Source organism: Tachypleus tridentatus, chromosome 11, assembly GCF_004210375.1.
Source record: "Tachypleus tridentatus isolate NWPU-2018 chromosome 11, ASM421037v1, whole genome shotgun sequence".
Classification (NCBI taxonomy): domain Eukaryota; kingdom Metazoa; phylum Arthropoda; class Merostomata; order Xiphosura; family Limulidae; genus Tachypleus; species Tachypleus tridentatus.
Window position 1 is genome coordinate 34,877,598 of NC_134835.1, and position 72,089 is coordinate 34,949,686.

The window sequence follows — 72,089 nt, forward strand, 5'->3', positions numbered from 1 at the left end:
TCTCCAGTGGTACTCCAACATAATACTGTTATAGTTACGTATACTGATTATTTCGTGGATCGTTCCACTCACAACAGAATTAACATGTTTTATAACAATTCTCCACAAAACTCCAGATCAATAAAAATTATCTTAGTCGATACACTGTCTTCTTAACACCCAAGTATTCAACCATTGGAAAGTAATTGTGATTATAGAGAGTTCAGAATCTAGACACTTGTAGACACTTGGGAAACGCGAACTTTAGTCCTTGTTTCTGCCCACTGTTATCCTCTCATTTCCAAAGTAACATAAGGAAATCTATTGCACCCCATACATATTTGTTTCCTAACTGTATAGAGCTAGTGTTTCCCATGATGGTCTTTCTGTACTGTTTCTGAGCCAGCGATATAACTGGTTTCAAACTGCATCCTTTGCTAAGCAGCTTCTCAATAGGTGTTGTACCACGCCAGTGTTTCATCATCGCTCTGGGTGTTGTACCACATCAGTGTTTCATCATCGCTCTGGGTGTTGTACCACATCAGTGTTTCATCATCGCTCTGGGTGTTGTACCACGCCAGTGTTTCATCATCGCTCCGGGTGTTGTACCACATCAGTGTTTCATCATCGCTCTGGGTGTTGTACCAGGCCAGTGTTTCATCATCGCTCTGGGTGTTGTACCACGCCAGTGTTTCATCATCGCTCTGGGTGTTGTGCCACGCCAGTGTTTCATCATCGCTCTGGGTGTTGTACCACACCAGTGTTTTATCATCGCTCTAGGTGTTGTACCACACCAGTGTTTAATTATCGCTCTGGATGTTGTACCACAACAGTGTTTCATCATCGCTCATTTTGAAGTACACTTTGTTGCTCCAAATTCATCCTAAACCTTTCATGAGCGTCATCAAAGATCTTCTCATTAATGTTTATGTCGTCTACAGAGTTGAGTACAGCAGTCTATGGTAGTTCAGACATTCAACTAATTGTTAGTAGTTGCAAAAGCATTGCATAACCCAAATAGTAATGTAACATCTTCTGTAGTAAAGGCTGTCTGTTCTGTGTCCATTTTCACTTGCCAGTATCCATTATTAAGATCCAACGTTGAAAACCATTTCGATCTTCACACAGCAAACAAAGTAAGATAGATATTTGGTAGTGGGTGAGCATCTTTCTTTGTAACTTCATTCCCCCTTCAGTGGATCCACCCTTCCTTTTCACAAATGTAACGTATGATGGATAATGACTGGTACTCAGTTCTATCAGTCCGTATTTCTTCGTGGCGTCTATCTCTTTGACAACCTCAACACATTTGTAAGTGAAAGTCATCTGTATTACAGCTACATCTCGAGTGTCAGTCTTTGAGACATTTTGATTGTTTTGTTTAAGTCAAGAAATTCACTGGAGAAGGTGTATTGATAATCTGAGAGCAATTTATGTGAATACTGTCACCAGTCACTTGTAAGACCTCCAAAGCTCTGGTCGTATAAGTCTGTCACCAGTCACTTGTAAGGGCTTCAACATTCTGGTCGTATAAGTCTGTCACCAGTCACTTGTAAGACCTCCAAAGCTCTGGTCGTATAAGTCTGTCACCAGTCACTTGTAAGACCTCCAAAGCTCTGGTCGTATAAGTCTGTTACCAGTCACTTGTAAGACCTCCAAAGCTCTGGTCGTATAAGTCTGTCACCAGTCACTTGTAAGACCTCCAAAGCTTTGGTCGTATAAGTCTGTCACCAGTCACTTGTAAGACCTCCAAAGCTCTGGTCGTATGAATCTGTCACCAGTCACTTGTAAGACCTCCAAAGCTCTGTTCGTATAAGTCTGTCACCAGTCACTTGTAAGACCTCCAAAGCTCTGGTCGTATAAGTCTGTCACCAGTCACTTGTAAGACCTCCAAAGCTTTGGTCGTATAAGTCTGTCACCAGTCACTTGTAAGACCTCCAAAGCTCTGGTCGTATAAGTCTGTCACCAGTCACTTGTAAGACCTCCAAAGCTCTGGTCGTATAAATCTGTCACCAGTCACTTGTAAGACCTCCAAAGCTCTGTTCGTATAAGTCTATCACCAGTCACTTGTAACACCTCCAAAGCTCTGGTCGTATAAGTCTGTCACCAGTCACTTGTAAGACCTCCAAAGCTCTGGTCGTATAAGTCTGTCACCAGCCACTTGTAAGGCCTCCAAAGCTCTGGTCGTATAAGTCTATCACCAGTCACTTGTAACACCTCCAAAGCTCTGGTCGTATAAGTCTGTCACCAGTCACTTGTAAGACCTCCAAAGCTCTGGTCGTATAAGTCTGTCACCACCCACTTGTAAGACCTCCAAAGCTTTGGTCGTATAAGTCTGTCACCAGTCACTTGTAAGACCTCCAAAGTTCTGGTCATATAAATCTTGAAAGTGAGGGTATCCATTGTTTATACTGTACCATTCCTGAGAGGTGGCTACTTCTGATGTGGAAACACTACCTATACGTCTCACATCTTGAAATGTTCCATCCAGATTTAACTCAAATAATATGATTTGCTGTAGTTATGACTACAACGACGACATCTATATCACCCTTTACTGCCTGCAATCAATTGAAGGAAGTTAAAATAAGAATAACATAAACAAAAAATAAAAATAAAATAAAATATAAGGAAAATAAGTACTACCATTGGGATAAGTAAGATAAAACTAACATCTTCTTAAAGTATATAAAGCTAAAAGTCTGTTTGTTTGTTTGTTTGTTTGTTTGTTTGTTTGTTTAGAATTAAGCACAAAGATAAACAAAGGGCTATTCGTGCTCTGCCAACCAAGGTTATCGAAACCCGGTTTCTAGCGGTGTGAGTCCGCAGATATACCGCTGTGCCACTGAGATTCTAGTTGGTAACGAGTGAGTTAACAAGAGGTTAAACTGGAGCACAACAGAATTCTCCTTTTGGGGTTTCAACCATTCATGTTCCTGGATATTTCATTAAAAAGTTAATGTGGATCTAAAAGAGAAGCTCCAGATCTTTCAAAATCAGGATTTAACAACTGAATTTAACATCTACAAGCAGAAAATTTAAACAAAAATTTCAAAATACGTAAAATATAACCAGAAAGTTCTGGAAGACAAAAAACACGTAAATTTTAAGGCCTTTAAATATTTCATAATACAAGGAAAACTTGCGTTCGTGAGTCTTTTTACATACGAATACTTTAGACATATTACACTTTCTCTGTCCTTTGAATTGTTTGGTTAAGAGTTTTACAATGTAAGTCCGGAAAAACTGGCATGATTCTTAGACTTGCGAGAGATAGAAACAAGTACATTAAGTATTTCTTAAATTTTGTAATTTATATTTAATAACTATTACTTTTAATTTAAAAAGTATTTTTCTCTATTTAACAGATCAGTAAAAGAAATATTAATTTCACTATCTAGGCATCTTTATTATGATATTAATAATACAGCTGTAATTAATATATTTATTGTTTGAAGTGAATTAAAAATTAACTTGGTGATAATACGTTTCGTTAAGACTAATTACCAAAGTTATAAATATATCACATGTGCTGCTATCTATTGACAAAAGTAATAACAATATGCTATTCGCCTCGCTTTTCAAGTATATATAGCTCTCTCCCCAGAGGTACAGTATGCAGACTTATAACGTTATCAATCGGATTTTGATACCCATTGTAGGCACAGATCGCATAGCCCATTATATGGCTTAACAACAAAAAAACAACTAAGAGTACAACTCTATGAACTTTTGAGTTGTTCTCTCTAAAACAGTTATGAGCTGAGATTTCATGAGTTTGTTATTTCACTTAAAAATGAAGTCGTGATTATTACATATAAATTGTATCCATAGATACAAACGTGCAGAAAAACTTGTGTCCAAGCGGGTTTACTGTTCTGCTATGGGCGAGATAATAGTATAGGAACACCTGATACAGGTATAGCGAATTTAGAGACATTACATTTTATAAATTACTAGCTGAAGTATCCTTTCCTAAGTTCTGAAAATTAATGTTTATTGAAAGTTATTTCAGGACATGAAAAACTGCTTCTTTTATATAAATATTGCAATTTTATATAATCGCAAAAAACACACGCAAAAACCCTAAAAACCACACAAACTCTGAAACCGCAAGTTTGCATGTTTTTCGGCACGGATCCAACAAACTTTTATGCCACCTTGGTGGAGATCCATCAACAAGAGGTAAAGTAGTGGTAAAAAACAAACACGCCCATAATACCCGCAAAACTAAATATTTTGTATGAATCTCCCGATGGACCTAATGAACTTCCGTATGAATTCTAGTGAATATCCATTACCTTCCTGCGAATTGGTTACATAGACGTACAACAGACAGTTGTGGTCGACTTTTTAAGAATTATCAATTAGTGTTTATGTCGTTCATTTTTGTAATCACTTTTGTATAATACCAATAACGAAAAGTATTATAAATACAACTAGAAATCTGTAAGAAATATTAAAAAAACACACGAAAGAATGCTCATTAAAAGCAATGAGAAAAATGAAATATTCATTCAAAGGGTTTCTGTTCTTATTACTGCATAAAGTTACATAGTGAGTAATTTGTGTTCTGTCCACTGTCGAGAATCAGATCTCGAATTCGTAACCTCTCACTGACTTATTAAAAAACTCACTACTGTTCATATGCTGTATATAATTAATAATAACACTATGTAACACAAATTTTGTTTCCTGAATAGTATGTGTTATTTTTAATTACTTATGTTGTAAAAGTACAGAAAATGACCATTATTCCCTTCAAACTTTGCTTTTGTGACCTGGATAATGAAATTTAGAAATTAATTTATTTTCTATATAAAAACGGGCAAATTTTCACATTTTCATTAACATAAGGTCTGAATAAAACAACATATGAATCAAGATTTACATGTATTTATACTAAAGTTATACAAAAATGAACAAAAATGTTTAGAAGTGAGTAGCTTTTCGAGATTTGCGATTCTGATGTAAATCACTTTCACGTATCAGCCCCCAAACACAGTCTCCCATCATGTTTTTGTTATACGCTCCCAGGTCACAAAACAAAGTTTGAAGAGAAAAATAGGTCTTTTCCATTTACTTTAGGCATAAGCAATTGGGAAATAACACTTTCTGTCCAGGAACAAGAAAAAGTAAAAATATTGTTACATAGTGTTTTGAAAGGTGACAAAGAAACAAATATTTACGAAGAAACCTTAAAGACTATTTAAGACTACTTTGAAGTAATTGAAATATACAGTTTACATATGTCTAAAGTGACGGGTTCCTATTGACATGTGAAAGTATTGGAAGATGAATTCAGGGTTACTTAAGCCAGTAAAATGCCACTTCATAGTGTATCTAAGGAAGTATTCCTTCAGATTTCAAACGTTATCGTTCAAAGCAGTTTTCGGTCTGAGATCCAGAGAGACTAGGCAGAAATTAAACATTGAAGACAAGTAATATTAATTTAAGCCTAAATGACCGACTCAGAGACTGCAAGAACTCAAAAATAGGTGTTCCTAAGTTATAATGTTCGAGTACAAAGAAAACAATACTCACTAGTCATGTAGCTTCTCCTTACCGTGTCAGGCCCGGTATGCCCAAGGGATTAAGGCACTCCACACGTAATCCGAGGGTTGCGGGTTCGAATCCCTGTAGCACCAAATATGCTCATCTTTCATTCGTGAGGAAGTTCTAGTGTGACGGCCAATCCCACTATTCATTGGTAAAAGAGTAGTCCAAGAATTGGCGGTAGGAGGTGTTTACTAGCTGCCTTTCCTTTAGTCTTACACTGCTAAATTAGGGACGGCTAGCACACGTAGCCCTCGTGTAGCTTTGCGCGAAATTCAAACCAAACCAAACCTAACTGTGTATCGGAATTAATTATAATTTTTATACAGAAAGTATTCAACAGCATATTGCAACATGGACTTTCTGATAAGCAGCCCGGAACGCCATTCGCTAGGTCCTGTAGTGAAGAGGTAAGAAAGGCCTGATATTCAGAAAGTTGAACTTAATGTCTACTATTTCTGGTGCTTGTAAGTAATATTAAATATATAATACACTAAGATTATGATCGTCATGTTTGGTAAACAGAATCTTCCAACAAAAGAATAACAACAGCTACAAAGGCCTGAAGATAAAATTATTTTTGATTTCGTTCTATAGACATTTAAACACACTCGTTGGGCAAATACTATAAATATGTAAAATGAAACAATGATTATTTTGTGTTGAATTATGGCGTATTAGTTTTATTTAACAATAATTCAAAATGTCCACTAAGCGTTGTGATTTAAAACGTTATTAAAAATGAAACTGAATGAAGTTTATGTGAAAAGAATAAAAACTATTTAATGACATGTCTTTACTGTTGAATGATATTCATAGAAGTTTCGTTGGGTATTATATGATATTTTACTATCAGATGGCAGCACAATCTGAATTTGCACTAGATTCACAAATATACAGTCAGATAAATAACAACTTTAAAGCTAGTTCACTGAGTGTTGCCGGCAGATGGCAGATCATTTACCAGAGATTTGTTTGTTTGTTTTTGAATTTCGCGCAAAGCCATTCGAGAGCTATCAGCGCTAGCCGTTCCTAATTTAGCAGTGTAAGACTAGAGGGAAGGCAGCTAGTCATCACCACCCACCGCCAACTCTTGGGCTACTATTTTACCAACGAATAGTGGGATTAACCGTCACATTATAACGTCCTACGGCTGAAAGGGCGAGCATGTTTGGTGTGACAGGATTCGAATCCGCGACCCTCGGATTACGAGTCGAGTGCCTTAACCACTGGCCTTGCCGGCCCCTTTATGAAATAAGAAACTCTATTATATTATTATATATACATGTACAGTAAACTTGTATATTTTTATTTTCTAGCTGAAATTCAAAAATTTGGTTTTCAAACAGACCATTATCGAGATATTAATGCGCAAAAAGTCTGCCTTTTTTCTAGTTTAATATGCTAATGTAAATTAACGAAATAAAATACACTTTTATTAAAACATAATTCTAAAACAAATACAAGGAAATTACTTTCATCATTTTTCGTGTGTTTTTTTCAATCCTACCAGTAGATGGCACGATAAACAGTTTCCTAATTTTTGCACTAATATTTTATTCCAAAGGTTAATAAACGTGGAATTTAATTAATATGTTGAATTCATGCGTATGTGATATCAGCTGTTTCATAAAAAAGATTATATATTTATTTATAAAAATAATTTATAGAATAAGAAAATAAAAAGTTTACGTTGACCCCATACACCATTTAATAGTAGTACAGCGTGAAAATAAAATTCATTGGAGTAAAAAATAGTAAACTGTAAGATAAAAATAGTTCGGAGTTACTTTAAAAAACAACATATCTGAAGTGTCGTTTGAAGAATTTAATGTTTTTTTTTAATATCCTAAATAGTTGGTGATATTTATTTATCAAGTTTCATTTCATGCTCAATAAGAATACATCTATACAAAATTGTTTAGTGACATCTAGTGAAAGTTAATAAAACTATAGACTGATTAATTCTTACTAAGAAACCATTATTTTATTTACAGCGAGTATTACTACGAATAAACTTTACCATTGTAATCTATAAAGTGGTGTTATGAACCTTAGAATTTGAGATTTATTATATTGGTAACAAAATATTCTACTGTTTATTTTTTATCCAATAGATATTAAGTAATTAGCTCTTTTTTTAGAGGAAACAAATTTAACTTATTGTTACAAATAACACAGAAAGATATTCATCCATTTTTTTATAACCTTCTGAAACATGTATAGTCTGCATAATATAAAATATTTTCAACATAAAGTTTGTGGGAAGATCTTTCTTAAATTTGTACATTTTCATTTATATAAGGTCTGAATAAAACAACATATGAATCAAGATTTACATGTATTTATATTAAAGTTATACAAAAATGTTTAGAAGTGAGTAATTGTGCAAGATTTGCGACTGTAATGTAAATCACTTTCACGTGTCAGCCCCCAAATATAGTCTCCCATCATGTTTTCGTTATACGTTACCAGGTAACAAAAGCAAAGTTTGAAGAGAAAAATAAATCTTTTGCATTTCTTTAAACATAAGCAATTGTGAAATAACACTTTCTGTCCAGGAACAAGAAAAGTAAACATTGTGTTACATGGTGTAATCATTGCTAATTCTTACACGTAATTTGGATTTTATTATTCGGCAAAAAAAACCTCTTCAAATTTGTCGAAAAGGAAGCTATTAGTTCTTAATATTATTCCTATTACTTTATTACTTTCTATAAGATGTTTCTATGTTCTAAACATAATGACCTACACTGTATTTTTATCGATATCAACTTTCCGAATATTAGAATGAGACACAGATACTTTACTTTCTACTATAGATGGCACCACATTCTTCGTAATTCAAATTGTTGTTATTGCCAGCAGAGACCTGCAAAACAGTTGCTGTCAAATAAGTTTGATTGATTATAATTACGCACAAAGCTTCACAATGGGCTATCCGTTCTCTGCCCACCACTAGTATCGAAGCTATTCCGAGTTTGTTTTTTTTCAAGTGCAAACTTTTAGTTCATCGCGCCATCTCTTGACCGATGTGAGATCTTATTACATCCGCAGCTACTGGGGATTCCTTCTTGTTCTGGATAATTTTTTTACTTCGCATGCTTATAAAGCGAACTGATAGCACAATTATAGTATGACAAAAATGTCGGTGTTTTCGATTATAATTCTTTCGTATTCTTCTAAAAATGCTATATTTAAAGAAGTACTTTTGCAATAAAGATACTAACCCGAGCGCAAATATCTTGCGGGTTTCTGCTAGTCTATTATAATAATAATTATTTCTTGTCTGCCGTTATAATACGCGTGCGCATCTTACTAACTAAATACGCATGCGTCATTTCCGTAACAAACATTAACAAAATTATCATTGTATCAAAACACTTGGTTTGTTGGTTTGTTTTCCATTTCGCGCAAAGCTACACGAGGGCTATCTGATTTTGTAGTGTACGACTAGAGGGAAGGCAGCTAGTCATCACCACCCACTGCCAACTCTTGGGCTACTCTTTTACCGACGAATAGTGGATTGACCGTCATATTATAACGCACCTACGGCTGAAAGGGCGAGCATGTTTGGTGAAAAAAAAAAATTGTTCACATACAATATAGTTATAAGTTGGAGAATCGAACATTAGCTATGCGCCTAAACTAAAGCCTATAACAACAGGTATTATTTGTATGTAAAACTAACTTTTTCAATGAATTTGTGTATGCGCAATAGTTTTGATCTTTTCTCCATTTCTTGTAGTTTTATAAAACTATAATCATTGCATTAACTGTGTTTAATCTCTGCTCAGTTAGTTTTCCTTAAGCCTAAATAATATTTTAGATTTCAAATAGGGCCTTATCAATGCAGGCTTTTTTGTTTTTTTTTACAAAGAAAGCCATTAAAGATATTTTTCCAAAAATATATCAGTTGAACGTCTTCTCAAGTGTAATTTTTATATTACATTTCTTTAGTATTTTCAATTAATTCCTGTTAATTAATAATAGAATATTGTTAATGAGAAATTTCAAATAAATATTTTTCTTTATTTTCTTTTTTACATTTAGTTTTGGTTTGAATCTAAGCAAATAATAATTTACATTATTAGTATTTTTGTTAGAATGTTATGAGATCAAATTTAGAAATATTTATTAGCAAATTCACTTTACAAAATTTTTCTTAACCTTAAAACCGTAAAGAGGGGGAAATTATTCTGGAGATAATTTCTGTTAATTTGTGATAATTAAATATTTGAACGAATAAATCAATTAACCATTAAAATGATTAACTCTCTGAATAACAACATGTGGGATGATGCCTCTCAGTGACAGAATGATATGTCTGTGGACGTACGTTGCTAGCAATCGGGTTCCGATACCTGTGGTGGACAGAGAACAGATACACTTTTCTTAGTTTTCTGCTTAACTAAAAAGCAATCAAGTAGTGGGAGAGTTTTGACTTTATTAGCGCCATCTATAGATAGCTTTAAATACTACACTTCTATTTTAAATGACACTGCACGATGGTGAACATCACTGTGCTTCCTTCTTCGATAATATAAATATAAAAATGAAATATTTTTTTAGTTCACTATCATAAAAAAATTAATTGTCTAAATAGAAAAATTGGAAACTGTACCTAATCAGTCTTTCAAAGCGATAAAGATGCTCAAAAAAGACAACCCCAAAAAATCTATATACGTTTCTGTGTTGTCTTTGGTACTGTGTTTATTACTAGCTTACAAGGTTATTTCTTGTAAAATTTATTACACACAAACTTAAAATTATTTCATTTTAAAAAATTTTAAAATTATATTGATAGGAATTATAAAATTATAAAACCTAAGAAGGACGTTTGGATGTATTATTTTACTGAGTTTTTAAAGAAAAAAGCGAATAGTTTTATGGGCAAGCTCAGTGAATACCACATACACATTTGTATATATATATGTGTGTGTGTGTGAGTGTATTTATGCACTGTATTGGCTCAATTATAATGCAATGCTTTTTTATTATTAATTAGCCTGTAAAGTTCATAGTCGTCTTATAATCGCAGCCGATCACAGGGTCCTTTCCCTTACTCCAGTTTGTTAGACTGATGGTTACAGAAATGTGCAAGATGTTCCTTCAAGTTCATCGCTAATTCTTGCAACTAATTCACCTACAAGCTATTACATTATAGTACTGATTTTGTGAACCTAAAGCAGAGCGTTATGACGCTTATTTTTTCCTAATGTTTGTTCGAAAATGTAGTCGCCTTTTATTCAAAACAATGCCATTAACTTTGAATGGAATAATTGGATTGAATGTCACTTTCATAATATGTACTTAGCTGAGCATGGTTAGCTTCATCAGTGACATTACGTTTCGAATCTTGAACCCTTCGATCTTCAGTCTAACACGCTAACCACTAGGGAGCGCCTGGTGCATTTAATATTTAAAACGTAAACAAATATAAACTGAATTAGTGTACTGATGAAATAACAGAATGATGAATTATTAGTATGTAACATAATTGCCTTTTATGTTATAAATTTGTAATAATGCTTCATCTTCGTTGGAATCGTTTATTCAGTTATAGAAGTTTTGTTCTTAGCTCCAAAATACCTAAAAATGTCGAATTTTTTAAAATTGCGCAACAAATGGTGTCTTTAGTTCAAAATACAGAAAGGGCTACTGTATTTTAAAAATTACACAGAATGTTACTTTTAGTTTAAAATGTGCACAATTAATGTTGTATTTTTTAAAATGGTATCCTTAGTTTTAAAACGTGGGAAAATATATTTAAAAATGACAGGATAACTGTTACTCTTGACTTGAAATACGAAAATAAATGTTACCTTCAGTTCACAATGCGGAAAGCATTGCCAAGTGGGTTAAGATGTTCGAGTTCCAATCTGAGGGTCGCAAGTTTGAATCCTTGTCGCACCAAACATTTTTGCCCTTTCTGCCGAGGGAACGTTATAATGTGACTGTTAATCCCTCTATTTGTTGGTGTAGCCCAGGGGTTGACGGTGGGTGGCGATAACTAGTTGGCTTTCCTCTAGTCTTATACTGCTAAACTAAGGACGGTTAGCGCAGATAGCCTTCGTGTAGCTTCGCGTGAAGTTAAAGAAAAAAAACCGGAAAGATTTAATGTGTTTTAAAAATGACAGAAAAAACGTTGTACTAAGCTTCAAAATGCGGAAAGAAGCTTTGTACGTTACAAATGACAGAATAGACATCAATATCACAGTTTAAAACAAACAAACAAACAACATTATGTTGAAAGCGAGAAAAATCACTTTATGTTATATCAGTTAAAAACAGCAGAATAAGTGAAGGCTCTCATGTGTTTTTACTATTCATTTGTCATTCGCGAATAACGAAAGAGAAGACAAAAGTTTATAATTACACTTAAATTGGTGAAATTAAGACGAACAGTGAATCTTTCCAGTTATCTGGTGGTGGTGATTTTAGATAAGTGATGAAGAAATTACTTGATTGCATTTTTGTACCTGGTTTGATCTACTGTTATTAAAGGATCTTACAATGGTATACTATGCCCCAAAAATTATAGATGTGACTCTAATGTATTTTGTTTTTCTTCTTTCTTTTTTTTTTTTTCTTTAATATTCTTAAGTAGTATTGGACATGATGTTAAGTAAAATTTAATAATACTTCCGACATTTGATACTAGATGGCACTACTATATGCAAGGAGAAAAAATGTGTTGTGAACGGAGAAATCTGATTGCCGATGACTTTATGACCAAAGAATCAAATATATTTCAATTACGTAGGAGTACAAAAGTTGAAATATAAATTCTATAAGTTGTTATAGAAAAAATGGTGGGTTTTAGCTAGCCAAATAAATTGATAACAAACAGTATTTGATTTAGTTTTTCGTAATATAATCGTATTTACTTATCACTGACGTTTAGGTTTTCAATTCTTACGGTGAGATGGCGCTTTGAAACTTCCAATCAAATTAACCAAACGAACGATGTTGAGCACGTTAAATTATTTTGTACTCTCGCCATGTCCTGTCGTATTCTATCGGACAACTTCGTTATTGACAATAGCTCTGCAGCGTCATTTATATTTCAAAAGGCTCCACCCTATGGTTGACGTTTTAAAAGCACGCCCCCTACAACACTAAACTCTGAAATTCAATTCCTGCAGCGAGACATCGCATAAAGCTTATTTTGTAACTTTGCACGACAAACACAGAAACATCAATCGGTTTTCATGCTTTCCATAATCCATCTAGTGAAGAAACTGCATCCGGCGACTTGACTGTCAAATATTTATATAGAATAATTGCAATAGCACAGATATTCATTTCATTTGTCAACTGCTGGAGGTACGAGCCAGTTGAACTAACATATTGTGGAAGCATCAAGAGTACACGTAACTTCTATTGTTTCTCCAGGCTGAAATATTTTATTAATTATGTATCATATTGTTGTCTGGAACGTGTGAATGGCTTTCGCTATTGATCTTTGTGGATTCTCACCTGTTACAAGACGCTGCACTTAGATCCCCATAACACGCTTAGGTTATGACTTGTCGCAGATTTCTTCTGGATGGTCCTTGTCTCCCATGTCGATCCACATTCCTTACTTTTGAATGCCATTAAATATTAGGGGTATTTTCGTTTTGAAAATGATAAATCCCCAACCCGAATATATCTTTATGATGTGATTACATAAATATTTTGCGTCAGAAATATGTTAAACACCCTTTTCTAAAGCGATCAGTTTTGGTGACGTATCGTTACCTATGCAACACCAAAATGTTAAAATGTAATTCTGATACACTCCATCTACGTAACTTATTATTTACTTGTTCAAAATTGTTCTACGTAACGCACCCAATCATTTATATATACATATATAATATACACTTATACAGATAATTATGAATACAGATACTATAATAACAAAGCGTATAACTTGAAATACACGTAAAACAGCCACGCAAAATAAGACATTTATTGGATTGTCGCACATAGTTTCAGACTATTAGAGAATCAATATGTTAATATATTTAAATTAATAATACTGTATTTTAAAAACCGTTACCATAATTCTGATATTGTGACGTAACTAAACTTTGATAAAAGTTACACTTCAGCCACTTAATCCATTTCATACCGTTCCACTTGGTGCCAAGAAGTTTATTAACACATGTTGTCTGAGTCCTGATTTTTCTATCACACGCCAGTACGTCAGAAGATTTCTCGTTTTCACTGTCGCCAATGAGCATATAATAAATATGGTTGACAGATTATTATACATTCTTCTATTAATAACTGTTTCAACGTACATATGTATTTTATACAATGTAGAAACTACTTATGAAACTTGAAATTCCGTTCGTTTCAACATGGCGGTCATTTCTTTATGCAGCAGGTTTCGTCTGGTTCCAGTTCTGTACAACATCAATAAAAATGTCTCTGTATTTAATGTAAAATAAATAAACAATAATAATATTTAATAATACCTAATTAATCGTAAATAATTAATTACGTATACAATTAATAATTAATATGATATTAATGCTGATATGCTGTTTAGAATTAAGCACAAAGCTACACAATGGGCTATCTGTGCTCTGCCCACCACGGGTATCGAAACCCGGTTTTTAGCATTGTAAGTCCGCAGACATACCGCTGAGCCACTGAGCGGGGGGCTAATAGTGATATGAGTCAATGAGGTGTGGTGTGACATGTACAACTGTGTGCACAAAGTAATTGCAATACATTTCTGACTTGTCTCTTTTGAAAATGACTTAGAGTTCCAGATTAAATAGGTTAGAAAATATTGAAAACTGAAAACCATTTATCTGTAATCCCACTAGTCAGAAGCACTTAACATGTTATTTATCTCCTTTTATTTAAATACTTTAAGTTATATATATATATATGAAAATAACTTGTTCGCTTGTTGTTGAGCTCACTGTGTTTCTCACAGTGCAGGGATCGAACCACGAATATTAGAACTATAAGCTCTCATACCTTCCTCAGAGCATCAGGTAAGGATCAGAAGATCATATTAAAATAAAGGTAAAGTAGTGTTTATATATTATATTTATGATAAAGCTACAATTGCTATTTGCTATTGTCCCCAATTTTGAACTACCAACCAGAGGTGAAGGCAACCAGTCAACAGCACCCACCATCCAAGATAAAGTATTGCATGTCACTCTTATTACACATTCACAGCTTACGGGGGTGTGTGTGTTTTCATATATCAAAGCCACATCAAGCTATCTGCTGAGCCCACCGAGGGGAATCGAACCTCTGATTTTAGCGTTGTAAATCCACAGACTTATCGCTGTACCAGCGGGGTCCATCACCGTTCGAAGAATACATTGTAATATTGTACGCGTTTGAATTCGGTCAGAACCGAAATCTAGAGCTCCACCTCGAGGTCAACTCACGCCTCGGGTAGATAAACACTGAACTCTCTCGGACCTCGTCCTCCTGTCGTGAGAATCACAGCTAAATTCGTAAGATGTAATTATGGTCAGTGACTTCTGATCTAAAATATTGTTCATGTCTCATTAAAATAATAAAGAAATTGAAATTGATCAATTAAATATTTATAGCTATTTCACGTTTATGTCAGCCTAGTAACATTTGAAAAATGAACACGAATAGGAAAAGTCAACATTTTGAAAGGTAAAGCTGTGAAACCTTCGAACTTTGTCCTCGAATGGTTTAACATTGGGTAAATAACATCATTTGAAAACTAACAACTCAGTTCTTTGTTACATCTTTCTTTATTATTATTATTCTAAAAAATATCTGATTTCCAGCTGCCATGGCAACATGTGTTTATTGTGGGGTGGGTGGTGTCTGAAGTCTGTTTTTTTATGACATTTTTATGACCCAGTTATGTAACATAACCTTAAATTTTACTCATCTCATTGTAGCTTTTCGTAATCCCTCGGTACATTTGACGACTTACAGACCTACTAATCAGATCAGGGTTCGATCCTAGGGTGCATAAGGCAGAGATAGTCCACTACAACTCTGCGCTTGACAAATAACATATTATTCTGAGATGTGCAATGAAAATATATTAATTTATTATTTCACTGTTAGTTGGTTTTTTTCATAAGATGTTATTCATAACTATTGAAGAAATAAATAAACAGTTATTAAAGTTTTCTTACCGGATTCTCTTAAGTAACTACACGGTCAGTGTTTGAATTAAAGACAATGTAATATACTGGTTTTCTTTATAAATATAAGTTGAATTGGTGGTAATAAATAGAAGGATTTGTTTCAAATTTCTACTTTAATACAATAGCAGCTTGAATGAATAACATTTTTTATGCCTGATTTTTCGGAGGTCGATACTGCTGGCCTCTAATGGATATGTAGCTTTCAATACAACCTCTAACTCGAATAATTACAGTGTTCCAGGATCAGAGTCGGGTAGTGAGCGACCTGCTGTGATTTTTATTAAAAACTTAGGTACGAACCACTCCCGACCGCGGATGTTCTGCACTACACCGCCGCCACACGGTCGTACTTATTGTTGGCTCGAGCCCAGGAGAAACGAAGCGATTGCACGTTGTCAGCATGTGCCGTGTGCTAAACAGCAACGCCGTTCGACATGTGATTAATCCGATTTCTGAGCTGCAACAGAACGATCAGAGTTGATGAAGCAATGAGTTTAGAAGGCCTGGTGGTAAAGATCTGATTGAACGCACGTGTCTTGCCGTTTAAATCGACTAATATAAAGTCTATTAGCCTTGTAATCTGTGATCTACAATAAAAGCGAAAGGCGTACTATACACGGTTTGTCTCGTAAAGTTTTCTATTCATTGTTCTTCTGACTGCTGGGAAAAAGGGTGTTGCTGGGTGGTTGTTTGTACATATATGCGAACGGTTTGAGTCACCGGTCACCCTCTCTTATACGTAAGAACAAAGTTAACAAATACATCCGATATGACAATAGTCCTTGAAGCGTGCCCTGTTAGTTTTGGGGAGCACAGAACACATGTTAATATATTTGCCACGTTATTGGACGTATCCTCTCCTCTACAATAAAAATAAATATATATAAATGTCAGTTTAACTCTCGAAAAATAAAATTCGACAAAGGAACATGGAACAACGTTTAAGAAATGGGAACTCGTTGAAAAGATAGTTAACTAAAGTGTTATCACTCCTGGGATGGAAAGTGTCAGTTAACGTGTTGAATCACGTTTAACGTAACGGAGTTAAACCACTTTATCATTCATTACGTGATAGAATCTGCTCCTGAGCGGTAAGTCTACGGATTTAAGACGCTAAAATCAGGGGTTCGATTCTCCTCGGTGGGCTCAGCAGATAGCCTAATGTGGCTTTGCTATAAGAAACACATACATCTGCGCCTGAAGATTAAATGGATGTAAATTGCTTGCAGTGTGTTTGTTTCTTTTTTTTTTTCCGATTTGGGGTAATATCCAACATAAAAAAAATATTGTAAGCTTTAAAATGAGGAGTCCGGAGTCCTCACGAAACGAGAGATGAAAAGTAATCACGTAAAGATTCGTAATTTATTTTCTCACAGAAATCCACAACCGAAACTTTGGTCCTTCCTCGTTTAAAACGCAAGTCGGATGTTCGTGAGGAATTATGAAACCAGAATAAGGATTATCTGAAGACAGGAAGCATGAGTACACATGAAGATAAAACCTAATACTAAACGGAAGATAATCGTAGGTCGATATGGATTAGGTTTAGAGTTGGAAGTCAAAGATAACGCTCAAAATGAGGACAACTGTAAAGCAGGACACATCAAAAATGGTTAAAGTTGCATACCAGGCTGCGCTCTGCCCATAGTATGAAATAAAACACTAGTATGCAGGGGGTGATTGTGGGACGATATATAGATTATAGTTCAATATTTGGAAACGAGAACAATGTTAAACCATTGTAGTTAAACATTGTGAATCAAAAACAACGTTAAATGAAACGCATCTTCACAAAGATTTCCAAGTCGTGATTGGTGTAAAAATCAGAAGCGTTTAAAGGTTGTAATTATTTTTTCTCTCACACAGATTGGTCACTACAAGAAAACCAACATTTGTTTGTTACTCTCGATGTTGGAGCTTCCCTCGAATGATGGCTTATATCCAAGTAAACCTAGAAAGAAACTGACAAACAATACTACAACAATACTCTTAGAACCCTACTTTAGTTTCATGGTCAGGAAACTAGTTGATTTTGACTGCTTGGCCTTTTATAAAAGGTAGGATCATCAGTGACTTTCATTTTCTAGTCGCTAGAAAGTTACTTTAAAACAAGAGTAATCACCGTTAAATGTAAGGTAAATCCTTTAGTTAAAATAAAGTCGTAATACCCACACCAGCCGTCTTTAGAATACATGTTTACTTCAAGTGGGTTTCTCATCGTCATGGAAAGCCCTTAGGCAATAACCGTTACCTCTTGCTAGACCAGTTGTTACTTCTATAGATAAAGCTACCATAATACAAGGCCTCTTGTTACTTCTGTAGGTAAAGCTATAGTAATAGAAGGCCTCTTGTTACTTCTGTAGATAAAACAATAGTAATACAAGGCCCTTGTTACTCTGTAGGTAAACTATAGTAAAACAAGGCCTCTTGTTACTCTGTAGGTGAAGCTATAGTAATACAAGGCCTCTTGTTACTTCTGTAGGTGAAGCTATAGTAATACAAGGCCTCTTGTTACTTCTGTAGGTAAAGCTGTAGTAATAGAAGGCCTCTTGTTACTTCTGTAGATAAAACAATAGTAATACAAGGCCTCTTGTTACTTCTGTAGGTAAAACTATAGTAAAACAAGGCCTCTTGTTACTTCTGTAGGTGAAGCTATAGTAATACAAGGCCTCTTGTTACTTCTGTAGGTGAAGCTATAGTAATACAAGGCCTCTTGTTACTTCTGTAGGTAAAGCTGTAGTAATACAGCTTCTAGTGTTATACGCACGCTATACTTTATCCGACACGCTAAATAATATCTTTTCCGTTTTGAAATATACTTAGAAAGTTACTTCAGTGGATTTTTATGTTTGAAGAACAGTGAACAAAACTTATCATTTTAAAGGACAAAATTCAAATTACTTACACAGTTTTGAAGATTCTTAAGGAGCGCGTGAACCCTAACATTAGAATATTTAAAAACAATTCCTCGTGACTCAGAGTTCAGGGTGAGAAAGCGAAGTATATGAAATGGATTATAAACTTCAGTAAACTTCACAAAATGTATACAGTTCTTCTGATAAAATGTAAACAGTTCTTCTGATAAAGTGTAAACAGTTCTTCTGATAAAGTGTAAACAGTTCTTCTGATAAAATGTAAACAGTTCTGATAAAGTGTAAACAGTTCTTCTGATAAAGTGTAAACAGTTTCTCTGATAAAGTGTAAACAGTTCCTCTGATAAAGTGTAAACAGTTCTTCTGATAAAGTGTAAACAGTTCCTCTGATAAAGTGTAAACAGTTCTTCTGATAAAATGTAAACAGTTCTTCTGATAAAGTGTAAACAGTTCTTCTGATAAAATGTAAACAGTTCTTCTGATAAAATGTAAACAGTTCTTCTGATAAAGCGTAAACAGTTCTTCTGATAAAGTGTAAATAGTTCTTCTGATAAAATGTAAACAGTTCTTCTGATAAAGCGTAAACAGTTCTTCTGATAAAGTGTAAACAGTTCTTCTGATAAAGTGTAAACAGTTCCTCTGATAAAGTGTAAATAGTTCCTCTGATAAAGTTCATTATTATTATTATTATTATTCATTATTCCCAACACAGTTTTGTGCTGCAGTTTATTTCATCTTAATTTTTGTTTTTGTTTTTGCAGTGAAACAGTTTAATTAAAGTGTTATACGTTTGCATTAATACGAATTTAGGTTCTTAATAAAACTGGTTTTATTATACGAATGCATTTTGTTAGAATAGTGACATTTCTTAAGTTTGTTCATCCTATGTTTTCCTTGTGAACTTATAATACAATCTGGTTTATCTGTAAACTTATCAAAATCCTATGTTTATCCTTACACTGATTTGCACTTGATTTTCATTCTCTGTACACCTAGCGGACAATCTAGGTTTTCTTAGTGCAACCCTTCTACACACTGTGTCCCCGAAAGCCTAACATATTAGCCCATATACCCATAATTCATTCCGTATATCACCATATATTTATCATACAGTTTATTGTTTTCCTCGTGTACTCATACTTCACTCTATATATCACCATATATTTATCATACAGTTTATTGTTTTCCTCGTGTACTCATACTTCACTCTATATATCACCATATAATTATCATACAGTTTATTGTTTTCCTCGTGTACTCATACTTCACTCTATATATCACCATATATTTATCATACAGTTTATTGTTTTCCTCGTGTACTCATACTTCACTCTATATATCACCATATAATTATCATACAGTTTATTGTTTTCCTCGTGTACTCATACTTCACTCTATATATCACCATATAATTATCATACAGTTTATTGTTTTCCTCGTGTACTCATACTTCACTCTATATATCACCATATATTTATCATACAGTTTATTGTTTTCCTCGTGTACTCATACTTCACTCTATATATCACCATATATTTATCATACAGTTTATTGTTTCCTCCTGTACTCATACTTCACTCTATATATCACCATATATTTATCATACAGTTTATTGTTTTCCTCCTGTACTCATACTTCACTCTATATATCACCATATATTTATCATACAGTTTATTGTTTTCCTCGTGTACTCATACTTCACTCTATATATCACCATATATTTATCATACAGTTTATTGTTTCCTCCTGTACTCATACTTCACTCTATATATCAACATATATTTATCATACAGTTTATTGTTTTCCTCCTGTACTCATACTTCACTCTATATATCAACATATATTTATCATACAGTTTATTGTTTTCCTCGTGTACTCATACTTCACTCTGTATATCACCATATATTTATCATACAGTTTATTGTTTTCCTCGTGTACTCATACTTCACTCTATATATCACCATATATTTATCATACAGTTTATTGTTTTCCTCGTGTACTCATACTTCACTCTATATATCACCATATATTTATCATACAGTTTATTGTTTTCCTCGTGTACTCATACTTCACTCTATATATCACCATATATTTATCATACAGTTTATTGTTTTCCTCGTGTACTCATACTTCACTCTATATATCACCATATATTTATCATACAGTTTATTGTTTTCCTCGTGTACTCATACTTCACTCTATATATCACCATATATTTATCATATAGTTTATTGTTTTCCTCGTGTACTCATACTTCACTCTATATATCACCATATATTTATCATACAGTTTATTGTTTTCCTCGTGTACTCATACTTTACTCTATATATCACCATATATTTATCATACAGTTTATTGTTTTCCTCGTGTACTCATACTTCACTCTATATATCAACATGTATTTATCATACAGTTTATTGTTTTCCTCGTGTACTCATACTTCACTCTATATATCACCATATATTTATCATACAGTTTATTGTTTTCCTCGTGTACTCATACTTCACTCTATATATCACCATATATTTATCATACAGTTTATTGTTTTCCTCGTGTACTCATACTTCACTCTATATATCACCATATATTTATCATACAGTTTATTGTTTTCCTCGTGTACTCATACTTCACTCTGTATATCACCATATATTTATCATACAGTTTATTGTTTTCCTCGTGTACTCATACTTCACTCTATATATCACCATATATTTATCATACAGTTTATTGTTTTCCTCGTGTGTACTCATACTTCACTCTATATATCACCATATATTTATCATACAGTTTATTGTTTTCCTCGTGTACTCATACTTCACTCTGTATATCACCATATATTTATCATACAGTTTATTGTTTTCCTCGTGTACTCATACTTCACTCTATATATCACCATATATTTATCATACAGTTTATTGTTTTCCTCGTGTACTCATACTTCACTCTATATATCACCATATATTTATCATACAGTTTATTGTTTTCCTCGTGTACTCATACTTCACTCTATATATCACCATATATTTATCATACAGTTTATTGTTTTCCTCGTGTACTCATACTTCACTCTATATATCACCATATATTTATCATATAGTTTATTGTTTTCCTCGTGTACTCATACTTCACTCTATATATCACCATATATTTATCATACAGTTTATTGTTTTCCTCGTGTACTCATACTTTACTCTATATATCACCATATATTTATCATACAGTTTATTGTTTTCCTCGTGTACTCATACTTCACTCTATATATCAACATGTATTTATCATACAGTTTATTGTTTTCCCTCGTGTACTCATACTTCACTCTATATATCACCATATATTTATCATACAGTTTATTGTTTTCCTCGTGTACTCATACTTCACTCTATATATCACCATATATTTATCATACAGTTTATTGTTTTCCTCGTGTACTCATACTTCACTCTATATATCACCATATATTTATCATACAGTTTATTGTTTTCCTCGTGTACTCATACTTCACTCTGTATATCACCATATATTTATCATACAGTTTATTGTTTTCCTCGTGTACTCATACTTCACTCTATATATCACCATATATTTATCATACAGTTTATTGTTTTCCTCGTGTACTCATACTTCACTCTATATATCACCATATATTTATCATACAGTTTATTGTTTTCCTCGTGTACTCATACTTCACTCTGTATATCACCATATATTTATCATACAGTTTATTGTTTTCCTCGTGTACTCATACTTCACTCTATATATCACCATATATTTATCATATTTATTGTTTTCCTCGTCACACCGAATATGCTCGCTCCTTTAGCCGTAGGAGCGTTATAATGTGACGGTCAATCTAATTATTCGTTGGTAAAAGAGTAGCCCAAGAGTTGGCGGTGGGTGGTGATGACTAGCTGCCTTTCCTTTAGTCTTACACTGCTAAACTCACTGTAGGCTGTTCCGAAGCAAACCCATATTTAGTATTTGGATTTATACCCAGGTTTAAAGACTCTCACATTACCTGTTTGTTTATGCCTCGTATTTTACGCTAACCCTGTATTTTCACAATATTACTACAGATCACTTGAAGAACTATTAATAATGAATTTAATTAGTCTATACATGTAAATTAATAAGCACATTTACATGGATAACCATCAATGTATGTACAATACATGGATAACCACTACTGTGTGTACAATTTAGCGCTGTTGTAGGTTCACACTTGACATATTCTTAATTAACGGTGGGCTTCTATATCTTACAGTCAGGTTACAATGCACGAAACTCCCCACAATGATATGATCATATTCCACTTTGTTATAAAGAAGAAAATGGGGTTAAGGTTCAAAGGTGAAGGTCATTTACAAGGTTCACAAAGGACGCGTAATGGATTGACCTCTATGATGAACTCCTACACAGTTGTAAACACCTTCCTGACTGAGAAACTATTAACTGAAAGTACAACTGGTTTCGAGACTGAGAAGTTGATGGATATTTTTAAAAGGATGACGTTATATACCATCTGAGGTCGTGCAAAGGTGAAAACAGTTCAGAACTACACTGTGTATGGACACTAGGAACACTTACCTTACACATAAAGGAAAGCAGGCAAAATGAACAAATATAATTCATTATCAATACATTTCAGGTTCCGAAAACAATAGCCCTTCATCTTTATTTCTGTGTTTCCCTGGAGATTTCTTCTTAGTTACAAACATACAAATCCAGCTAAGTGCACTGTAAAAGAAAGATGAACTTATTCATTCGGTATCTTATTGGACTGTTGAGCTAACCCTAACTCCTCCTTGGTAAGGGCTCTCAACTAAAAGGCTAAAATAGCTAATGTTACAGTTATTGTTTAAATCGTGGATCTAATTAAGAAGACTTATTAAATACGCGTAGGAGTTGAACTAATTGTGCTTTGTTCTCCTGAATAACATATGAATTAGATAACACTATGTAACACAAATTTTGTTCCTGGATAGTATGTGTTATTTCTTAATTGCTTATGTTGTAAAAGTACAGAAAATGACCATTATTTCCTTCCAACTTTGTTTTTGTGAACTGGATAATGAAATTTAGAAACTAACCTATTTTCTATGTAAAAACGGGCAAATTTGCACATTTTCATTTACATAAGGTCTGAATAAAACATATGAATCAAGATTTACATGTATTTATACTAAAGTTATACAAAAATGAACAAAAATGTTTAGAAGTGAGTAGTTTTTCGAGATTTGCGACTGTAATGTAAATCACTTTCACGTATTAGCTCCCAAATATAGTCTCCCATCATGTTTTCGTTATATGTTCCCAGGTCACAAAAGTAAAGTTTGAAGAGAAAAATAAGTCTTTTGCATTTCTTTAAACATAAGCAGTTTGGAAATAACACTTTCTGTCTAGGAACAAGAAAAGTAAACATTGTGTTTCATAGTGTTGATCATATTAATTAATTACTACTGTGTGTATGATAAACAGACTACTTTACAGTTTGCCCACAGTGTATGAACATTTCCACCATGATATGATCACAGTCGAAACAGTGAATTATTTTGGTAATAGTGAAAAATTAATTCTCTCCTTTCACAGACGTATGACTTTGTCCGTCCTTTATCGTTAGGGTTGTCCGTCCTTTATCGTTAGGGTTGTACGTCCTTTATCGTTAGGGTTGTCCGTCCTTTATCGTTAGGATTATCCGTCCTTTATCGTTAGGATTGTCCGTCCTTTATTGTTAGGATTGTCCGTCCTTTATCGTTAGGATTGTCCATCCTTTATCGTTAGGGTTGTCCGTCCTTTATCGTTAGGGTTGTCCGTACTTTATCGTTAGGATTGTCCGTCCTTTATCGTTAGGGTTGTCCGTCTTTTATCGTTAGAATTATCCGTCCTTTATCGTTAGGATTGTCCGTCCTTTATTGTTAGGATTGTCCGTTCTTTATCGTTAGGATTGTCCATCCTTTATCGTTAGGATTGTCCGTCCTTTATCGTTCGGATTGTCAGTCCTTTATCGTTAGGATTGTCCGTCCTTTGTCGTTAGGGTTAAATCTCGTTTATATTCCCGCTATTCCAACTGAGTTACGGGATCCAGAGTTATTAACATTTTTGTAATACTAGTAAGTCAGTTCACGCTACCAGCTGGAAAAGAAACCACTAGATTTTAAAGATTAAAAGTGAATATTATAATTTCAACGATTTCTTGTGACATTAAATAGATCGATTTAAATTAGCGAGAAAGTCCTTGAAGCTTCATATTTAGCCCTTAGGAATCAACATTAAACAATTGGAAGAGTAGTTAGTCAATAGTTATTTAAATGATAGATTATGACATAATTTATTGAAGCTTGAGTCGTTTCAGACACGTTTTTAGATCCTATCGTATATGGTTCTCATAAATTTGATAATACCATATATGAATAGATTCAATAGACGCAACATATCTTGTATGCTCTTAATAAATCCGTTTTAAAATTGCTTTACATGAAACGCTGCAAATGTTGTGCTTTAAGACAGAAGTGTTAAGAATGTTCCAACAGCGCTCCAAACGGTTGGTAAAAAAACAACAACAGATAACTACACTTCAACCAGTAATCTAAACTGGTTTATTCCAACTGTATAAACTATCTGGAGTACTCGTTCCTTGGACGGAAGTTGTGTTAATTCACGATTAAAAATGAAAGGTTATTTTGGGGCATAAACTTGTGAAAAAACAAAAGATCGCCCATAAAAACAGCAAAACACGCAAAATGTAAAATTTGTATTATCTTCCCTTGGATCCAATGAGGATCCAAACCAAATTTCGTGAAAAATCCATTAAAGAGGGGGTAGTGGTAAGAAAACAAAACACCCATAAAAATAACAAAAAACATAACATGCTAGACTCAAAAATTTTATGTGTCTCCGCATGGACCTAATGAACGTCCATACTAATATGGGTGAAGACCCATCCAAATTCTTCGAAGTATTTAGATGGTAATACGATAGACAGTACTATTATATATATATAAGAAAATATTACATTACATTCTAAGAGTTTTGTTTTGTGTCTTAGGCTTATCTTAATAACCCGCATCTTCATCTAGAGAACACTTAAATTACAACATTAATAATATTCGAATAGAGAAAAATAAAGTTCTCCGTGACGAGAAACGGAGACAGAACGGGAAAATCATAGCGTCTATTGCAACTCAATTGCACAAAGGATTAAAAATTCGCGAATTTGAGGTTTGCACATAGTTTAATAATTTTTTTTTCCAGTATCATATAAGCAAAGTTTCATTATTGTATAATGATGATGACAATGAAAAATATTGTTCCATGGTTAGAACCCTGTTTTACAACCTATTAAAAAGTCCTAGCCTCATTATAATGTAAAGCTAAATATTGTTTAATCTAATAATATACCATGAAGGAGACGTTCAAATAATGTACATATCATACAGCATTATCTTTAATTAAACAATAGTACTTTTCACACACAAGATAAACAGTGTTCACATATATTATTATATCATAACAATATATCAAACGGGCAAAGCCCAACTATATTTGAGAGTATGAAGAGTTTAATCTTACGTGACAACTGTTGATAACATAACTATCGTCTATCCACTGGGCAACTTTGTAGCTCACTCTTTCACCGATACATATCTTTCTCACATAACTTATAATAGGATGAAAAACAAAAAATGGTGTGTAGAAAAGCCAAACCTCTTATAATTATATATATATACTTTAGTGAACATTATGTAATTAGTCAGAGGTTTGGATTTGCTTCCGTATGTAAGTCAACAGCTATAACCATTGGTGTTGCTGATCAGACAATAATAGAGCCTCCTTATGTAAGTCAACAACCATGACCATTGGTGTTGCTGATCAGACAATAATAGAGCCTCCTTATGTAAGTCAACAGCCATGACCATTGGTGTTGCTGATCAGACAATAATAGAGCCTCCTTATGTAAGTCAACAGCTATGACCATTGGTGTTGCTGATCAGACAATAATAGAGCCTCCTTATGTAAGTCAACAGCTGTGTCCTCTAATGTTAATAATCTTACAACGCTATAGCTACATCTGTTTGTTATACGTGTTATAGTATAGAATAATAAAAATACAAACTGAAGGCATAAATAAAGCAGGTATTTACTGAAGCTAAAGCATTTTGCGAGTAATAAAACATTCTACTTCGGATGTCTTAGAATGGTATATGATTGAGAAGGTTTATAACATATTTACGAACATTTTTGTTTTCAGTCTATTTTGTCTTTTAAACTATATTTGTATATTTCTTTTGTAAATGACTAAATTTTATTAAACAAAATTGGTCCATCAAGTTAGCTCTATAGAAACATTGTAATAAGCCTTCAACTTTCACAAATAATTGTTTTCAGGAATTATATTCTTGAAAACTGCTTAATGTGAAGGATGATAGTCAGCCAACAGACAGCACTTACCGTCACAGAGATTTTGCTGTTGCAGAAAGTTCAGCGAGTTCAACCTTGAACCTTAGGTACGCAGCCCCACAAGTTAACTGATAAACCACGTTTTACACGGTTTAGTGTGGGTTTTTCTGTAAATTTTATTCGGGTACTGTAATTACTGCAACATTTTCTATACTAATACTGAAAAATATCTAACAGATATGAGTATTAATTTCCTAATCAACCTAATTATTGACATATCATTTTGCTTGTAGTTTTCTCTCCAAAATCTGCTTGTCTTATGAACATTGCTAGTATGGTCACACCAAATTAGATGTTTGTTGTACAGGCTTGTCTTTCTAGTTACGTTTCATTAGGGATGAATAAAGATGGTTGTGTTTGTTTGTAAAGGATTCTTCTTGGTTGTGTATTGAACTGCTGTTCATATGGTATCCTTTTTTACCGTTTCGGTCCTTTTACAGCTGTGAACATTAACAAACTTATATCGATATGAATATTTAAATTACGTCACTGTTACAGAACGAAATGTGAAATAAAATTGTAAAAATGTTAAAGGGAAGGCAATTAGTCAACACCACCCACCGTCAACTGTTGCGCTACTCTTTAGCAACGAATGTTGAGAGTGCTGAAAGGGCGAGCATATTCCGTAGCGGGATTCGAACCACTGACTCTCAAATTGCGAGCCGAATGACCTAACCACCAGGCCATGCACGATGCAAATGATTTATTACAAAACATGGCGGTGACGCTGTGTTTTGTTTTGTTAGTGTTGTAAATCCATTTCTCAACAGGAATGTCATAACGTTAGCAATTCTCAAATCGTTAGATATTTTGAGAAAGGACGCTTTGCTAGCGATGGAACGAAACAATGGCCACGTACGAAAAACCAAGCGCTGGAAATCGTGGTAAATGTTTACATTAGAGCTGTTTTCGTTTTCACTGTCACGTGCTTGCAAATCCAGTTGTGACACACTTACTTTTTCCTGGATTTCATAAAATTCAAAACAACAACAATTTTATAACAAAGTTGGACTCAAAATAATATCAGAGCGCCAACTTTATATTAATAAAAAATATCAGATAAGCCAAAGTAAACTTATATTTTAGTTTAGTTAGTTATCACCATTAGATTCCATCGAGGAACATAAGGCCGCAATCGCTTGCGGATTCTTCAACAAGTATTTAAGTGAGTAGGTTGTTAGCCCACTGCACCGAGCCGTCCCTAATTTAGTAGTGTAAGACTAGAGGGAAGGCAGCTAGTCATCACCACCCACCGCCAACTCTTGGGCTACTCTTGTACCAACGAATAGTGGGATTGAACCTCACATTATAACGCCCCCACGGCTGGGAGGGCGAGCATGTTTAGCGCGACGCGGGCACGAACCCGCGACCCTCGGATTACGAGTCGCACGCCTTACGCGCTTGGCCATGCTAGGCCATAAACTTATATTTGCTAAACAGAAATTATTTAGTACTTTTACAATTGTATTTATTTTGTTTTGTTTTAATTTCGCGCAAAGCTACTCCAGAGCTATCTGCGCTAGCCGTCCCTAATTTTGCAGTGTAAGACTAGAGGGAGGCAGCTAGTCATCACCACCCACCGCCAACTCTTGGGCTACTCTTTTACCAACGAATGGTGGGAATAACCGTAACATTATAACACCCCCATGGCTGGGAGGGCGAGCATGTTTGGTGCGACCGGGATTCGAACCTGCGACCCTCGGATTACGAGTCGAACGCCATTACAATTGTATTTAACATTTTTTCCTGTGACAGTGACGCAGTTTAAATATTCACATATATATAAGTATGCTGATATCCACAGCTGTAAAAGGACCGAAACGGTGAAAAGGGATACCATACGAATAACGGTACTGATTATAAATGTCACACTTTAAACATAATAAGAAGCAGCTGTAGCAAACTACGTTCATTACAATAAACTAACAAATCAGGACTATACCATAATAAATAAATATATGTAGTATTTCATTGGTTCACCACACGAGTGCGCTGCATGGTAACTTCGGATAAGAATAGGAGAAAAAAAAAGACAAACGGGATAAAGAAATAAATATTCGATTGCATGAATTAGAAAGTATTATTTATTAATTAAAAGCAAACAATATTAATGAAATAGGCCCGTTCTTAATATTTATAAAATGAATCTGCCATTTTTTCTTGGGTTTTAATGTTCCACATATGTGTAACAAAAGTTGCACATTGAAAAAAAACATCACACAACCAATCTCATACATTGTTTCTGATTTCAATTTAATACAAACTTACTGACAAAAAAAATCACAGAAGAGATAAAAGCGAACACAACCTACAACATCCTACATGAATACACATTCTAACATATACGTAGTTCAACAAACAATAGATATTTTACGAAACCACACAGGACCTCCTCAGTTTTTAGCTTCGTTATTTTTATTTTTTAAGAACTAAGTGTAAGAGTGAAGAAAAAACATACACTTGGATCATAAATATATGATAAATTAAGAAAAATTTTAGACCACACAATTCACTTGTCAAAAAAAAAACAACACAAAAGACATTACATGGGCGAATCCGATATTCTATCGACGTTTGCTTGACGTCACACACAAATTGACCACTCACGTAATGGGAACATCTAACAATACATGATTATTAACCAATCAAGCACCATAGATGCCTGTTGGGTTAAAGGAGTATTATTGTAATTACACATAATTGATAAAGTTAAAAATTTGCCGGTTAACCTTACTTTAAGATTATTATTTAATCTGACACTACATAATTATTAATCTAATAACTGTTAATAAATCGAATTTGTAATGAAATAATATCGTAAGTGTTATAAACTACTGATTTAAAAGGAGTCATCTGGTGTGTTGTGTTTGGAAACATTTAGTAGGTTGTATTCACCGGTCGGACTGACAAAAATCAATTTGAAATGTATAGGTATGTTATGCAACAAGCTTTTATTTAGTATTTTCATGTATATATAATGTTTTAATATGGTTTGTGAATTGGAAAGACAGTGAGAAAACTGTTTGGTTTTTGTTAAACAAACACCTTTGTGAAGAGATGTTTATCTTCTCCCATGAAGTTGTCTAAGTTTCGTTAGGTTCTTTTACAGTTTACAATTCATATCACAAAAGATTCAATTTTCTTTTTGGGGTTCACAGATTACAATAATTTGTCATACTTCGACCGTCGTTGTAAAATCCCTCCAAAAAAGCCTATAGACGTTTCAAACTTTGGTCTGAATCGGACTAATAGTTATAACCACATGACGTAGTCCTATGGTTGACAAATCGCTAAACATTTGTTTTAGTTTTTTCAGATGTAAAGACATTGGACTCGTGATAATTTCTTTGTTAAATCACGGAAATATTAGCTGAGCTACATGGCTCATCTTAAATACTTATCTTACAGATACAAAGGTGTACGTTTGTTTGAATATCTCTTACCACCACCATATTCAACAACAAATAAAATCCCGAGTGTAGATTGACATATTTGTAAGTACAAGTATCTGTGTAACATTCGCTTAAACTACAAAAAGTTTAGGGTTATATTATCTGTGACGTCAAATATTCTAGTATCATTATAGACGATATCAAAACTATACCATAATGCTTATAATATTATTTTTCGAAAACTACAAAAGCTCTTAATTTTCTATCAGTAAACAATAGTTTTAGTTTTATCTAAAAGTATTGGCATAAATGATAATTAAATAATTAGACTTTGCAATAAGAATTGGTTATTCGTTTACTTAATGGTTTTAGTTTTACCGTGAATCAGATATTTCTCTGCAGGAAAACAGTTTGACCAATTTTCTTTGAATATCGATTTATAATTGAAAAATTAAAACCGTATTTAGATTATAGTCAATAGTCCAAATATTTTATTATAATATATACACATTTATTTTAACCAGCTCTTAATTATTCTATGTATTTATCAATGTGATTGTTGCTTCTTATAAAACTGACTGCGTGATAGTTACAAAATGTAAATGAGAATCATGAACCGCCTTCAGCATCACTCTACTTTTCTACTGATGTGCATGTTTTACTACACAGTATAGGGAATGTGCTTCATGATAAACTTTGTTGTAACTGAGGCCTACAGAAACACATCGTAACAATAACCAACACATGGCTATATATGGTGAACACACTAAGTTATATGTTAAACACTAGAGAACTGTTTGATGATCTAATAGATTTCATGAAGAATGTCTTCTAAAAATCTACATCTTTCTCGTGGACTAAGCCTAAACTACGAGAAGCCCATAAAAGTTTAGATATTCCTCCCTTTAACGGAAGTAGCAGGACTGCAGAGTACAGTTATGAATTTCACCTAAAAACCGACATGGTTGCTGTGTGTTCTATGGCCTTCCGTCTCAACGTGGTGATACTGGTTTCTCTCCAAACGTCTAGTTCGCCGTTGCATGCTCCCGGGTCGAGTCCTTGCATCGACATGGTGCAGGCAGCAGACAGCTGAGGTGGAGTGGATGAACTAGAATTGGGCGGGGATGCTGCCGCCATGGTCATTCCAGCCGTCACTGGACCAAGGCCGTGGGGGGCTGCAACCCCAGACGGTGAGTTGAGCGTATTAAGACCGTAGTGAGTCTGGTATCCTGTAGTAGTGACCGATCCAGCCAAAGGACCGTGATTCAACGGAACTCCGGATTGGTTGATTCCGGTCATGGAAGGGGTGGATAAAGACTGGCCGAGGCCAGATTGCCTCGATAGACTCGGTGGACCTAACGTCAGTGGTGGAGAACCCATCTGAGTCATACCTGCAGCCATGGACCAGCGCGTATCTGGGCCGGGCCCGAAAGAGCATAGTCCGTCGCTCATGAAACCTAGAGGAGGCAAACTGTGGGATGGCAGGAGAACCCCAGGGTTCCTGAAGACGTTAGTGGTTTTCTTTCTCTTTTTCCACTTAGCTCTTCTGTTCTGGAACCACACCTGAAGATAACACAAGATAAACCATCTTACATGCAAATAAGCCGGTCATTAGGGTTATAAACAGATTAATATAGTTAAAGCAGGAACTATAAGATACATGTTACATTGAGATACCAAGAACTGATCAAGACGAGTAACGTGTTTGTGAGACACAATTTCTAGACTAATAACCAGTTGGGGAATCATGCTACAATGTCTTATGAACCCTATCTGAAACATTAAGGTTTAGTAGAATATCATGGTGACGTGCTACAATATAAACTGAAGAAATAAGGTTTAGTAGAATATCATGGTGACGTGCTACAATATAGACTGAAGAAATAAGGTTTAGTAGAATATCATGGTGACGTGCTACAATATAAACTGAAGAAATAAGGTTTAGTAGAATATCATGGTGACGTGCCACAATATAAACTGAAGAAATAAGGTTTAGTAGAATATCATGGTGACGTACTACAATACAACTGAAGAAATAAGATTTAGTAGAATATCATGGTGACGTGCTACAATATAAACTGAAGAAATAAGGTTTAGTTGAATATCATGGTGACGTGCCACAATATATACTGAAGAAATAAGGTTTAGTAGAATATCATGGTGACGTGCTACAATACAACTGAAGCAATAAGGTTTAGTAGAATATCATGGTGACGTGCTACAAAATAAACTGAAGAAATAAGGTTTAGTAGAATATCATGGTGACGTGCTACAATATTAACTGAAGAAATAAGGTTTAGTAGAATATCATGGTGACGTGCTACAATATAAACTGAAGAAATAAGGTTTAGTAGAATATCATGGTGACGTGCTACAATATAAACTGAAGAAATAAGGTTTAGTAGAATATCATGGTGACGTGCCACAATATAAACTGAAGAAATAAGGTTTAGTAGAATATCATGGTGACGTACTACAATACAACTGAAGAAATAAGGTTTAGTAGAATATCATGGTGACGTGCTACAATATAAACTGAAGAAATAAGGTTTAGTAGAATATCATGGTGACGTGCCACAATATAAACTGAAGAAATAAGGTTTAGTAGAATATCATGGTGACGTACTACAATACAACTGAAGAAATAAGGTTTAGTAGAATATCATGGTGACGTGCTACAATATAAACTGAAGAAATAAGGTTTAGTAGAATATCATGGTGACGTGCAACAATATAAACTGAAGAAATAAGGTTTAGTAGAATATCATGGTGACGTGCCACAATATAAACTGAAGAAATAAGGTTTAGTAGAATATCATGGTGACGTACTACAATACAACTGAAGAAATAAGGTTTAGTAGAATATCATGGTGACGTGCTACAATACAACTGAAGAAATAAGTTACGGTAGGATATGAAGTATTAGCCACAGTAATGTTACATTGGAATATCAAGTGTTAATCATAATAACGTGTCAAGTGTTAACTCTGGTAACGTGTTATAATAGGACATCAAATATGGTTAATTGTTACCGTAGAATATCAAGTGTTAATCATAATAACGTGTCAAGTGTTAGCTCTGGTAACGTGTTATAATAGGACATCAAATATGGTTAATTGTTACCGTAGAATATCAAGTGTTAATCATAATAACGTGTCAAGTGTTAGCTCTGGTAACGTGTTATAATAGGACATCAAATATGGTTAATTGTTACCATAGAATATCAAGTGTTAATCATAATAACGTGTCAAGTTTTAGCTCTGGTAACGTGTTACAATAGGACATTAAATATGGTTAATTGTTACCGTAGAATATCAAGTGTTAATCATAATAACGTATCAAGTGTTAGCTCTGGTAACGTGTTATAATAGGACATCAAATATGGTTAATTGTTACCATAGAATATCAAGTGTTAATCATAATAACGTATCAAGTGTTAGCTCTGGTAACGTGTTACAATAGGACATCAAATATGGTTAATTGTTACCGTAGAATATCAAGTGTTAATCATAATAACGTATCAAGTGTTAGCTCTGGTAACGTGTTATAATAGGACATCAAATATGGTTAATTGTTACCATAGAATATCAAGTGTTAATCATAATAACGTGTCAAGTTTTAGCTCTGGTAACGTGTTACAATAGGACATCAAATATGGTTAATTGTTACCGTAGAATATCAAGTGTTAATCATAATAACGTATCAAGTGTTAGCTCTGGTAACGTGTTACAATAGGACATCAAATATGGTTAATTGTTACCGTAGAATATCAAGTGTTAGATTTGGTAACATGTTACTATAGGACATCGAATATGGTTACTTGTTATCGTAGGACATCAAGTGTTGGCTTGGTAACATGTTGCTATAGGATATCAAATGTTGGCTTGGTAACGTGTTGCTATAGGATATCGGTGTTAGCTTTAGTAATGTGTTGTAAAATATGAACAGTTAGTTTCAGTAACATGTTAGGTACAGTAATAAAGCTACTGTAGGATATAACATAGTTACGGTAACAAGAAACAGAATGATGTTGAAACTGAAATATATTTTATTTTAGTAGCTGTAAGAATACATTAGTTAATGTGTATATATTGCTAGGTGCACAGATTAAAGCAACTTTAATTGATAAAAAAGAACATACATACTGTTCTGTATAGTTTGTTCTGAATTTTCCACAGAGCTACTCGAGTGCCATCTACACTAATCGTCCGTAACTTTGAAGTGAGAGAATAGATGAAAAGACATCTAGTAAACACTATCCATCGCCAACTTTTGGACTACTCTTTTCTAACAGATAATGAGATTGGACGTAACATTATAATTATCCCCCCACGGCTGAAAGGGCTAGCATGTACAGGAACGGAATTCAAACTCACGATCCTCAGATTGCGAGTTAAACGCCTTAACCATAAGGCCATGCTAAGCTAAAATAAGCCCTTTTCTAATCAAAAGTGTAAGTTATTAAACATGAAATATTTTAACGTTGTGTAAGTGGTTTCGAGAATTATGTATTTTAATTATATACGTTATGCAACCTTATTTCAAATATTTTCTGAGGCCTTATTGAGAAAAGGAATATGGAATCACAGCAATACTGTTAAGATGCAGAATAATATTATAGACTTGAACATCAAAGAACTTTACTGCACAGCAAACGTGTCAGGAATACATAGCATTATTCAAGACTTGGAAATAATACATGGTTTAGTATAAGTAAATACAAATTTTGGCTAGATTTGAAATCACATAAATGATAGAGACTATGCCTAAAGGTTTGTTTGTTTTTTGAATTTCGCCCAAAGCTACACGAGAGTTATCTGCGCTAGCCGTCCCTAATTTAGCAGTGTAAGACTAGAGAAAAGGCAGCTAGTCATGATCACCCACCGCCACCTCTTGGATCACTCTTTTACCATCGAATAGTGGGATTAACCGTCACATTACAACGTTCCTATGACTGAAAGGGCAAGCATGTTTGGTGTTACGGAAAATCGAACCCGCAACCCTCGGATTACGAGTCGAGTGCCTTAACCACCTGGCCATGGTGGGTCGTGCCTAAAGGTATTTCGGAAATTTAAAGGTAACTGTCGAAAGTCAAAACAGAAGAATAAGTATTTTGTCAAATCATCCAGAAGACATTAAAATATATAAAAAAAAAAATGTAAACGTCTTCGGAGCTCAAAGTTCAACTTAATTACAGTGTAATCAACAGGATTACAAACAATAAAATTATCACATATTTAATTGTTCTGACTTCTCCACGTGTGTTTCCTGATACAACTTCATGTGTTTCCTAATACAACGTCTCCTAAATATGAAGTTATAAATATGACCGATTGCTAAGTTTTATCAAACTATACGCTTGGTTTTGTAAAAGTGGATATAAATAGTGAAAGAAAACAAACATGAAGAGGTTTTATTTGGGAAAAGTAATAGCCATCACGGCTAGGGATTTAGTCAGTAAACCTTTCTCTTAGTCCACTATTTACTCAGCATTTGCCCAATTGATGTTTCATTATTTCCGGGGGAAGTTTCGGTGAAGTTGATGGATAGATAGGCCGATATGGCCATTAACTATCTAGAACGCCAGAAAAACGAGACACCTGCAAATCCAAGGAAATAGCTAGAGAGACAGAGTTCTGGACAAGTAGAGACCTCTATAGATAGATGTGTTTTTATCTGAAAAGTGAAGAGCTAATTTTTTTTGTACTATTTGTTGCAGTGTATTTAATAAGAACTGGAAACTATTGTAATATTAATTAACTCATGTAAACTGTGAAAGAAAAACTGATAATAAAACCCGCAAGTTTTAGTCACCCAATCATTAAACAACAAAGGAACAAAACAGTGAAAGCTGTTTGTTTGTTTTATTTCTGAATTTCGCGCAAAACTACACGAGGGCTATCTGCGCTAGCCTTCCCTAATTTAGCAGTGTAAGACTAGAGGGAAAGCTGCTAGTCAGTACCACCCTCCGCCAACTCTTAGGCTACTCTATTACCAACGAATGGGGGATTGACTGTCACATTATAACGACCCCACAGCTAAAAGAGCAAGCATGTTTGATGTGACGGGGATTCGAACCCGCGACCCTCAGATTACGAGTCGAACGCTTTAACCCACCTGGCCATGCCGGGCCCAGTGAAAGCTGAGAGATGTTAGTGTGTAACAAGAAACAACAGCTTGAAAAGTATAGTAGATAAATACACAATGTCGTATAAAGTAACCCAAAATAAACGCTAAATCCATAATAACGGAACAATACCAAATTTATATAAATAAAAGTTTTGCCAATTTCACGTGAACTGTTAAGCCCAACATAGAAACTTATCTGTAAGTCTGTTTTTATTACGATACTCAAAACGAGTTATGAAGAGAAGGAATAAAGCTTTTTTTGAAAGAAATTTGTCTACACTTTACAGGCTGATATCATCAAAAAACAGCAATGCTGATAGGAAAAAGATGTGTGTGTTTTCTTATAGCAAAGCCACATGGGCAATCTCCTGAGTCCACAGAGAGGAATCGAATCCCAGATTTTAGCGTCGTAAATCTGTAGACTTATGGCTGTACCTGCGATAAGGTACAAGATACATAGTTCTTTCATGTGGACAGTGACTGCTTGTACTATGCTAGTTTTAGAGCTATCATTTCAAAAAGAACAAAGTGGAAAAACGAATCTCAAGTGAAGAACAGCTTGGTCAGATTACAAGACATTGTTAACAGCGATAAACCCAACCAAGGAAACAATGCACTCTAATCCTTACGAGTAAGAATATGAAAAAAAAAAAAACTATACTTAATTATATATACTCATTACTAGATTGATTTTAGTTTCGCTTTAAACACACAAATCGTTGTGAGCGAGAAGTTAATACTAATCTATACAACTATAAAATTACTGTCCCTTGTATGTCCCCGCAAATATTTCGCAATGGATCTTTACTAATATCGGTAAGGAGGCTCATTAAGTCCCCGCAGAGGTGCATATAGATTTTCAGTTTTGCGTTTTGAAGTTTTTATGAAAGGTTTTGATTTGTTTTACACTAGTATTAGTTTTAATATATTTTCACCAAAGTTGGCATGAAGACTTATTGGATTCATGGAGTAATTTGCGTTTTCACGTTTTGTGTTTTAGTGTTTTTATGAGTTTTTTTTTGGTTTGTTTTTCTTACTATTAAGTATAAGGGACGCAACTTTCCATGTTCTAAGATTAATCATGAATTTATGTAACTTCCGTTTGGGGGACGGGTATCCAGCTAATAAATGAATAAAATATTAGAAAAATGATCATTCCTACTAAGCCCTGCAGGGTCTGGTGGGTTAAAGCGTTCGACTTCTAATCTGAGGGTCGCGGGTTCGAATCCCCGTCGCACCAAACATACTCGCTCTTTCAGCCGTGAGGGCGTTATTATGTTACGGTCATTGTAAAAGAGTAGCCTAAAAGTTGGTGATAGATGGTGATGACTAGCTGCCTTACCTCTAGTCTTACACTGCAAAATTTGGGACGGCCAGCGCAGATAGCCCTCGTGTAGCTTTGCGCGAAATTCAAAACAAACTAAACCAATCGTTCATGCCACGTTGGGGGCATAACAAACAGGACTGTTTGATCAAAGTCGTAATAAGCAGTGAAACGTCCACGAGTCGAGCATCACAGGGACTGACTCGTGCTTTCTAATGCGTCGAAATCGCATTTTGGGATGTATTAAAATATTAAACATTTCAACGCAGGCTTAAGCGTAAAGTAATAGTTCTGGCCAGTCTCCGGTTAGCGAGTTTGTGAGAGTGATTTACCACTTCTATGCATTAATAACCAGCCAATATATAGTCTATTAATATGGCGAACTCATATGAGAAAATCGAACCGTGTTAACAGTACCAACTCTAACGGGCGAACTGAGGAGTCAAAACACGGTGGTTTCAGCCAGTAGCCTCGATCCCACAGGACATAAGAAAACCTACATTAAGCTGAGTCGTTATCTATACACGGAAACAGTGCGCCTGTCTTTGGTTCCTCCTGCAATCTTTTCCCCTGAGTCCCGTTAGATGGCGACCAATCTTAGCTTGCCGTTGTTTGCTATTCTCCGTTACCGATTCACAGGCCCCTCAACTACTACGAATACCCATTTGATATTAATGTAGTTTTGCTGTCCCATTAAAAAGTAATCCTAGTCGAAGAAATAAGAGTGAAAGCTCACGGCCAGGACGATACAAGGTAGATGTCATGTAGACTGTTAGGGGGAGAAGATAAAAAAACCAAAAACTGACTAGTTCTGTTTAGTGCGTTAGCAGGGATGTGGGATAGAACGTTAGAAGGATGGAGCAGACAGACGCTCGTGGCACGTGCTGTCAAGCAGAAAATGGGGAATGGATGTGGATCATTAAATTCATCGCTCGGACCGAGATGTATTGATTGCAATAAATGTTTTTATCTTCTAAGCGTCTTAAGCTGTTATGAAGCAACAATGTTCCTCAACGCCATTGCAAAAATAACTACAGTTACATTTACTCAAGTCGATCCAAGCGTCTATCGACAACAATAATCACAACTGGAGTTGGTTAACACGATTACTTAATAAATCTTGGTGCGACGGACCAATACAGACGAAAATCGAAATTAATAGTCACTTTCAAATTATTAACCAAAGAATGACTAATTTATTGGACCCTGTTGCGATAGGCCGGCAATGTCTGTAATAGCTCGGCATGGCCAGATGGTTAAGGCACTCGACTCGTAATCCGTAGGTCGCGGGTTTGAATCCCCGTCTCACCAAACATGCTCGCCATTTTAGCCGTGGGGGCGTTATAATGTGACAGTCAATCCCACTATTCGTTGGTAAAAGAGTAGCCCAAGAGTGAGTGTTGATGACTAGCTGCCTTCCCTCTTGTCTCACACTCCTAAATTAGGGACGGCTAGCGCAGATAGCCCTCGTGTAGCTTTGCGCGAAATTCAAAACAAATCAATCTGCCCACGACGGGTATCAAAATCCAGATTTGAGCGTTGTAAGTCACCAGATATACCTTTATGCCACTGGGGAGCGACTGTTAATCTATTTATCTTATAGGACCTGGTGTGGTGTAGTAATTAACATGTCGAATTTTGTATGTAGGAGTCCATGGTTCACATCCCGTTATCGCAAAAAAACAACAACAAAAGAATTCCCCGCTTTGGGCTGTTGGTACCCTATAAGAGTGATAATGAAATCACACTATTTTATTAGAGTAGCCCAAGAGTCGAAGGTTGGTGTTGCTGCCTTCCGCCTTGTTTATCACTTCAATAATGTCAGACTTTATTTCAAATCTTAAGGCGTGTAAACTCTGTCATCTTCGGAGCAGGAAACCACTTGTAATAAATCAGTTTGTTGTGGAATATGTATTCTGCATTTTACTGAATTACATCTTTATTTAATTAATCCGTAATGCCCTTTATTCCTTATATAAATATGGATTAAAAATTATTACCAAACTATAAATACCTGCATGTTATACAGTTCAACATTACTATGCCAAACAAAGTAAGTATTTGATCTATAAATGCAACACATATTACTTGTAAAAGTGACTTAAAATTGTAAACATTTATCAATAATTTATTTTCAAAACACACAACTTAAGTGAAAACCATTTTCTTATATCTAAAATCATTTTGACTTGGAATATCTGTATAATGTGATCAACATCTGGGATCAGAATCATTTCATATAAAAATATAACTTTCAGCTGTTGAGTTGCTTAGTTTATGATGAAATGATAAAAAACTGTTAAAAAATCCAGTGTTATCATATACTTCGGGTCGTTGAACTGAATTACATTGAACAATTTCAGAAGCACGTGCTTCATTAGAAGAGGAAGCCCTCCCATCAGGACCACTGAACTCTGACCAGCATGTCACAGTGACCATATGTTGAACCAAGAGACACATCGTGTCTTACATATGGATTTCACAGCTGGAGAAACCGATAAACTAGGACTAGAAAACTCATTAGGATAGATAGATACACTTTCTATCGTGTATGAAGTCCAATAAGTATATTTTCTCACTGATTCCTGATCTTTCACCAATTTGTATACGAACATGCAAAAAGAAACATGATAAATACAGCTAGATGAAGTGAAACAAATGGAGTCGATAAACAGAATCTTAACGAAACTTATCTCTCCGTTATTTATTTCGGTTCTAAGATAACCTAAAAAATGAATCAAACCTAGAAATATTATCATAAAACTAGCGATTAAAAAATAAAACTCAGTGTATGTTTATGGTAGAAACATTAAAAAACAGATAGTTATAAAATCGAAGGTCGTTCGTGACTTTCGTTACAGAAAAAAACATCTAAACATCTGTATACACGTCAAGTTATCGTACACGACAAAGACAATAGGTGTCTGAAAACATGGCAGTGCCATCTGGCATGTGGCGCGAGGTCAAACCACGCCCTCAGATTTTATATGGTTCACTTAGTTCCGCCCAAATGTTTCTGTTTTTAGTGCTTTACAACAGTCATTTGGCGTTCACGTTGAAGACCGTGTTTCGGATTTAGGGTGTTACTGACTTAATTACCGACTTACTGTACCATATGGTCTATATGATTATTCGATGTGAATACCTATGATATTAGTTAGTATTACAGTAGAACCGTTCACTTTTTTTCCTGAGAAAATGACTCATGTTTCTCCATCGGAAGGAAGGGTAGAATTATATCGTCAACAAGTATAAATCACAGTAACGCGTGAGTATGGTTCCCACGAGCTACAGATTAAACCCGCAAGTACCCTTTTGTAGCACTAATGTCTTAGAATTTTCACTTTGAAAATGTTACGAACCATTCTCACATTTTATGTAGTTAGTCAGTGTAATAGATAAAAACTAAAAAATCACTTTTAGTCGCTTTCATTATAAACGGAACGTTTATGAGAACTTCTGAGTGAAATAATAATGCATAACAATAATACGTAAACCATGCCATACATGATACAGGATGTTCGGAAAGTCACTGTGCAGTTCTGTAATCATATTTTATTCAGTCTATTTCAAGCCAGCAACTGACAGCGGTGTTTAGAAACAAAATAAGAAGGATCCAGACTTGTATTGATGCCAATGGGGGTCACTTTCAACATTGTTTATAGTTGTCATTCATATTTACCTCCTGTATTCTATATTGAAACATGTCTGTTAATAAATATATAAGTATACAGTGACTTTCCGAACACCCTATATATTAAGTGTCGACGTGGCCTTTCGTCTAATACCAGGACGCGCTTCAGGCAGCCTCAGACACTACAGGCACAATAGTGGTTAAGTTGTTTCATTGCTACAGTTTCAGGACACGTGGGTTATTTACAACACATTATAATTAACAAAAAAGGTTTAATAGAACCAATCCACATACAGTGAACAATTGACACGTAACAAAAACATACAAGGCTATAAACATGTTTACGTACTTATGAACATAAATATAAACAAAAATTCTTGACTCAATTCAGGTGCAATCTAAATGAAAAGATTGTTTTCGTCAACCTGTTTATGACGAAAATGTCTATATTTAGCAGTGTCATTTTATGTGTATAACTTAATAATTTCTGCAAAACGAAGCCTGAAACTATTGGAAGCTACAGTAAAATAAGTATATTTTAAAGAGAACGTTACTTTCTAACCTCTTCTCTTGAGATCCACGTGTTTTCACACTTTTATATGATATAATTTGGTGTGTGGAAGCTATCGTTAGCATCCGGTGCTGCAGTCTTCAAAGGACACCGCAGGTCACAATAAAACACTTAAAAACAAAGACCACAATGACTATTTTCGAGATTGTTTGTACATATTTAACGCCTTTAAAAATATTCATCGAAACTCTAGAATTCATTTATACTTACAGGAAGTGCGCAGAAATCCGAACCTAAGAGTCAACACACGCTATTTTTAAACCTGTGTACGGTGTTAAAAAAGAGAAGTCAACAGGTGCTATTTTAAATCTATGATTGGTGTTACAAAAGAAGATTAAAAATATGTTATTTTTCAAATCTATTCTTGGTGTTACAAAACTAGAGGCCACCTAGTGGCACAGCGGCATGTCTGCGGACTAACACCATTATAATTCGGGTTTCGATACCCTTGGTGTTACAAACGTAAAGTAAAAACGCACTATTTTTAAACCTATTCTTGGTGTTACAAAAGTAGAGTACAAACACTGTTTTTAAATCTATTCTTGGTGTTAAAAAAGTGGAGTACAAACACACTATTTTTAAACCTATTCTTGGTTAACAAAAGTAGAGTAAAAACACGTTATTTTTAAACCTATTCTTGGTTAACAAAAGTAGAGTAAAAACACGTTATTTTTAAACCTATTCTTGGTTAACAAAAGTAGAGTAAAAACACATTATTTTTAAACCTATTCTTGGTGTTACAAAACAAGATTAAAACACATTATTTTTAAACCTATTCTTGGTGTTATAAAACAAGATTAAAACACATTATTTTTAAACCTATTCTTGGTGTTATAAAACAAGATTAAAACACGTTATTTTTAAACCTTTATTTGGTGTTACGAATCAAAACAATAGTAACTACATGTTATTTTTACCATATGTCTAGTGTTACAAAACAACAGTAACCATATTAGGAACGCCAGTTTAAAAAGTTAAAAGTGTGGAAGCGTAAAACACTTAAATTATAGATGCTCAAATATTTTGTGGCTCATTGTTATAGTTTAGGACACATTGTTATATTTTAGGACACATTGTTATATTTTAGGACACATTGTTATATTTCTGTTAGACAACAATCACAGAAGCTTTGCTCATATTTAGTTCACAATAAGTCATCACATTTCATTTTTATTTTGTTTGATGTTAAGCACAATGCTACATAATTGGCCATCTGGATTCTGCCTTCTGCTTGTATCGAAACCAAATTTCAGCATTATAAGCCCTAAACGTCACCATTGAGCCAGCGAAGGATTTTTATTTTGGAAAATCAAAGTTTAAATGTAGTTCAAGTCGGTTGCTATGGGTATTAAAACTTTAAACTAAACCAAAGTATAAAACAACGTTTCGACCTTCTTAGGTCATCTTCAGGTTAATTAAAGCACTAATACTCATACCAACTGTCTTGAGAATCATATAGAACTTCCATTCCAGAAGTCCTATAAGTTCTACTGATCCTAAAGCTAATTTTTGGACCCATCGTTGTAGGACCATCACAATATTTACAAGAGACGACTGCTTTGCCTACATCCACTGGTATTACATCATAAAGCAATGGTTAACAACTAACAAATTACGTCCTTTTACCCTGTGGAACAGATGTACGTTTACGTAGAGATGTGCACTAAAGTTCGCGGTTTCATTCCCAATGTGGACAAAGTGTAGCTTGGCACGAGAAAGCAACGTCATAATTTTTCACGTGCAGAAAGGACTTCAACACCTGACGGTATTATATATATAGGTAAATAAAATTAGTTGAATTTCACATGTAATAATCTTCCCGAGATCTCCTACTAAATAAACAACAAAAAGAATAAAGTGTAGTTGTAACTTTGGATAGGTAATCTTAAAATATATCTTTCTATATAAATAAAAATAATTTTGTTCTTAGTTAAATAAAACTCGTGACTTTAAATGGACTGTCCTTAAGGGTTATATCTTCATATAAAACAAACAAACTTGTCCGCCATGTTGAACGAGCTTGTTATTTTGTTCTAGTGACTAACGTGACCAAGGCAACAAATTATATTCATGTGTAATTTCAAATTCATGAATATATTTGAAGCCAGCAAATCTTAGTGAAAGCAGCAGCAACTTTGTTATTTCGTTTAAAAAATTGTTTATTCCAGGAAATAACGAAGATACAAATTTCATAGATTACATCATAAATTTCCAATTTCATTACATTTTTGATGTACATCTTCCTATCAGTTTACTTAACCCCCTCCTTTGTTTTATGAACAAAGTAAATACCTTCAAAGCTAGAGGTTTTATTGCTAATTATAAAACAACGTACTCTTCTACAGAATGTATAGATCAGTTTAAAACGGTTTGTTGGTTTTTTCAAATACCATTCTTACAACGACGAATCAAATGTAACAACATACATATGCGTGTATCATTAGACAGGTGCGTGAATTGTATAGTTCATATTGGGAAATAAACTTTATGTCCAAAACTTATACAAAGATATAAGAGATAACATACCTGGACACGAGATTCTGTTAATCCGATTCTCATTGCTAACTCTTCCCTCATAAAAATATCCGGGTAGTGAGTTTTGGCGAAGCTCCGTTCCAGTTCTTGCAGCTGGGCGGGAGTGAATCGAGTCCGATGCCGTTTTGGTTTCAAGGGTTTGTCCGAATCAGAACAATGAGTCGGGCCGCTACCGACGCCGTTTCCGTTCCCTGGGACGACCATGGGTCGCTGGTGAATGCCAGTGGATTCCAATACCTGCAGCGTGGCTCCGCCAGGCGTGTAGTGATGGTCCACTCCTCCGTTAGGCTTAAGGCTTTCTCCTGTTCCATCGTTCTTCGCTATTGGAGTAGAAGGGGAAGAGAAACGTGGTTTTATAGCTTATACTTAATTTTAGTTTCATTAGTTTTAATTTTCTCTAAGTGAGCCGTCATTAGAACCACGACAAGACAATGGGTGGGAATGCGCAAAGCTCAAGATAAATAAATTATCAAAATCCTGTAATTTTATTTGTTCTATTCCTCGTTAAAGACAATTCTTATTACTGAATAGTGAAAGTTTGAGAGGAGTCCAATTAACAAGCATTTTCTGTTGGCACCAAGTACAGAAAAAAAATAATCATGGTAGCAGTAAACAGCAGAGGTGCGCGCGAGCACGCGGTGAGTTGAAGCGACAAATTACATTTAGGAGAGTGCATAGAATAGGCCGAGAGTAAACTAGTTAATCCCCGCTCTACAAATTAAATCAGGGGCAAACCTATCAAACGAGAACAGCCTAATGAAAGAGTCAAATAACTCAATTAATTCTCCTTTCTACTGGTAACTGCTAGAGACGCCAGCGCAAGGCTTACCTAAGGGAGATGAGGAACTGTGCAGGTGGTTTAACATCCTTGCGTTGCAGCTCAGTTATGGTGAGATCTAACCAAGACAAAGCCTGTTTCTTTTCTGTACCGAGTTCGCCTATCAATTGCAGCAAGCGAAGATTTTCCTGATCATTTAGAACTCCAATTTTGATCGTCAGCTTTTTGTTCTGGGAACGTTCCACGTGCCTGGTTTAGTCAGCCAATCAGCTAATCCTCTGCTAGGGTTTCGTTGCTTCCAGCTCGTGGTGGGTGGGTCAGCCGTGTGAGAGACGCGACACGCACGTCCTTCCTTGCTTTCTTGCCAAGACAGTGCGGCCATGGAAAGCTATGACAATAAGGAGCCGCTACCATTCGGCACTGCCTGAAAGTCACACTGAAGGGAAAGGTTACATACGGGTCAGGTAAATAACAAAATCTTTTCTTCTGACTTTATGGTTGACATTTGCTATAAAACTACTTAAAATCACTGTTACAATAAAACAAACTCTGACAGTTTGTGGGGTTTTTTTTTTCTAAACCTAATCTGGCTGACACAACAGTAAACAATGAATAATAATTAAAGTTTTAAGGTAAAAACAAACAAACAAACAAAACACAAACAACTCTAGCTTATGAAGTATAATTTTTGGTTCGTATTTCTGAAGACAAACCTTTCTACAATTGTAAGTTCTTGATAGAAACAGCCATGACTATATCATTCAATATTTTGTATTGACAATGTGATTAGTGTGACAGTCAGTATGCAACATAACTAGTGGAATGAATTGTGGAAGCGGAGTTACTTTTGCAGCTGAAACATAGTTTAAGTTGATGTCATAGTGAGAATAATTCTGTTAAAAAGAGGGTGATATTTCACCTATAACTGAATTATTTTTCCTGCAATGATTACCACATATTATTCTAATGAACTTAAATGTTTATAATTAAAAAGATTGATTTCAAAATCGTAAGTTACATAAATTTTATATACGTGTATTATGTAAATGAAAGAAGGTCAGTGAATCAGAAGACGTCAAAATAAATCTAGAAATAGTATCTAAAACGTATACATATCTTATCAGATTATCTGTAGACTTACTTATACAGTTTGTATTTATACAAATATGAAATAATTACTTTACTACTAGGAGGTCTGACGTTATAACATTATGATACATTTTCACTATACAAGACCTCATGTTACAACATAGCAATATAATTTGATGTAAAGCCTGATGTTACAACATTACGATACAATTATATATTACTAGATCTAATATTTCAACATTATTCTAAAATGTGATTACACAATATCCGTTTTTAAACGACTGCAATTGTATTAGGCCTTACATGGTTTAACGCTAGGACGATCGACTTGCAATTTGCGGAGCTCAAGTTCGAATATCCGTTATACCGATTGTGCTCGCTCTTTCGGATGTGGGTCGTTATAATGTTACGGCCAATCTCATTTTATGTTGGTTAAAGAGCAGCACAAGAACTGCCTTCTTTCTAGTCTTACACTGCTAAATTGTGGACGGCTAGCGCAGATAGCCCTTGTGTAGCTTTGTACAAAATTCAAAACAAACAAAACCAAGCATACGAGTATGCCATTCTTGTAACAATGATACAATGATTGTAAAACACAAGCGACTTTGCCTACGTAGATGTGATTCTTGCAACAATGACATGCAAGACACAAGCGTCATTTTCATTTCATTTGACATTGTATTCATTCACCCATATACGATAAACACGAATGATTATTCTGTAATGTCATTCATTATATAGAAATGACGAAAATGGAATGCTAGTCGTTTGAAAATTAACCCAATATATAAATTGCTAGGGTTAACAAGTAACGGATTTTTCCTTTGAATTCTTTTGGCGAATAAAATAGAATAAGGATAACATCGCTAGTAACCGGGTTTCGATACCTGGAACCTGAGAGACGCGAGATCAAATCCCCATCACAAGAAACATGCTCGCCCTCTCAGCCGTGTCAGTGTTATAACGTGACGGTCAATCCAACTATTCATTGGTAAAAGAGTAGCCCAAGGGTTGGCGGTGGACGGTGAAGACTAGCTGCCTTCCCTCTAGTCTTTCACTGCTAAATTAGGGGCGGCTAGAGCATACAGTTTTCGTGTAGTTTTGCGTGAAATATCAAAACACAAACAAACAAACATGCTCATTTTTTTTATAATTCTATACAAACTTGTTTATTCGACTTTTTAATATAAACATTCTCCAAATAATCAACGCAAATGGTCCAGCTTGAGTGAAAGTTATTATTTAAAACTAATAACGCCACAGTACGGCCGCCAGGTACTGATGTAATACCATCTGCGAAAATATTCGTGTAAAAATTGACTAATTTAACATATTGGATGTTTATCAATTAATTACTTCATATACATCGATTCATAAACCTACTGTTTCAGATTAAAACAGTCCTTCATTCACTAGTAAACATTCTAAGTGAATTGAACTTTATATTTGGTTTGTTTTGAATTTTGCACAAAGCTACACGAGGGCTATCTGCGCTAGCCGTTCCTAATTTAGCAGTGTAAGACTAGAGGGAAGGCAGTTAGTCATCACAACCCACCGCCAACTCTTGAGCTACACTCTTACCAACGAATAGTGGGATTGACCGTCATATATAACGCCCCCAGAGCTTAAAGGGCGAGCGTGTTTGGTGTGACGGAGATTCGTGTAAAGAAGATTCGAACCTGCGACCTCCAGATTACGAGTTGAGTGCCCTAACTACCAAGCCATGCAAGGCTGAGGTTCAGAGTTTATGAGTGTACGATGGAAGTATACCAAGAAAAACTAAAGTGTTTGATGTTATTTGCTATTATTTTTGAATTTCGCGCAAAGCTACTCAAGAGCTATCTGCGCTAGCTGTCTCTAATTTAGCAGCGTAAGACTAGAGAGAAGGCAGCTAGTCATCATCACCCACCGCCAATTCTTGGATTACTCTTTCACCAACGAATAATGGGATTGACCATCACATTATAACGCCCCCACGGCTGAAAGGGCAAGCATATTTGGTGCGACGGTAATTCGAACCCGAGACTCGTGGACTACTTGGGCGGGCAGATAGCCCATTGTGTAGGTAAGTGCTTAATTACAAACAAAACAAAAACTAACTGTCTCGTGTTTAAAACTGGAGCAATAATGGTGTTGAACAAAAACTAGTCCGGCAGTTTTTCTCAATGGCAAATTCTCAAGTAAACCAGAAACTTTATTACATAAAGTAGGACATATATCATGCTTTCAACAGCCTAATATTTCAGAGAGGATTGTCGTTAATAAGCATATATTATTTTTTCTTCATTGACTAAAGGTTTCTATTCAACCATGATGTCCCATTTTGATGATTTTTAACAAAGACAGATGTCTTACCATTACAAATATTATTCACGTAAAATAACATAAGGTAAGATATTTAGTCGTTTTATCTTACTGGCCCGGCATGGCCAAGTGCTTAAGGCACTCGGCTCGTAATATGAGGGCCGCAGGTTCGAATCCCCGATACATCAAACATGCTCGCCCTTTCAAACATGAGGGCATTAAAAAAGTGACGGTCAGTCCCACTATTCGTTGGTAAAAGAGTAACTCAAGAGTTGGCGGTGGGTGGTGATGACTAGCTACATTTCCTCTAGTCGTACACTGTTAAATTAGGGACGGCTAACGCAGATAGCCCTCGTGTAACTTTGAGCGAAATTCAGAGACAAACACACCCTCTGTGAAAAGCATGCTTATGTGTTTACATACACCTCTTAGCAATCTTTAATATACTATACTTCTGCACGATGTATCTTTAGTACAAAAAAAACCTTTCTTGTTTCAGTTTTGCCGTTTTTCAGAGTGGAATCCTAGGCGGCACGTGCCATAGTCGTGGCAAACAGCAGGATCCTTTACCTTAATAACTTAAACGTTGGGCTCGTAGCGTTTAGGACCCCGTAATTTATTTTGTTTATTGTAAACAGCACGTGGTCGCCTGCTCTAGCCCGTTGCTCGTGTAATTATTATTATGTGAAAAATTTCTAGTTCTCTTTTGACGTCACCAATTACCATAGTTACGACCATCAGTTGTAGATGGTTATGTTCTTTAAACCAAACAAAAAAGTTATATTTCTCTGCAATACATAGTTAATGGACCGTCATCCCAATAACCTTGGTTTGTTAGGTTTTGTAATATTGCCTTATCGCATGCTACAAGCCAATCGGAAGTTAGGCCTAAGCGGAGAGTAAACCACAATATTCGGATGAGACTTTAGTAACGCCTACTACATTACTGGGTCATAAATATCTACTGTTTACTCTTTTGTCTGCCAAGGGAGCTTGCTACAGAGAAACATCGAGGTTACACACAACCACTGAACCGTTGTGGAAGTTAAAGGTAAACCTGGTTTTAGGCAATCACGCGTGTAAAATGCTGAGTAATGTTATGCATACATGTCCTGAGGGAAATATTCGTTATTAGGTCTGTTAAAGTCCATCATGCACTTTTATATCCGGGTTCTTTTTTCGAATAAAATCTTACATATTAAAATATACATTTCAAAAACCTTGTTCCGTGAAGTAAAAAAAAAACAAAAAAAAAAAAACGTTCTGTTCTTAGCGATTTAAAACCACGCGCACATACGCTCTTTTCTTCAGGTATAGATGCTGTTGTTTTCTAGTGCAAGGGTTGCACAGTGGCCTAACAACGCCCTGCCCACTGAAACCGCTATAAATCCATAAACTTATCGCTGACCCACTTGTGAACGAAAGCAGCAAGACAACTGCTCACGGTGTTGTTTAATTGTGTTTTACTGTTTAGCCCAGACATTCACATGAACTTTTATTGACAACTGTGATTATTTTGATTATTAAAATGGTGTTAGGTTTTCGTTTATTTTAAATTTTGCGCAAAGCTACACGAGGGCTATATGCATTAGCAGTCCCGTAATTTTGCAGTGTAAGACTAGAGAGAAGGCAGCTAGTTATCACCACCTACCGCCAACTCTTGAGCTACTCTTTTACCAACGAATAGAGGGTGGTTATGACCTCTATTGTTCTTAACTAGAAAGAAACAATTTTCTGGCGAGTCCTAACACCATGGCCCGGCAAGCCCAGATGGTTAAGGCACTCGACTCGTAATCCGAGGGTCACAGGTTCGAATCCCCGTCACACCAGACATGCCTGCCCTTTCAGCCGTGAGGGCGTTATAACGTGACGGTCAATCCCATTATTAGTTGTTAAGAGTGTAGCCCAAAAGTTGGCGGTGGATGGTGATGACTATCTGCCTCCCCTCTAGTCTTATACTGCTAAATTAAGGACGGCCAGCGCAGATAGCCCTCGTGTAGCTTTGTGCGAAATAAAAAAACAAACAGACAGACGAACAAAACAAAATACATGAGGTGACAGTTCGTAGTTGCCTCCCGCTAGTACAGCGCTATGTCTTCGGATTTACAACGCTAAAATCAGGGGTTCGATTCCCCTCGGTGGGCTGAACAGATAGCCTTTGTGGGAAGTTTAGGATTGTCAGTCTTAACGTCCAAAACATACTGAATCGTGTTTTTTTTTTAAAAAGAAAAGTCGGAACACAAGCAATATATTGCCCCAAGTGGTAGAGAAGTATGTGTGCAGACTTATACCGCTGGAAACCGGGTTTCGATACCCATGGTTAAAAGAGCACAGATAGCCCTTTGTGTAGCTTTGTGCTTAATAACAAACAACAATTGTCTGTATACTATTATTATTAACTTATGTGTGTGTGTGCGTGACGTTTAACCTCAGAGTTCATTCTCCGATAAAAGCTATCATTTTGGTATTTTACCACATACGAATCACCAAAGACTGATAGTAAGTGTTAGTTTAGTGTCTGTGTGAATTATTTTCTTCGAATTGCGAAACGTAAAATATCAAACAAAAAAAGAACGGAATGTAAACAAATAGACAGTTGTTTCGGTTTATTTAAACAAACTGCGAAACCTGAAATACCAAACAGGCAAAGAAGGAAACAGAAACAACTAGACGGTTTAAACAACTTACGAAATCTGAAGTTCTAAACAGGCAAAAGACGAAACAGAAACAACTAGACGGTTTGAACAACTTACGAAATCTGAAGTTCTAAACAGGCAAAGGACGAAACAAAAGAGTTTTTCGTGAAAAACAATAAACCCAAATAGTTCGAATCTCCGTCGCACCAAACATGCTCGTCCTTTCAGCCGTGGGGGCGTTATAATGTTACGGTCAATCCAATATTTGTTGGTAAAAGAGTAGCCCAACAGTTGGCGATGGGTGTTGATGACTAGCTGCTTTCCCTCTAGTCTTACACTGCTAAATTAAGGACGGCTAGCGTAGATAGCCCTTGTGTAGCTTGGCGCGAATTTAAAAAACAAACAAACACACAGATACTCAAATAGCGAATTATGCTTGGAGGTACTGGAGTTCCTCAACCGAGTTTCATAATGCAGTTTAATTTGCCAAGAATAATTAATTGCAATGTTAATAATGTGTGCCTAGTTAAATATAAATTTTCAAATGAAAATTATTTTGCTGAATGAACACAAAACACATAACCTGTATTTATGAGACGAGTGTTATTCATTGTTATGCATGTTCTTCTTGTTTATATATGAAGTTAACCCATTGTGACAGTGATATTTATTGCAAAGTGGACGTTGTTTGTTTTGAATTTCGCGCAAAGCTATACGAGGGCTGTCTGCGCTAGCCGTCCCTAATTTAGCAATGTAAGACTAGAGTGAAGGCAGCTAGTGACCATCACCCACTACCAACTCTTGGGCTACACTCTTACCAACGAATAGTGGGATTGACCGTCACATATAACGCCCCCAGAGCTTAAAGGGCGAGCGTGTTTGGTGTGACGGAGATTCGAACCCGTATCGCTCGCTCGGATTACCAGTAGAGTGCTTTAACCACCTGGCCATGTCGGGCCCAGTGGACATGGTAGACAGTTTATCCGGATCCTTTACAGACTTATAGCGCTAGATACCAGGTTTCGATAGCTCTGGAACTGCGTTTGTACCAAACCCAATTCACAATTTGATTATGTAACTTTACACAAAAATCGAGGACAGAGAGAGCTTCTCCATTTCCCCGTTTTATCTTTTTTTTTTTTTTTGCCTGTTTGGAATTTTACATTTCGCATTTCGTTTAAATCATTTCAGCAAAATATTTTGCACAAATGTCAAATTAACCTTTAATTTTTGATAATCTTGACGCGAAATCAAATCGCGAAATGATAATATATTTCTGTGAATTGGAAAACCCTAGGACTGAGCGCAACTTATATAAACATTGCGATATTCAGACGACGTTCAATAGCCAAACTCCTGACTTAATAAAGGTATACACTGCACTAAACAGTTAAAAGGTAGTATATTTTGTTTTAGTTATGACACGGCAATACCGTTGTGAGAAATATTTTTACTTGCCTTATGGTTCATTTCAAGTGATCTGAAATGCATATAAACTGCCATTTTACCTACGTTTGCACATAAACGTTTGATGGAGCCGACTTTACGTTTTTACATTTGTGGCGTTTCACTTCTGTATGGGGTAAAGTACACCTGATAAACGAGGTTAAATTGGAACCCATATTACATCATTAAAATTAAAGTCCTGAAATATCCCATATCACTTCCTCAAATGATTGTTGCTAGTGTTTAGAGTCGCTTTTCGGATTAGAGGCGTCTCCTCAGAGCACCTCTGTATACATACTCGAGAGGGTTAAGTCCAGGTCGCGTACAGCCCACCACATTCGGTCAATTCCATATTCTTCAAGTACTGATCAGTTGATCAGTTTAACACAGTCGGAACAGGAGTTTATTACCTTCATTTATATCAAGTCAAGACAGATTGTCTCAGTATATCGTAAAACTCAGCATCATGGGTTGTAATACCTCTAATATCTAACACTGAAATGCGCATAGAGATGAGTTACGTTTGCCAAAGGGATATTGCATAGCATGTGGTTGATGTACTGGATATGTTCTTGGCACTATTGCAAACTCTTTTGTACCTTGCTATAATCGGAATGCGCCTCACTGGGCGTCTGACATACAGCCTGGTCTAAATAAATCTATTTCTAACAATTAGTGCAAATACACGACGTCCAGCTGTGGCTATAGACATATGATTCAGTATAAAAACAAATAGCTAGTCGTTACTGTGTGTTGGAATCAACAGATAGCAGTTGTGTACGTGTGTCTTATCCTAAAGTCTGTACCATTTGTTGAAAATGATTTATTTCTGCTAATGACAGTTTAAATACTTAAAGTCAGTTTGCAACAGCATGTTGTGATTGGCTGTATTTCGTTTACTTAATAGCCCTTTATGCCAGATAAACTTTAATACGTCCTTGTTGAGGCGTAGCCGTGATTCAGGGACAACTTGGGGCACTTCGTATGTTAAATGAGACATAAAAATGTATGAGACTGGTATATGGGCGGAATGTATTTCATAACAGTGATTTTACTTTGTCATAATTATAATATTACAAGTTCCGTTCACATATTCTAACTTTTTTCTATAATTTATGTTTAACATGCGCCTGTAGCGAAGGTAACTTATCACGAGAATGAGAAGGTGGCACGTGATGTTCTTTTTAAGATAATACCTCACATTTAAAATTATTTTGGGATATCAGTGATTCTAATTAAATCACCCTTTAACAAAACTTATGTTTTTCAAAGTATAACGTTAAAAACCAGCTTTATCAGGTCGGAAAAGATTCAAACTGACTGTTTAGCAAATACATAATAATCTTAAAACAACAATGATAAACAGTAAGAGTTGTGAAATACTTGACAACAAAAAAAAGATTCATTTTCAGATTATATATCTGTGGAAGACAATTAATAAAGTTTCATAATAATACTTCACTGAATAATTTTATATATAATGGTTGCATAACAAAACTCTTCTGATTAATGTCATACATAAATATTTCATAACAATACTTCACTAAATAATTTTATAAATAATGGTTGCATAACAATACTTTACTGAATAATTTTATAAATAATGCTTGAATAACAAAACTCTTCTGATTAATGTCATACATAAATATTTCATAACAATACTTCACTAAATAATTTTATAAATAATGGTTGCATAACAATACTTCACTGAAAAATTTTATAAATAATGGTTGCATAACAATACTTCACTGAATAATTTTATAAATAATGGTTGCATAACAATACTCTTCTGATTAATGTTATACATAAAGATTTCATAACAATACTTCACTGAATAATTTTATAAATAATGCTTGAATAACAAAACTCTTCTGATTAATGTCATACATAAATATTTCATAACAATACTTCACTGAATAATTTTATAAATAATGGTTGCATAACAATACTCTTCTGATTAATGTTATACATAAAGATTTCATAACAATACTTCACTGAATAATTTTATAAATAATGCTTGAATAACAAAACTCTTCTGATTAATGTCATACATAAATATTTCATAACAATACTTCACTGGATAATTTTATAAATAATGCTTGAATAACAATACTCTTCTGATTAATGCCATACATAAAGATTGCATAACAATACTTCACTGAATAATTTTATAAATAATGGTTGCATAACAATACTTCACTGAATAATTTTATAAATAATGGTTGCATAACAATACTTCACTGAATAATTTTATAAATGATGGTTGCATAACAATACTTCACTGTATAATTTTATAAATAGTGGTTGCATAACAATACTCTTCTGATAATGTCATACATAAAGACTGCGTAACAATACTTCACTGAATAATTTTATAAATAATGGTTGCATAGCAATACTTCACTGAATAATTTTATAAATAATGCTTGAATAACAATACTCTTCTGATAATGTCATACATAAAGACTGCATAACAATACTTCACTGAATGATTTTATAAATAATGGTTGCATAACAATACTTCACTGAATAATTTTATAAATAATGCTTGAATAACAATACTCTTCTGATTAATGTCATACATAAAGACTGCATAACAATACTTCCCTGAATAATTTTATAAATAATGGTTGCATAACAATACTTTGCCAGTTAATGTTTGAGTACCATTAGAAAAACAATGCAAAATCCGAAACTTTTTTAAATAGCAGTCTTAGTAAGAATTATTTAGTTTATAAATCAATAAATATACGACAGGTATACTTGTGTACACCTCCGTAGTTTGAAACTATCATTCCATATATGGTGTCATGTTTTCCTCAGAATCTTTATGTAATGCTTATTTTGAATATTTTCGACAAAAGCGTGATGAAATTCGATATTCTGATGAAATTCAATATTCTGAAGGTTCAAAAAGCGTTTATTTACTGATGATGATGTTAAAAATGTTCTAGATGAGACAGTTTTATAAAGATAGTTGATAAAAACTTCGTTAAAAATACTATGATTAACATTGTTCATTACAAACTCACACAGTGATATCATAAAAATGTTCAGATGAGGCACTGTCTTGAAAGTACCAGATGACACATTGTTAAAACTATAGATAAAACAGTATCTTGACATCAGAAATGTATAAAAAATATATATTGTACATAAAACAATGTTGTATAATATTAAAAAATAACGTTATTACAAATATAACAACGAAAGCACTATCATACAGTAATAGCTATGATAACTTTATAGAGATGTTACAACATAAAAATATATATAAAAAAACGATATAATAATGCTATTTAAAACGATAAAAAATACCACAGTATTTTAATAGCACTAGCGAAAATATCATTAGGAAAATGTCTAAAATAAATGCATCGTTATTATTGGATAAAAAAACGCTGTATAAATAGATTCTATTTATACCGTATCCCGAGTAAACAATGGAACATCTCTAAAAATCTTTGTAATCTATGTGAAGCAAGTTAACAATCGAACTGATAGCGTGTGTGTTTTTTTCGTTTAATAGCAAAATCACGGGAGGCTATCTGCTCAGTTCATCGAAGGGAATCGGAACCCTGATTTTAGCGTTGTAAATCCGTAGACTTCACACTGTACCAGCTGGAAAACAAGTAAGAGCCCAAGATATGGCTATTTCAACACGATAAATATTTTTACCCCAAAATCGCATTTTTCAAAAATAATAATAAAAAATATTATTTTGAGGAATGATAACAGATAATCTTTAGTAGATTCAGTTCAGACTAAATTCATCACCAAACCTTCTGTGAATAATGTGTTTTATGTCACACTATTTATAACAATAGAAATTACTACAAGCTGTTCCGCAATGGGCTAATTCACTTTTTTGCCTGGAGTCCCGTAGGAAATATTTTTATATGGAAAAGATTACACTTAGTGTTTTAAATAATACGTTTAAAACGCACACGTATTTTTTTCGACGAATTCTCTATTACATAAAAATAAAAAAAAGTAAGCTACGTTACTTTTGAGTCTAAATGTGGATATGAAAAACAATTAGATTAGACATAAAAACACTGAAAAAATCTTAGGAAAATGTAGGTCGTTCTTTACCTTCAACAACAAAAGATTTGTGTTAAACCCTAACTTATGATATAATTTCTCTCTTCTGTTTTGTAAGAATCAATACGGTACAATGAAGAACGATGTAAAACATCAATACTGTATTTTATACATTTACGTTTACCAATATTTCTCCAGACGGCGCCAACTGTACTGCATTTGTTCATTTATTTATTTATTTTTTTAATTTCGCGCAAAGCTAATCGAGGGCTATCTGCGCTAGCCGTCCCTAATTTAGCAGTGTAAGGCTAAAGGTAAGGCAGCTAGTCATCACTACCCATCGCCAACTCTTGGGCTACTCTTTTAACAACGAATAGTGGGATTAACCGACCATTATAACGCCCCCCACGACTGAAAGTGGGAATGAGATTATGGTTGTCTTTTGGGGTGGGTGGGTAGGGGGGGTGAGATTGTTAACTTTTCCTAAACTGAAGTATTTAAAGCATAGAAATATTTAAATAAAAATTAACAAATAATGTAATTGGTTACATATATGTAGAAAATGAGTATTATTTCTGGGTTATGTACAGTTACGACAGAAAGTGTTCGTACACCTGAGTCGTGAGTAGTTTTTTCATCATAACTTAAAAAGTATCACGATTAGAAAAATGAAAGTAAGGTATATTATAAATATTATATTAACACATATCTACATAATTTTTTTATGTAAATTGACAGACAAATAAACTGTTACTAAACAAATAACCAAACATAGGAGGGGCAGAAAGTGTTCGTGCTTTAATCATCAGTTGTGTAGCCTTTCAGATGAATTACTTGGCGCAATCTCTCCTCATAGCCCTCTATGATCGTTTGACAGTACTCGACTGGTATTTTTTTCCATTCTTCTTTACAGAAGGCCTCCAACTCTTGCAAGTTTTTCCGATGACGCTAATGAGCCCTGGTCTTCGACTCATGCCAAACGTTTTCAATTGGGTTGAGATCAGGTGACTGCGATGGCCACTCCAGAACACTTATATGGTTCCTCTACAGCCAGGATTGCACATATTTCGATGTGTGCTTAGGGTCATTGTCGTGCTGGAAGATCCAACGACGCCCAAACCGCAAGTTCTGAGCATCAATCTTGATATAAGTGTCTAATATATCAACGTACTCTTCTTTTTTTCATGATTCCGTTAACCCGGTGAAGGCTGCCTACACCAGAAGAGCTGAAGGAACCCCATAACATGATCGAGCCACCTCCGTGTTTAACTGTAGGGACGGTGTTCTTTGGAAGATTTCGTTCTCCCTTCTTACAGAAAATATATCGAACATCATTGTGACCGAAAAGCTCGATTTTAGTCTCGTCTGACCAAAGAATACTCTTCCAATAGGTAAAGGGTTTATCTACATGCTTTCTTGCATACCTCAATCGTGCTTGTAAATGAACAAATGAACAGGATTTAAATATGGAGTTATACGAGGACGGCATACTTTGAACTCAGAAGAGCGTAACATGTTCGTAGCTGTCGAGGTGCTTACTTCAACCACAGTTTCCCTTACCAGTTTCTGTACGTCATTACGTGTTAAACGAGGGCTCCTACTAACTTCTCTGAGAACTTTCCTCTTAGTTCTCTCTGGAATTTTGGTGGGGCGTCCGGAATGAGAAAGGTTAGCAGTTGATCCTGTAAGCTTAAACTTGGCAATTATGATTTGAACAGTAGATTTCGGCACAATAAGTTGTGTAGCAATACCGGAAAGAGACATATGAGACTTGTATTTTACAATAATTCGATTTTTTAAATCACTGGACAGTTGTTTCCTGTTCGCCATGATGACCAAGCAGGTAATGACGGAGACGGCGCTAAATTGCTGGAAGTACATTTTTTGCTGGCTAAACTCCCAATAATTATGAACCCAGTGTCTAGTTCTGGAATGGTATAATGTAGTTTATTCGCCAAACTAAACAAAACTTTTACGGGAATATCAGTTTTTTCACACGTTCTGAAATGTACGAACACTTTCTGCTCCTCCTACGTTTGGTTATTTGTTTATAAACAGTTTATTTGTTGTTCAATTTACATAAAAATTTATGTAGATGTGTGTTAATATAATATTTATAACATACTATACTTCTATTTACCCAGTCTGATGCTTTTTAAGTTATGAGCAAAAAACTACTCCGGACGCAGGGGTACGAACACTTTCTGTCGTAACTGTAAGTTTAAAAATACTGTCTTTACTTTGCATAATTCGTGTATATCATAATACACCGAAAACATAATTTGTTTCTTTAGTTAATACAATTGAATAATGAAGGGTTGAAAACAGTTAATAGAATGACTTGTTGAAAGTGTGTTTTCTTATAGCAAAGCCACAAGGGGCTATCTGCTGAGTGCACCGAGGGGAATCGAACACCTGATTTTAGCGTTGTAAATCCGAAGACTTACTGCTGTACCAGCGGGGAACCTTGTTGAATGTCCACGGACTTTTGACTAATCATTATTGTCGTTTTTCTCCCCTCCATATTCTTACTTCCCTCCCCCAGTGGCGCAACGGTACGTCTGCGGACTTACAGCGCTAGAAACCTGGTTTTGCTACCGGTGGTATGCAAAGTAGAGATATCCCAATGTGTATCTTTTGATTAATGACGAACAAGCACAACCCTTTTTGCTCTGTTTATTGAAAAAACGTCTGGAGAATTCCACTTTGTTCTGTTTCTAAAATAAAGTAGCTAAATATAATTGATTCTTTGTTTGTGATGGCCCAGCATGGCCAGGTGGGTTAAGGCATTCGACTCGTAATCTGAGGGTCGCGGGTTCGAATCCCCGTCGCACCAAACATGCACACCCTTTCAGCCATGGGGGCGTTATAATGTAACGGTCAATCCCACTTTTGTTGGTAAAAGAGTAGCCCAAGAGTTGGCGGTGGGTGGTGATGACTGTGGTCTTACGCTGCTAAATTAGGGACGTCTAGCGCAGATAGCCCTTGAGTAGCTTTGCGCAAAATTCAAAACGAACAAACAATTGTTCGTGATAATAAAAGCTCTTTTCAATGCAACTAAGAGAGATGTTTAAATATGTCCCAGAAGAGCTGTTAAAAAGTCTGTCCTCAACAAATCAGCCTTGGGTTCGTAATAAAAATGGGTGTTAAAGCAGGAGTTACGTAACTTTACAATTTTCCTTTTATGCTAAACCTGGTGTGGCCCGGTGGTTAGCGTACTCGAACAATTCGTGGTTGGAGTTCTGTTGCCATCAAAATGCGATCCGCACTTTGGAGCTTCAGGTGCCCAACGGGTGCGCGCATATATATATATTTTGTGCCTTTGCGTAAAAAAATTCGAAAAAATAAATCTCTTTCATTTTACTGGCCCTCTCGCTAGTACAGCGGTATACCTCCGGATTTACAACGCTAAAATCAGGGGTTCCATTCCCCTCGGCGCACTGAGCAGATAGCCCCTTGTGGCTTTGCTATAAGAAAACCTATCTGCTGAACCCACCGAGGTGAATCGAACCCCTGATTTTAGCGTTATAAATCCGGAGACATACAGTTGTACTAGCGGGGGTTAACTGTTATGATGTTTGGTAGTCCAAATTGTGTGACGACACAAAAAAACGTGAGCTCCTTTGTTGTAGCTTCGCTCTACACAGGCGGTGTGCGATGGAGTTTGATGATTATATGCGAATGGGTAAATTCTATTTCAAGAACTTAGCTTCGTGTAGAAAAGATCCTGTCATTCTGTTGAGAGCGTGCAAGAACTAAGTGATCATGCTGTGGATATATGCAGATCTCGTGCTGGGAAAACACGGAGAAGATCACAGCGCTTATGGACATGACTTCCTGAGCAAAAGTCCAACAATTCGACTTACCTCGCCTCCGCCCATAAGATTTCCTTGTATTGCACATTAACATGGCCAGCAAAATTTAAGCAGCTCTGCGCTACACGATTTTGTAAAGCCAGGAGGAAATTAGGTCTAGCAGACAGCAGCAATTTCCGGCAGGAGGGAAGTTAAAGCTAGGACAATGATGATATCGTGAAGTAACACCTGCTAACGCCTAATATGTGATAGTTATTCAGCTGTTTTGCATTAGAAAGAACAATAAAGCAGAGACGAAAACACTGTTGCTGTCTTCCAAATTGTGTTTATAAACAGTTATTGTGATAGTTCTAATAATACCAAGGGCAAAATAAAGAAAAGAGTGTTTATTTAAAGTTCGATAAGACAAACGAACGGCAATTTCCAAGACAACACAGTTGCAAACAAACAAGCGGAGTTGACAAGGTTTTCAAAGGACCCGTCGTAGAATCGCAAAAGGGCAGTCGTAATAATTCTCGAGTCAAACATAACTTCTAAAACAGGTTTAGTTACTACTAAAACATATTGAATTAATAAAAAAACAAATTGTGCTGCCTCTAAAACAGATTGTATTACTGTTAAAACAGTTTGTACTCTTAGGGTAATTATTAATTCATTGTGATTATTTATCGTTACTATAAAATGTACCGTAGAACGTACAGTTTTAAGAACTGGATTTATCTGATGACTTGTAATTAGTGTGGGATTATATATAACTTTGTGGTTGAAGGCAGTATGTAGCTCTGTCTGCTTGACATAGTCTATGCAGCCCAATGCAGTAAGATTGCATTAAAGAGTGTTCGTTTTTGAATTTTGCACAAAGCTACAAGGGGTCTATCTGCTCTAGCCGTTCCTAATTTTGCAGTATAAGACCAGAGGGATAGCAGCTAGTCATCACCACCCACCGCCAACTTTTGAGCTACTTTTCTATTAACGGTTGACACAATGATACGGAATATTTTAATGTGTATATACATGTGTGCAGTTGTAATATATTTTGAAACCGTTGAGAGAACAATATTTTCGTACAAAAAAACAAACTATTATTTTTATCAATTTCTGATACGTGACGTTATTCGGTTACGTACTGATGCATTGTAGTTAATACTTGCATTCATCATTGTGTGAAAAAACAGGTAAATACGGATATAAATTATAGCTGTAAATAACTACTTGTATGTGTGAATACGCTTGTGTTACGTACGGCGAAACTCTTTTTAAATCTTTGAATAATTACACTGACCGTGGTAGGAGACCTTTTCCACTTAATCTTTCAGTAGCAATAACTGTCACATGGATTCTGTTCGGTCGAGAATCCCCATGAGCTTCGGCTAGAATTACTTTAGCTCAATCACCCCATATAGCGACAGATATCAACAGAAGTAATATGTTGACGGGCAAAACTGCATCACGCCGGCGGTAATATTACCTATAAGGGGAGGGAATAGGGTCTACGTGACAGAGCCGAAACCTGGATGTGTTGTCAGGGTTTCTTTAATGTGCACGTGCCCAAACGAAAAAGTCCCCCCTGTCTTTCTCCTCCGCCCCCCCTTTGCATTTTTCTTTCCCGGTTCCTCCACGTTTAATAGTGGATCACAGACAAACACGAGTCAGTTAATAAAGATGTGCAAACTGCTGACAGTGGAAGGTCCGTAATAGCTATCGTAAGATGTGGGACGTCCTTAATACCAGAAAGGTATTTAATAGAGCCGTCAATGTTATTGTAAATCACCGCTGTAAGAGACCGGTGGTAGCACAGAGTTTAATTACAAATTCCTTTTACCTGCAAGAACGGCATAAACTTGTTCAGTGACTGAAGCGCTGTTAACGTTGCATAGTGTACACTGTGATATACACGAACACGCTTTTTGTAATGAAATATCTTCTCAGGACCATGGTTACCTTAGTAACTTGAGTCAGCTCATATCAGCGAGACTGACAGAACAAAAAATTCTTCAGAAGACGATTTATATGCTTGTGAAATAACCGAGGCAATGATAGAAACAACACTGAAAACTTGCTCTTAAAAGGCATAAGTGGGTGTATAGAGCTCACGTGAAAGTTTTTTAATCGGTATTAATGAGAATGTGATTGGATGGAAGATCGTAGAACGTTTGGAAAGTACCAATTATATATAACATTTGTTTAACCTAATATTTTCTTTTGAGTACAGAGTTAGGAGTTTCAGGCTAGTTATTGTAGTGACTTAGATCATTAGATCGTTACAAAAATTTCGTCAAATGTTTTAATTGTGCACAGACAAAGCATCGCGTTGTTTATGAATTTCAAGGCGGTGTTAACGTTATGCATTTATAACCTACCACCAGAGGGCGGTAATTGTGAAAATTTCAGATCGTTGGTAAATTTCTTTATGATCCTTCAACGACACATGCTTATGGTACTAAGTGGAATTAATGTTCTTGTACCTAACAAGAGTTATAGAAGGTACCTGTCTTATATTCTTGACTTATTTTGTTTTTATATAACGAGAGTTATTTAAGGTTCTTACCTTATGTTATTGGTTTACATTTTGTATATTTAGATAGTTGGGAGTTTTATATAACGATAGGGTTATTTAAAATAGTTGGGTATTAGTGTTGCTATAATAGGGTAATAAAATAGTTGGGTGTATTAGTGTTGGTATATAGGGTGTTTATAATAGTTGGGAGTGTTACTGTTGCAACGATAGGGTGTTAATAAAATAGTTGGGTGTATTAGTGTTGCCATGATATGGTGTTAATAAAACAGTTGGGTGTATTAATGTTGCTATGATAGGGTGTTGATAAAATAGTTGGGTGTATTAATGTTGCTATGATAGGGTGTTTATAAAATAGTGGGGTGTATTAATGATGCTATGATAGGGTGTTAATCAAACAGTTGGGTGTATTAATGTTGCTATGATAGGGTGTTAATAAAACAGTTGGGTGTATTAATGTTGCTATGATAGGGTGTTAAAAATAGTTGGGTGTATTAGTGTTGCCATGATATGGTGTTAATAAAACAGTTGGGTGTATTAATGTTGCTATGATAGGGTGTTGATAAAATAGTTGGGTGTATTAATGTTGCTATGATATGGTGTTAATAAAATAGTTGGGTGTATTAATGTTGCTATGATATGGTGTTAATAAAATAGTTGCGTGTATTAATGTTGCTATGATATGGTGTTAATAAAACAGTTGGGTGTATTAATGTTGCTATGATAGGGTGTTGATAAAATAGTTGGGTGTATTTATGTTGCTATGATAGGGTGTTTATAAAATAGTGGGGTGTATTAATGATGCTATGATATAGTGTTATTAAAACAGTTGGGTGTATTAATGTTGCTATGATAGGGTGTTGATAAAATAGTTGGGTGTATTAATGATGCTATGATATGGTGTTAATAAAACAGTTGGGTGTATTAATGTTGCTATGATATGGTGTTAAAAAATAGTTGGGTGTATTAATGTTGCCATGATATGGTGTTAATAAAACAGTTGGGTGTATTAATGTTGCTATGATATGGTGTTGATAAAATAGTTGGGTGTATTAATGTTGCTATGATAGGGTGTTAATAAAACAGTTGGGTGCATTAATGTTGCTATGATAGGGTGTTGATAAAATAGTTGGGTGTATTAATGTTGCTATGATATGGTGTTAATAAAACAGTTGGGTGTATTAATGATGCTATGATAGGGTGTTGATAAAATAGTTGGGTGTATTAATGTTGCTATGATAGGGTGTTAATAAAATAGTTGGGTGTATTAATGTTGCTATGATAGGAGATTAATAAAATAGTTGAGTGTATTAATGTTGCCATGATATGGTGTTAATAAAACAGTTGGGTGTATTAATGTTTCCATTAAACAGTTTCATCAGAATTACAGCTACTAAGAAGAACATAAGAAGAGCTTGGACACAAGCTCTTGAAATCAAAACATAAACCAAATATATTTCAATCACTATTAAAAACTAATCAGTATCAACACTTTTTCTTCTTGTATTAAGTAAATACCTTACAGAAAATATAATATTATTGTTGAAATGCTTGTGTGAGACATATCATTCACGACACGATATGCTGCACAGACAGTTATTAAGGTAAACAAAATGTTATCGAAGAGTGCAACTGTAGTATCCATTAAAAGTCATGGAGTAAACAAATGATCTATTTAAAGTGATCAATGGGAAGCAAAGTTATCATTCGAGTGTAGTTAGTGAGCAAAACGACTGTTGTATTCAGCGTCAACATAGAGCAAGTAGTACAAAGATATGATTGGTCAAAAAATACAAAGATATTATTTGTTAATGGCCAAAACGATACAAAACTATGGCCTATTGAATATAGAAATACGAATACATGATCCACTAATTGTTCTGAGTAAGTACAAAAGTATGGTAAATTAATAACTGTTACGGGTTATGTCAATAAAGCTGGATATAACTTTTTCTATCAGAAGTGTATACTAACCTTAAGGTTTTCATATGTTTCTCAGGTTTCTATTATCTATTCCATAATTATAGAGACTACCAAAGCAATTTTCTCTACATTTGTAATTTCTTATACCTTGATATTTACACTGTTTATTCTAAGACACGTTCAAAACTCACCTATAAGCCTCAGCTATAATTTGAGCCTGTATTTACTTTTTGAAACATTCTTTGTTTAAAAGTCAGTTGTGTAACATACAAGGTTTTGTATGAGTAGTACATTTTTAAACTTCACTATTAATAACCACAACTGATTGTTGACAACCACAACTGATTGTTAAATACTACAGCTGATTGCTGACAACCACAACTGATTGTTAAATACTACAGCTGATTGCTGATAACCACAACTGATTGTTAAATACTATAGCTGATTGCTGATAACCACAACTGATTGTTAAATAATACAGCTGATTGCTGATAACCACAACCAATTGTTAAATACTACAGCTGATTGTTGACGTCCAAGCTGATTGTTGATAATTACAACCGATTGTTAATGACCACAGCTAATTGTTGACAACTACAATTAATTGTTAATAACCCCGGTAATTGTTGAAAATCAGAGCTAATTGTTAATGGCCACAGATGATTCTCATATGATAGTTGTATAATTCTTCATATTAATAAGTTTACTTTTAAAAATATATCACAGTGAAAGTGATTAAATAGAGCCTGTCGTTTTAATACAAACTTCGCATTTCATGTAAGTCTGTTATTCCATGTTAAAATTACCTTTTTAAAAAGTTGCTTTATATATGCAAATATCTAACATATGAATATTACGAATAGTCTATACACTAAGCTTCAAACCTAGAGAGAAATAGAGATAAAAAACGTTTGTTAATAGATAGATAGACAATATACTAACAGATAGCTATACAGACAAAACGCACATAAGTAAACAGAAACACAGATAGATATAGATAGGTAGGTAGACAAATAGATAGGTATGTGTTTTATGTTCCATCGTTTCTTTGCGTTTAAAAGGTTGGCTGACTGCGCGTCTCTTCGGACTGTAACTTCTGCTTCTCTTCTCTCATTTGCAGTAAACGCGACGAGATCAGGATCTGATTGAAGAAGAATGAACGCAAAATAACTTCGCTTCCCTTTAATCAAAATCTATGAGGAAGCAAATAAGAAAACTGTCATTCTCTGGTAGGAAGGAAACGCTGGAGACGTTGCTGGCTGTCATAACCCAGCATTTATGCAGTGGCACATATTTCATGAGACAATCTCTCCCAATCAAGAAAATCCTAAGGACGCATTTTATCCACTTGTTATTCGATTCAAGAAGTAAACTAAAATATTTTATATCTGAATAAGTGAAATAGACACTATACTCTAAGCCCGAGGAAAAAAAATAGTGACACCTCAGGTTTTTATGCCAGATGGCAATAAATACGTCGTAGATTTGTGTGATTTATGCAAATTTCAAATCTTATAGCTCAATCGTGTCTCATTTTTATGCACTCTTCGACGTTTTAGCAGGTAGAAATTTCATCAAATCACGAGACGTGAATGATTTATTTAATTTTTTTTTATCTTTCGCTCGTCGATGTTAGGTTTACGTACGGAGAACAATGAAAAAGTAAAACTTAATTTTACCGACACACCCATTTATCATTTTTGATTACAACTGAGAAAAACCTATAAGAAACTGGTCATTGACTCTCGAACAATATGCAAATTATTGTTCTTCACACTATATTTTTGACTACCACTGAGAAAAACCTATAAGAAACTGGTCAGTGACTCTCGAACAATATCCAAATTATTCTTGTCCACATTATATTCTGGACTACCACTGAGAAAAACCTATAAAAAACTGGTCAGTGACTCTCGAACAATATCCAAATTATTCTTGTTCACATTATATTCTGGACTACCACTGAGAAAAACCTATAAGAAACTGGTCAGTGACTCTCGAACAATATCCAAATTATTCTTGTTCACATTATATTCTGGACTACCACTGAGAAAAACCTATAAGAAACTGGTCAGTGACTCTCGAACAATATGCAAATTATTGTTCTTCACACTATATTTTTGACTACCACTGAGAAAAACCTACAACAATTTGGTCAGTTACAACTGAACACTGTGCAGAATACTGCTATCAGCCACTGACAAACATCTGTATAAGATTATTGGTCACTTCTGGAGAATAAGTAAACTTGGTGAGTTACGAACAGTTACTATACGAGTAGCCAGTAGATAGAAAATATGTTTTATTAATTAATTCCAACTTTACTAACAATCATTAACATAATTGTAATACGTTTTTATGTTGTTTAATATCATATTTAAGCAACACTACTAAACAATGCTATTCTGTGTTTCCAAAGTAAAGACACGTGTATACTTGTAATACTAATGAAACAAGGAATGTAACCGAGTTAGACCAAGTAAAGAACGCATTAGACCTAAGTATAATAACTTACACATTTTAATCTGATATTAATAAGTATCTCATGTTGTTCACAGGTATTTTGTTTAAAGTTACGGATTTTCATTCTGTTCTAAACACGGGTCATTGTCAGTTGCTTCAGCCTTTTCACTGTGTTTACGTCAATTAAGGCTATTGTCTGTATCAAAAGAGAGTTCAAACTTCAACCTTCCCTCTGGTGCTTGTATCAAAAGAGAGTTCGAATTTCAACCTTCTCTTTGGTGCTCGTATCAATAGAAAATTCGAACTTCAACCTTCCTTCTGGTGCTTGTATCAATAGAGAGTTCCAACTTTAACCTTCCCTCTGGTGCTTGTATCAATAGAGAGTTCGAACTTCAACCTTTCCTCTGGTGCTTGTATCAATAGAGAATTCGAACTTCAACCTTCCCTCTGGTGCTTGTATCAATAGAGAGTTCGAACTTCAACCTTCCCTCTGGTGCTTGTAACAATAGAGAGTTCGAACTTCAACCTTCTCTCTGGTGCTTGTATCAATAGAGAGTTCGAACTTCAACCTTCTCTCTGGTGCTTGTATCAATAGAGAGTTCGAACTTCAACCTTCCCTCTGGTGCTTGTAACAATAGAGAGTTCGAACTTCAACCTTCTCTCTGGTGCTTGTATCAATAGAGCGTTCGAACTTTAACCTTCCCTCTGGTGCTTGTATCAATAGAGAGTTCGAACTTCAACCTTCCCTCTGGTGCTTGTAACAATAGAGAGTTCGAACTTCAACCTTCCCTATGGCGCTTGTATCAATACAGTTTTTAGAACAACAGGCCAGTTTCACTTGTCACATATGTGTAATTAGTCTTCGCTAGAGAAAGTCGTTCTTTACTGTTACTATTGTTTAGCGCTTTGTCTACTGTGCCGAATCGAGCTCCGGATTTCATCGTAGCGAATCCATAAACTTACCGCTGATCCATCCGGGAGACAGAAGTTGAAGTATTTAAATACAAGATATAAGATAGTATTTCCTGTGAGTCGTATATTACTATTTAATATTAATATTCACATGTTTAGAGTAACAGTTCTAAAGATTTTGTCCTAAAGACCATAATTATGTTATACCATTTTAATAAATTTAAGACACCGAATGTCCGACGTTTCTCACAATAGTTTTATATTAGCAGCAAATTTAAAAATGCATTAATAGCATCAAAAGGCAGCTTCATAAACAGGGCAATAGGATATTTAACATCGAGCTATTCTTATCTGACCGAATAGTGAAATTTTGACTGGCTACGTTACAATACATACACGGCTAGGAAGTGGAGTACACGAATTTTGTTTTTGGAGGAAGAAGGGAGTGTTGCGTGAACGTGGGACGCAGATCCATAATTTTTTTTTCGAACTTATGATGTCCCTCGCCGATGTTTGTATACGCATTTTTTATTACAAAAGGAAATAACTGGTAGTTTTGAAAACAAAATTTATTGAATTTTATGAAGTCTAGTCACTCTTTTTTAAGTGTAATTATTAAATATTTCTACTTTGTAAGTTGATTTTAATAGATAAAGTGCAACAAAAATCTGTTACTAGTAAAACAAAATAAAAGCACGTGAGAAGTAACAGAAGTGCATACCTTCCTTTATACAATATAATGCTTGTATGTCAAGTCTACTCAGTGATAAAAAATTGTCTAATTCGATGATTTTTGGAGACTCGTTTACATGCAACTGACTGAGAGATACTGAAAACGTTTAGCAGCTGTATCTTTCTGTGTATCTATGTAAATTTGTACATGTATGTATTTATATTCTGCATCAAAACAAGTCATTCTTTAGAAATAAATTTAATATGTGACATTCAGTAGTATAGTTTTATTTCCCAAATGTTGATTTCTGAAAGTAATGTGGCAACTTTTTCCGTTACAATAGTGTTAAACAGTCTACCAGTTGACTGTATGTGTTAAACAGTCTACCAGTTGACTGTATTTAAATACTTTTATAGGAGTTGACGTTCCAACGAGACTGAACCAATCCACTTCGTAGTTTGTCATGCAGTTCGAAGTTTTGGCCTGCTTCAATAAATATTTTCTGTCTTTTGTATTCTACTATAACGTAAAAGATGTCTAACTAACGCAAAGCTAATTGCGGGTAGTTTAGGGAAGTTAAATCTAAAGATAAATAGAACTTGTCTTTCTGAAATCATTCATACTTCTAATGAGTTGAAATTGTGAAAACTTTCAAGCTTTTGTCTGCTAAAATGGATTCTAGTTTTTTCTTTAATCACCGAAATTAATTACTTTTATTTTCATTAAAAATCAAAACTCCTCCTGTGTGTCAGACGTAAGCTTAGGAGCCTACAATGCTAAAATCTGGGGTTCGATTCATTCTGGTGGACATATGTAGTTAGCCTATTGTGTAGTTTTTTGCAGTAAACAAAGAAACATGCAGAAAAAATAAAAAATATGTTTATTTACTCAGAGCTCTAACTTCACAGAAGTGTCTTCTTGAAATTCGCGATAATCTCGTAACCATTGGGTCAATAACACCTAATGCATCGCTTATGACGTAAGACCTTATTGTATAAATTATTCATTAACTATCTCCCCCGTAGAAATGTTTTCTCCTTTTAACGCCTGTGTATTGCAGAGAGAGAGAGAAACCCAACTTAAATACGACTATTGAAGCAAAGTGTAATGATCAACATACGTAGCGGAGGGCTTTACAAAACGTATTTATAAGTGATAAATTCGGAAAATGCATTATTTCAAACCTCATCTTCTGTTTGTAAGAAAATGAGTGTCTTCTGTATCCATGGAAACATTGCTTTCAACTGAACTCGTTGAAGTAATTAGAAATTACTTTGGACATAACACGAACTGAAACGTTGAGCTAAACCGACAGTTCAGTGAGCTAACGTTCTAAGAAAAATATGACGTTAAAATATTTATTTAAAATAATGACTTCCGGATAGAGCGAGAGCATCATGAACTATGAGTAATGTAGGTGTAATAATATTATTTTAAACTCTTCTATTTCTTGAAAATTCTTGTGTGTTTTTCGACTACAGTATTTATAACTCTCTTGTCTACAACTTAATTACTAGACATATACGCGGCAATTTTTAATGCATGATTCCTGCAAAGTTTTGAAAATTAGGTACTATTAATACACTTTCTTGGCAAATATTGACACAGCGGCTGTTGTAATCAGTTATGAAAAATAACAAATACTTGTTATCAATACAAGTGTAAAAACAAATTTGAAATAAGAAACTATTAGAAGCATCCAGTGTTTTCCTGATATATATATATTCCTTTTTATTTCCCTCTAAACCCCGGCCCTGCATGGCCAAGTAGTTAGGGCACTTGACTCGCAATCTGGTGGTCGCAGGTTCGAATCCCCTTCACACCAAACATGCCCGCCCCTTTCAGCCGTGGAGGCGTTATAATATGACGGTCAATCCCACTATTAATTGGTAAAGAGTAGCGCAAGAGTTGGCGGTGGGTGGTGATGGCTAACTGCCTTCCCTTTGGTCTTACGCTGCTAAATTAGGGACGGCTAGCGCAGATAGCCCTCGAGTAGCTTTGCGCGAAATAAAAAAAAACAAATAAACAAATCCTGAACCCTAAAATCTGGAGTGTTTCAGGTGGTTTTATTTATTTATTTGAGGCCTGTGTTTTTGTCGTTTTGCCTATTTGTTTAATTACCTCAACCTTACCTCATAAACGAATAAGTACTATTCTATTTTTTGTTATCATCTTTTGAAATCATGTAAGAAATGAAAATGTCTTCTTAATATTGCTTATTCAGAATGTTAAAAAGATTTAAAAGAGAAACAAATGGACATGTTGAGTCTATGTATTGCATTATCATTACCAATACTTTTCCTAAATGAGCTGCCCTTGCGCTGAGATAAAAACGCCTTCTTTGGGTTTCGTAAGAAATTAAATTTTGAAATATTATTTTTACTTAAGAAATGCTAATGTTTACGATTGAATCACGTTTAGTAACTTTGGTAGTTTAACCAAGTATTCATTGTATGTTTGAAGATTTTGAGGGTTCAATGTACCGTCTACAACGTTTCAAATGTACATGGTTAGTTCATTAAAATGTAATTACGTATTCACACGGATCTTAAAAGTATAATTTTATAGTGAATATTTAGTAAAACAGAACAAACGTGCGTTGAAATGGTCTTAATGACGTCAATATAACTATTATGTCTACACACTGTACTCTTAACATTATAATATAGATTAATTAATCAGTATTCTGGCATGATAACCATTTTGTGATTAGTCTTAGCATTCGAATTACCAGAAAAATAATAAACACGATAATAGACGTTAATAAATCAGTGTCTGAAATGGATACCCATTTAGTAAACTTTTTTCATATCTTACGCTACCTAGTGGGTCCACATGTCGCAATATATTGAATAATTTTTCTATTATATTGTTGCAATATTCA

General features: G+C 34.9%; 1 protein-coding gene across 1 annotated transcript; it reads right to left on the minus strand.

The window, feature by feature from the left end:
• Positions 1-29,226: 29,226 nt before the first annotated feature.
• Positions 29,227-45,574, minus strand: LOC143231913 (homeobox protein orthopedia-like). Its single transcript, XM_076466742.1, has 3 exons — positions 45,437-45,574; positions 44,599-44,927; positions 29,227-31,977 (listed from the first exon to the last, which is right to left on the minus strand). Exons 1-3 carry the CDS (start codon positions 45,471-45,473, stop codon positions 31,360-31,362), a joined length of 984 nt encoding a protein of 327 aa, XP_076322857.1. The 5' UTR covers positions 45,474-45,574; the 3' UTR covers positions 29,227-31,359.
• Positions 45,575-72,089: the final 26,515 nt, after the last annotated feature.

Excerpts from the sequence above, each read along its gene's own strand:
- LOC143231913 (XM_076466742.1), bottom strand. The coding sequence starts at position 45,473 with ATGTTAAACCACCTGCACAGTTCCTCATCTCCCTTAG. Across the intron at positions 44,928-45,436 it reads CAGTTCCTCATCTCCCTTAG|CGAAGAACGATGGAACAGGA; the intron begins GTAAGCCTTGCG and ends CTACTCCAATAG. Across the intron at positions 31,978-44,598 it reads TAACAGAATCTCGTGTCCAG|GTGTGGTTCCAGAACAGAAG; the intron begins GTATGTTATCTC and ends TGTTATCTTCAG.